Raw genomic sequence first — 71512 nt, 5'->3', positions numbered from 1 at the left:
CACGATATATCCATCGACTAAGCCCCACAGATGCACGCAAGCATATGCCTTCGTAAAACCAATTTTACGTTCTCCCAAAGTTTGAACTTCCAAAGGCAGCTGATCTATCGCACGTTGATGTCATTCATAGTGAGGATGAATCTTACGACGTTAGCGAATGCAACGCCGAAAGCAGCGGTGCTCCCAGTCAGCCGGATTCAGATGAGTTAAGTAACGAAGATGGCATCAACAGAAGCGATATCGGCATTAGTGAGACCCACTTTAAAGACTTCAAGCAACATGGTTTATTTAATAGTATGGCGTAATGGCATTTGATTGCAGCGGAATCTGCCCGGTTTTCGGATGTTATTTGCGTATAGGAACTGAGCTTGTCCACCCTTCCCCAACTCGCATAGCGTTATTAGTACTAATCCAATTAATAACAAGAAACTTTTTTTACGTCTGATCCAGTTTGGTCGGTACTTCCGTGGTGTCTGACGTTTCGATCAGAGCAAAAACTATCATACCTTAAGTCATGTCATACCCTAATACAACTTTAAAAAATGCTATCCCTAAATTAATCTATCAGATTCATCACATGCACAAGTCACACAACGTTTGTGTCGCATTCCATGCGAATACGTCGACGTCGATGACACTCGATAGTATTTCTTTCATTGCTGAATCGACCCTCATTGATACGAACCGCTGAATAATATCCTGTGGTAAACATGAACTTCAATTAGCCTGCAAATGTCTGAGGTGAAGCAATCGCCGCATCAAAAAACAATCGATACGCAATTGGTACAACAAAAAAATTCGGCATTAGTAATTTCACGATGGTGCCGCATTTCATGACGAATAGAAAATAACAGATGCCAGAAAGCGAACCATGGTTTATGGAGAAGAAAGAGCAGAACAACCGAAACCACAATGATGCACTGTGCAAAAATACAGGCCGTTTTTTTTAGTAAAAAACAAAACCTCAGTGGTGGGCCATTTTGATTGCAATTGTTCAGATATCTGCGTGGATGTCACAGAGTGCATACAGATGATGTACTATGGGCTAGTCGAGGAAGCGATTGTGGACGTCGAAGGCACCCCTTGATAAGGAAAATGCTTCTATCGTACCAGTAAAAGAAACTTGTCAGGAGAAGAAACGCGGGTAGCTCAGAAAAAGTAGAGTTTCGAGAGCGAGGAAATCCTCGTAAACGATAAGGATGTGGAAAAAAGAAGTAGCTGCCTACCTTTCGTTTCGCCCAACGTTCAGCATAATTCGGCGTACTTCTGTGAACGCCTACTAACTAGGACGCTATGCGCAATTATTGTACTCTTCTCCGGAAACGACAAGGCGTGCGTCCACCCGAACGGGCAGACAGCTCCCCGTTGACCCGCAATCACACGCAAACAGTTGAGACGACGGATCCGCCTGTGTTCTGTTGGATTCCTGACCCGTCACCAAGCTCTCGCCAATCGAATTGTGGTCTCACGCTGTAGCGCGAATTGCCCGTTCGTTCGAGAATCGCTCCGCATCAGCCTTGGGCTGAATCTGGCTCAGAGATTTTGAAGGAGTATTGGCTAGCCGTATAGCTGAAGAGGTATTCTGGGCAAATGCAGCGGTGTAAAACACTTATCAATCTCGCTCGACATGGTGCCATAACGCTACCGTAGCTAACGTCTGATGCGAGAATGATGCAGCGTGGGCATGATTTGCGGTCACAAAACATATGTTGTTACAGGAAGAATGTATTGATCAGCTGATAGGGGGTACGCGTGCATGCGACCGCTGCGGCTACCGGCTACCTAGATCAAACATTGGCGATTGGATATACTCATCCCGACAAACGTTATGCTTGTGAAATACAAACCTGGAGGTGTTGTCTTATTAATTGCTTCACAATGCGTAGTTTTTAAGTGGTCGACATCAATAGGGCTAAGCTTGTTGAAAGACATTTCGAATGTAGCAGAATTGGAGACCTGCTCCTAGCAAGCCGCACCAGAATATATTTGCTAAATATGTGCGTATGCCTCAAAGATCACAAGCCTCACGGTGAAGCCGGACATTGTATCCTTGTATTTGGTGAACTTGCTTTTGGTGTCGCTAGAGACGCGACACTCTTTTTTGCTTGATATGATGTTTAGTAAGTGCTAACCCTTTATAAGCATTCGGTAGAGTCTAAGCTGTAGCTTCATGATAATTGAGAAATCTAGTAACCTAAACCGGGAGTCGATCGGTTATTTAACAACGCCTATTCGTACTAAAGCCCTGGGGCTGGAAAGTATAAACAGTTGCCGTAGTTTTTGTCATTAAGTAGGTGAGCCGCCTTTAGTGGAATGTCTGGGAGCTTCGCATACCCATCCGAGTTTTGACCGTTTTCAAGCTGAGATAAATGTCTCATTAATAAAACTAAAAATGTATTCATTCGAGCGGCGCTTAGGTATATATAGCGCAAAGCAACCCGAGATCATCCGAACGCGTTTTCAGTTGCGCAAAATCAAGAAGGTTTATATCAACCAAACAGGATTTAAAAAATATGGATTGCCTTTTCAGAAGACTTGCATTCCCTTTAATACCCCCAATCCAGCCTGTAAGCCCATAAGAATAGCTATAAGCAGTAATACAGGGCAAAAGTACATTGGAGGGAGACCACGCAATGCGAGATGAATGAAATTTTGAAGACGTAATTGTGTACAGCGAAAGCGTATCGTTCGTAATTTAAAGTCCTAATGTCGCTTTCGTTTTGCAAAAGATGTCCATTCGAACTAAGCTTGTTTCCCCCTTCCGTGCCCTCCCGTCACTAGAAGCACTGTCGCTAAGACGTGTAATGATCTCAGGGCTCTCTTAATTCAATTATCTGCTTTCGTATGCTATCTTGTCATAAGTTGCTAAGAGGCTTATTACAACAATGTGTCTTAGATTGTTTGCTTTTCGAGAGTTTTGAGTCCGTTGCGGGGTGTTTTATTCGAAGGCAGGGATAAGTCAAGTAAAAAACCTCGTACAAGTGAAACTGTTTTCTTATACCTCTAGCAGAGAACAGCGGTGTGCATAGGTTCAACTGCTGTCGATCACACAATCAGCAGTGTTACTGTGGCGCCGTGCCCGAGCTGTTCGAGCAAGTGACAGCGAAGGAGCTGACCAATAATTGCGGGGTTATAATAGCGGAAGGGACAACGGAAGAGTCCGTGTCTGAGTCCGTGCTGACCGTGACTGTGTCGGCGGAGAAGGCAACCGAAGAGCCCGTGCCAACGCTGACCGTCAATGGAGGAGACGGACGAAGAGCCCGTGCTCGCGCTGCCCGTACCTGCCCGTGGCTGTGACAGCAGAGGAGACAAAGGCCGAGCTGTGTCACGTCTGGAGTAGTCCATATTATAGATGATTAAATAATAATTATGGTTATTCTTCTTGCAGCGCTCACTGTCATGTGTGGACGGCCGCATCTTTCGTAAGGAGCAGATTCGGGAACTTATCATGGCGAGCAACTACCTCATATATACTTACTCGGCTTCCGACAAATTGTTTAGACGTGTATTTCGAATGTGTTGCCCATATTTTAAACACGCAGTGAGCTATCCTTGCAGCCGATGGGCGGTTATGATGGGCATGCTTCCAAAGTTATTGGGACTCGTCACACGTTAGAAACAAAGCTTGGATTGACGCTTCGGAACTTAGGCTCTTGTTAACCTCTCGCCGATGATGCCGGTCAATGTGACGTTAGTGTGGTGACTGTCTCACGATCGTACTTTAGTGTTTGCCAGCTCCGCTACCACGATGGGAAAAGTTGGCTCGCTCCCCGGGTGCTGAACGAGCCTGTAACACTGTTTCTATTGAATTTACAGGAGTTGCTGACTCTAAACGGGTTGCTATTGCCTTTGATGACACCCTTATCAAGCGGGTATGTTCTTCCAGCGCTTGGGGCTGGTATTACCGGAGGGGTCGTACTGCGTATACATGTAATGTGCAAGACATTGGCGACAGCAAAACAAAGTTATGGAATTTTTAAATTCTAATGGAAGGTCTAGCGACTGTACCGTTTGGTCAAGTAGTTGGACCGGGCTGAATGTGAAGCCTATTCTACCCAGAAATCACCACTTTCTCGGTAATGGAGGATACATGCTGCGTGCATATTAACTAACCCCCTTTGAGCATGATGCCAGAATTTCAAATGAGATAGAATCCACAGCTACAAACATTCGCGGACACGTTTGGCTGTTGAATCTGGTTTCGGAGCTCTAAAATGTTTTTTGTTTTCAAAACGTTTCGGCAGGAGGCTTGATAATCATAGCGAGCAGGTGCTTGTAGCCGTTGGAGCATGTATTGCTTTGCAATGTTTTGGATTCGTCACGAAAACGACTCGTTACCCGCCCTGACCGACATACTATGTGATGACGAAGATGAAAACTCTACCGAAGACGAAATTATGCAGCACGACTCGGAGGGGGGTTATTTACATGCGAGACGCATAAGTGCGAGTTACGATTTGGGGCGATCACGAGAGGTTTTTGCTTACGATAACTGTGTGGTGAATGAAAAGTGCAGCTAGCTAGAACCACATTTTAACCGATTCGTGATATACTTATCTTGAGTAAACAATACACATATAATATATCAATTTCCGTAAAAGCGCCCCATGCGCCTTTAAGCGAGATCGCTGTATATGTTTGGTACCATTTCTTGAAACAAATCATTGAAGATAGATTGATGATGTATCATGATGTAGGAATACAACTTAATTACAGTGTGCTGGATTACGAATCGCTCAGCTTGTCGTATGTTTTTATAGACGGAGCAGAATCAGTCGAGCTTTTGCAAAAAAAAGGGCACCAGGCGTCCTTTGACGACCTAATTCGGTGCCTTCCTTTGCAAAATCACTTTAAGAGTGCCTTAGGTGCTGTTATGCCCAAAGGGTTAGCTAAGAAACTAAATTACTTTCAACACAAACAAGCGCGTCTCTTGATTGGAAAAGTGGTAGCTGGTGCTCTACGTTTAGGCTTTATTTGGTAAGTAATGATCAATGAAGTCGCAAGTGCGCATGACGGGTATATTAGCCGCATGGCTTTTGACATATTTCCTTGTTTGCTTTGCGAGGTAGCGTTGCTTCGGCACCGATATTACGAGGGGGGCTACCCGCACCTCGGGCATTTCCAGATGAGACCCACCAACAGCGAGACCTCTCAAACCGGGATAATGCCCAAGGCAATCGACCAAGCGATTCCAGTACTCTGAATGCTTTGATTCCTTTTATTACCAGTAGCCGTTTCTAAAAGTCACAGAAAGAATTGGATATTCTAAAAACGAGTAGTAATGTGGGCTTTCGTCTTACCTTGTACCCACTTCACGAGTGTTTCAGGCGATTTCTGCACTGCCCCCAGGCATGCCAAGGGAGGGGTGCTGCGACTAGCTTCCAATTGGCCTCTTCATATTTGTTTTTGTAATTTTGGTTAAAAAAAAGTATGTACCATTAATGGGGCTTCCGAAAAACAGTCCAAGTTCTTACCGCTCTAAGACGCGAACCTATCAAGGATATCCTGATTCCTAAAGCTTAGCTTGAGAAAGGTTGTTGTCTGCTATTGTAATGACATTTACTTCGTGCAAGCTGAAGCAACACAAAAGCTGCACTTACAGCAAACTATTCTGACGCCTAACCGTTTAGTTGTCCAGTTAGGGGCTCGTTTGCCCCTTAGTTTGGGATACCGCAGCGATCTCTGCTAAGGCGTCATTGATAATTGTCGAGTTGTGTGGCATCGTTGATGCTGCAATGAAGGCTGTTAAAATATTTTACAGCCATCTCTTTAAAAATCGATTGACTTCACGCGTATCATCTTTCAGGGGGCATTTCATTTTAAATTCGTCCCATCTATCCTAAGCCAGCCCTCCGAATAATTAAGGTAACTTTTGCGGGGTTTGAGTGATTGAGTATGTAACCAATTTATTCCTGCCTTTAAATCTAAAATTCTCTTATGGTCCCTTTTTTAACCCCGGTTATGGCTGTCGTAGGTCATAATAAATGATCAAACGTTTGCTGCACTCTTATGACAATGCTGCTGGGTAGAACAAGCTATTGTGGTCATGTATGCAAAGTCGGGTATTTTACCTATCCTGAGGATGTGCAACCTGAAGCCCTACTACGGCATCAAAGTCATCAAGCATTTTCAGCCATGAGAAACCTCTCTTACAAGTCATTATTTTCTACCACGGGCGTGCTAGGACAAAAGACGTTATGTTTCCCACATAATCACTGATTTTTGTCCTATATCCTAGGGCAAAATTCACCGGGGTAAGGTAATTTCCTACAACCGAAAATTTATTAACTACCTGACATGATTTAAATATATACCCATATCAAAAATTCTGAAATGAGCCTGTGTAGCCTATCTGTCGCCACAAGGAGGTGACATGATCGATAGACACGCAAATGCATTAGTTAATAGGATTATCACTCAAGTTTATACCATTTCGCATTTTCAATATTGGAGCTCATTCTAAGTCGATATTCACACGACTGAGCAGGCTGCGCCGCCACGTGAAGCAGCACGCTTTGTGATACGTTCCCGCTTTGCGATAGACAGCATGCACACATTTTGGTGAGCCGAATGTCTCCGAGTTCACCTCAGTCCGTACCTTCGTACCAGGGATGCTGTTGAAATAGTATATGGAGGGTTCTTAACCCCCGTTGTTGATGCACTAAGCAGCAGCGTACAGCTTAAACTGTTTACAGAGGTTCCTTAAACTACACTGACGCTACATGCTCCCATGTAGTCAATGCCAAGCTTTAAAGGGACCGTCAAAACAAGCTCCCGTTGCTGGTTCACACCTTTTATCAGAAACTAGAGTACAGCAGCGTGAACCGCGCGAATGGACGTTTCGTCTACACTCTAAAACCAAGCAGAAGCTTAGAACAATTATTAAATCTTATTGAAATAATAGTATCTTGCGATTCATGCTTCGCTCGGTTCCGCAACGTATGATGCGCCGAATGGCTAGGTCATCACGCTTTAGAAAGCATGTAGCCCATTGCGGCAGTGCTCCAAAAGGCCTTGCACAAAAATGGGGGCCACCCTTGTGTCGTCATAAGACCAGAAGCATGATGCATTTGACAGTAGCAAACAGTCCAAATCTAAGTTTGCAGCGATACAAACAAATAAGCAATAAAGCTAAGTGGCTTTTTCAAGAACTAGAAATCATCCCTCTTCTTCTATGACGTGGTGTCTATGAAGAGGTCATTCGGCCTTCGGCTTGAAATTTTTTAACACGCAGGTCGTTTTTCTCAGTGATAGATAAATGTCTGCCGTACCTTCAGCGCAATTGCAGTCGCCGGCAGACATGTAATCCGCTGCGCACGAGTTTGTTTTAGTGTAACATCAACGGGTAAATATATGTAACAAACCGTGGTATTCACAATTATACGGTACCTGGCACTTTTTACGAATTATGTTCCTGGGATTGTGCATTGCATGTTGTATGGGTAGCGTGCGACATGGTAAAAGAGAAGGAAAAGCCCAGCATATGACACGCTTGCGCTGTAATAAATTTCACAAGCGTTTTTATTTGGAGATTCGTGCAGAATATTATAGTCTCATATAGTACGGTATATGCACGATCTGTAATGACTTCTCTCTTTTGCACTCTTCAGAAAGCCGTTAACAGCTGAACCTACTGTTTCACATTCTACGACACCTCGAAACAGGTTCACCTGGAGAGGTTCGAAACAAATTCACATTTCTATAACACACTTCATTTGCTCACGTCGACTAGCAAGTGTCGTTCCCATTGAAACATATAATTCACCGGAAACCTTTGACACTGTTCGAAGCTGACTCCAGTCTGGGCCGACGTTTTGGTTGTCGACATAGTCGAGAAGGCGCTCCTGTGCAATGCCCAGGTGGTGATGTGGTATTCATCAAGCGTCAGGGGTACGGAAAGGTTTGGGGCCTTTTAATCCCGTCTAATCGATGAGAGAATTGTTCGAAAGCCCGATGTGTTTGATGTCTTTAGACAATCCGGAAAGAATCCAGTAATAGTCGATCATAGTTTGAGGGGTTTATGGTGCGCAATGTGAAACGAGTACACCGTTTGGTATGCGCGTGGGGTGACGTTGTGGTTGAGGTGGCTCGGGGTGGTTTGGTAGCGCGATTGCATACCTTCATTAGCTTATGAGAGTCGGATGAATAGCCGGACGCTCCTGTTGAGAAAGCCAGGGACACTTTAGTGGATGATTTATTCACTAGTTTATGTCGCCATGGTGGGGGGCATGTTCACTGGTGGGATGATGGTGTTGCTACGGAGGATTCTGTCACTGTAGAGGGGGATCCTGAAAAATTCGGTTATGGAGCTGTCAACCCGAAGGCCGTGGCACAGCAGCACTAAGATGCTTATGGGCTGGGCCAGACGTCATTGGACAGCAGTAAGACGATGGCACTGAGGTAAATGCCGATGGCTATGAGGGTGAGGCGGAAGCCATCGTTTTTGTTGGTGCGATGACCTTTGTTAATCGCACCGACAGCGACAACACGCAAGGAAGCGGCTATGCCTTGCCAGGATGCCCGAGCAAGGTAAATCCGCTGGCCCCAGTCTTTTCAACATCTGACATGCTCCCAGGTTCTTTTGAAGCTTGCGAGGTCAGGCACGGTTCGTTAGCGATGTAAATTCAGCACCAGCTGCTTTCTTTTGATACGTGTATTATCTGAGAAAGGCTGGTGCGTCACTGCCGCGATCCACGAGATATTGTCAAGGTTGCGACAATAAATTAGAAGCAGAGCAACATGCCATAGAAAATGAGTTTCCAAGCGCAACGAGGTAAACAAAATCGGCGAATAGCTCATCCATAATCAAAAATTGGATATTATGCGCTATAAATCCCATGCCCTGGGTTGGAGGCTGTCAACCGGGTTGTCGAGACTGCAATACATGGAAACTCTCCAAAAGATAAAAATCAGTACAAACAATGAATGACGAACACAATGTATTGTGGTGCCAGCAAAGGTTTATAGATGGGTAGCGTTAGAGAGAGAGGCAGACATTCTATTTGGTCTTAACGACGACTAGCTGTCTGGTACTTCCTAAGCCTGGTTAGCAACGCCGGTTCCTCTTGCAAGTCCAGTGGTTGTTCGGGGCTCACCCGCTGTCTCGGGTGCTCTCGTGGTTTTTGTTCTAGTACCCGCAGGCATAGAAGTAAATGAGTTCCTCGCAATTGAGTCTCCGGCTGTCGACATTCACGTTTCCCCAGCGCTCTCAACTGACGCATTGCCGTCCCCCAAAATTCTGTCGCACTGGAGTCCTCTGTCACCTGGGCTTGTTGAAAGACGACCCTGTTGCGCTGTGTCCACAGGCTGGTAAGGCAAATTGTGCACAGGATATGCCAGATGCGTTTCCATTCCAGTATGATGTGCTTGATGTCGTCCGGGTATGTTTTCTGCATCTTCTCCACTAATGAGGGCGTTACGGGAGGCGCTTTCCTGTTCGCGCAGCTCAATTGGAAGCTCTCGATGTTTTGGGGCTCCCATGCTTCCCCAGTCCACTGCTGGATGAGCTTCACCCAACAAGCCTGGGCGCAGGAGCACTCCCAGAATATGTGCTCCATCGTTTCCTTTCGCCCTTGACATGCTGCTGGTTTTCTGCAACTGCTGTCATGTTTCTTGCCTTCGTGGTACAAGCTGAGCTGCCGTACCGCAACTCGATACGCTACCCATACTTGATACTCCGTAAGCTGATTTCTGTGGGCCCAGACTTGCTTTGGCGTCTGGTGCATCGCTGCGCGTTGCCAGGTGCTTCCGGTTACCACCTCGTGGAGTCGCTCTACTGGTCGCTGAAGCTGTTCTACTTCATTGCGGTACCGTTTAAACGGCTGCTGCTTAAGTGCTTTCAGCACATGGTTATTCGCGATACTTTCTTGAACATTCCACGGACAACTCTGGACGCTGGGGTGAGCATAAAAGACTACCTTTCCTGCTGCTCCCAGTGCTTGGAACACTCGTATGTCTGCTGATGTGCCTTCCCTTCCGTAATCTGCTCCAACTGGAGTCCAAGCTAGTCCGTTGCTCTGCTATTCCAAGGTGATACTGGCTCCCGCCGCCGACCCCACGACGATCGTGCCTATTGCAAGGCCGTCCGGTTGCAACTCCCACCGATATTCATTTTCCAGTTCTGGCGGGTGTCGTAAAGTGAGCTCTTTCGTAATTGCCAATGTTGCTCCCATGGGTAGGGCCGGGGCGTTCATCAAGATCGCCAGACCCCACCTCCGTCGCTTTGCCTGTTGGTGCTCCTCCTCCCCAGCGACCGGTATGCTGAGGGAGTACGTTTTCGAGCTTATTCGTGTGATCTGAAGCTCTTCCAACGTGCAAGGTTGGATTCGGTTGAACGTCTTGGCACTCAGGGTTCTGCCTAGGTTATCGACAATCCACGGGTTGTCATTCCACGTGTACGCCGGCCAGTAGAGTTCTTCTTGTGTACTCATTTCGCGTTGTGTACACCCGAGCTCCCATGGTAGCTCGGTGATCCACGTCCCCGCTGCAGTCCAACTGATCGATTCCAGTTCTAGTTCATTAAGTGCTATCTGGTATTCCAGTATAGCCTCGCCTTCCAACTCTGCGGTGGGTTGAAAACATTCACCGACTAGCTGGTGTAATTTGTCTCCTGGTGATACTCCCGCTGAGTGCAAGGATCGTGTGAGCTTGTTTCTGGGCGTAAGTGTATTCTCCCAAGCAGGTGATGTCCCTCGGAACATCCAATGCTTCCACGCCTGCCAGTACGAGTCTTTGCGTTGGACTAGTCAGAGGATCGTTGTTTTACCCTCTGGGTCTTGCACGCCACGGGGATTGAGACGAGTCCCATTCCTCCTGCCTGTTTAGGTGCGAAGACTAGGCCTGGAGCGACCTTGTGACGGGTACTCTCTGTTGCCGTTGCATGCCTCCACAGAAATTGTTTTTGCAGATTCCTGAGTTGCTTGTCTGCCCATTTAGGCATGTCGAAGGCCGCTGCTGTGAATAGAACCGAGGGATGCATAATGACGTTCAGGATGGTGATCCAATGGTCGATGCTTGTTCTTAACTTCGTTGCCGTCGCTAACCGTCTTTGGATGTTGCGAATCCTGCCTGCCCAGTTGATGTCTGTCAACGGCCCTGTGCCCACTTGATAGCCCAAATATCGGACGGTGTCACCTCCTCGAAGGACCGGTAGGCCGAAGAACTGGTGTTCTTCGATCGCCTTGTTTAAGAAGATGAGCTGACTTTTGGCTGGTTGCACCTGCAGACCCGAGAGTTGACCGAAGCGTTCTACGATATTCAATACTTTAGGGATCTGGTGAGCATGCTGCAGGAATACTGTTGAGTCATCTACGAGCGCAGAGAATAAGTGCCGCTGTCCTCCTGTTCCTGGGACTTCCAGCCCTTTCAGTGTGGTGTCCTGCTTCATCGCCAGTGCTAATACTTCCGCCGCAATTATAAACAGTAACGGGGCTACTGGACAACCTTGACGGATACCCGAGACAACTGCCTGCGATTCGGAGAGTTCTCCATTTACAAGAAATCTTGCCGCTGTGCCATCATGCAGCCGCCGTAAGAGATTCACAAATTCTACTGAAAATCCAAACTTTAGTAACGCCAGAAACAGGAATTCCCGCGAGACGGTATCATAAGCTTTTCTGAAGTCGAGAAGGAGAATAACTCGACTTAACAATGCCGAGAGTACCGGTTCTCCTCGAGCCGTGGCGGTCCCAGCCAGCATCATCATGACAGTCTTCATCATCTGTCGACCGTGCACGAATCCCTGTTGTGAGTCGCCGATCGGTTTACCGATAACTTTCTGCATCCTGCACGCCATTACTTTCATGAAGACTTTGTACGCGGTCTGTAGAAGTGAGATTGGTCTGAAGTCCATGGCATCTACCGAGTCTCCTTTCTTCCTGAGAGGAATAATCAAACCCACCAGGAAGGAGGGAGGCGGTTCCGCTCCCGCCAGTAACTCGTTTCCTATCACTACCATTGCTGGAGCAAGGACCGGCTGAACGTCCTTGAAGAAGTCATTGTTTAACCCATCGGGGACGGCCGCTTTGTGTCGATTGAGTTCGGCAATGGCTCCGAGGACCTCATCAATCGTGATTTCAGCCATTAATTCTTCATTTTGTTGCGGTGTTATCTGCCGATCTCCAGGAATGTGTACAAATTTGTCGAATTCCTCCTGCAGTCTGTTTGGAGGAACAGTACTATGAACAACTCCGAGGATTGGTTTCCATTCAGAGCCAAATTTGTCTGCTATCTTCATTTCTCTGTGAAATCGGTCTCCATGGAGGTGATGAATCTCTGCAATTGATTGATCTTTCTCCCAGTTGGAGATCCACTTAAAATTCCAACGCAGTTGGTCCATTGTCCGTTCCAGGCGCTGACCTAGTCGTACAAGCTGTTCCTCACGAGCATCTTCTTCATTTGCTTGTAAGAAGCCCCGCCTGGTGAGGAGGTGGGCCCTGTTTTGGGCTTTCAACCGTTGTTTCATTCGTTTTCGACGCTTGCGTTCGCGCTTTTGGATAATCCTAATGCTGCGTACACAAGCTTCGGCCGCGTGGTCCCATGACTTGCTCGTGACTTGATAGCCAACTCCCTGCTCTATTAGTTCCTTCATGAGTTCCCGTTGCAACACAGTGTGTCTAGAAGTCCTGATGGGGTACGTGACACGCCGTGTTGACCGGTTTCCTTGCTTCGGTTGTATCCTGTCATGCTGCAGGTGCAGGCATACACACTGATGATCGGACTGTACTTCTGGCTCTCGAACTTCCACGCACTGTATGTCTGCCGTCCAAGCTGACGGAACGTAAAAGCGATCGATCCGACTGGCGCTGCCCGCTCCCCAATAGGTATAAAATTCCGTCGGGTCTGGGTCCGCGTCATCAGTTCCTGCTACGCCTTCTAGGGTGACGGCGTCTTCCAGGTCGAGGTCAGTGATTAGATCGCGTAGAGCCCTGCTCTCCGGTTTGGGGCTGCGTCTGCCCCCCCATGCGATCAAGAGGCGGACTCTGTACACAGTTAAAATCCCCCGCTAGTACAACTTCATCTTTGGGCCAGTTCCAACCCCAAATTCTGTTGAAAAACGATTTCCTTTCCGTTGGGGCGTTGGAAGCGTACACATTGACTAGCAGGTGTCCGGCGACGCGTACAGCGATGGCTCTGGCGCTCCATTCTGCTATGTTCCATGGTTTTGCTAATTCTGCGTGGTCTGGGTTCAGGAGGATCGCTACACCTCCTACTTCGGACGCATTCACACTCCAATACGAGAGCTGAGGTGCGTTCGGATTGTTGTGTCGACCCCACAGCCTTTGCCAAGACTCCTTCAGCTTTGTTACCTCCTCGTCTGTACTAACATGAGTTTCCTTCAGCAACCACGCCACAGGTCTTGCTCGGACTGGCGTTCTTCGCCAGGCTCGAAGCCAACTCATTTGGCTCTCTTGTTTGAAGCCTCTCACGTTCTGGGTCTGGAACCGTTGCTCCCCTACCCTTCCTTTTCGTTTCCTCCCTGCACCGAGCCCCGGCTCGCGCAGACGCCCGTAGGCGTCCCCAGCAGCCACCTCACTCTTATCCCGTGCTTGAGGTTGCTGCGGCTCCTCGCCACCCTTAATATGGGTGGCCGCGCTCTGGCCTCCCTTGCTACAGGGCCGTGGAGATGTAGCGCGCGAGGGCATACCAATCCACCGAGTTGTTGTCCGCTGAATACGCAGTATGGAACTCCGACACTGTCCGCAGTGCGAACAAGTGTCGTTGGAGCCGCGTCAATGCACCGTTCTCACTGTCCGATTCTCGTGCTGTTATCGCTCTAATTTCTTTTTCAAAAATTAGGGCCCACATGAGATGCTGGGCCAGCCAGCGCTTGTTGCCTACGTCACATAGTTTGAGGATCTCATCTTGTCCGTAGCCCCTGCTGCGTAACTTTACCCAGTCATCACGACTGTCCACTAACGGGGCCAAGTTGTGGGGCGGTGCTCTAGCAAAGCGTGCTTTCCAATCATCTAGCCATTTGAGTGTTCCTCTGTCGTCTGATCTACTGCGGTACGCGATGAGACTCGCCAGCACGCAATCTCGTCTCCATTGCGCTGTCCATTCCATGAGTATTTTGTCACTTAAACTCGCCATCAATTCATCCGGGAATGCGAATCTCTGCACCATATGCAAAAGCTTTGTCGGTTCTGTTTTCGCTGTGAGAATCCATTCCTCTTCCGAGCTGCTCTCTGACGGGAAGGGAGCTTGCGCGTTTGATGGCCAGATCACCACCATTTGCTGCCACAGATCCGGCCATACCTCGCGGACTGGTGGATTGGCTTCGGCCAGAGACTCCTCCCTCGCCGAGAGAGCTGCCGGGCGGGCTACAGCTTGCTGTGCTCGGTCTGTTTTCGCTCGGACTTCTTGGCGAATGACTTCACACTCCATTGGTGTGAGAGTGTGAGCCCTCTTCGCCTGCACTTTCGGAGTGTGGCGATAACTTCGTCTCTGGGTTTGGCTGGACTGGGAGCTGTCCGGACTACTTGCACTGGACGGCGTGTAATTAGAACCCGTCTCCACGTCAGCTGCATCCTGAGCAACTGAGTCCCGCTCCAGCTCTGCATTGGGCTCTTGCTGGACGGTCAACTGCCATTGACGGAGCACTACTCTGGAGATTTGATACTTTTGGAGCATTTGTGTTGTCGCTGCATTGGACTCGTCTGCCAAATCGGAGTTGACGAGAAACTTGCGCTCCGACAGCGTGAGCTGAGAGGCGGTATTGACAAGAAGCGCTAGCAGTTCATCATAGCGTTCCGGCTCAGCGGTTTCCAGGATGTGGTGGATCTCGCATTTGAGATCATGTGGGATGGACCATCTCAGAAGCCGCTGACGGAGTTCTGTCAAGTCTCCTGCCCACATGGTGGGATCCCACGGATCCTCAGTATCTTGCGCTTCCCGGTTTACTTGCCCTACCAAGGCACCGCCTCCGGTCATGTCATCATCGGCATCCTCTGGAACAGGGCGCTTCTCTTCCTGTGAGGATTCTACCGGCACTGGGATTGCTAGCGACGCCGAATGGACGAACGCCGAGTAATGACGCCCCCAGAAACGGAGCACGAGTGGGTCGTCCTGCGCTGTGTCTTGTTTGGCTTCCCGGATTGCTCGTAGGCACGCTTGTAACTGGAAAGGGCGTTGTCTCCCAGTCTCGAAGATCTTCCTCCCCCTGGTCATAGTGCTCGGTCGGTACTCCGAGCAGTACCAGAGCTTTTTGTCATCAGTATCGTACGCCAAAACAAAGATTCGCCTGCCGAGAAAGTTGGTCGCCGTAGCCATCAGCTCACTGGAGCCCCAATTATATCGCGGGACTGAGTCGTGGATTCTCGACGAGGACAAAGCATATTCCTGCAGGTACCAGCGAAATTGCTTACTTGACTCCTTGGGATCCATGCCTTCCCACCCTCTTTCCATATTCACTAGCGTTTGTGTCCGAGTGAAATGGTCAATTTGATCCATGCAGTTGCGTTGTCCCGACCAACAGATCCCTCGCTTGATTGCTGCCGTTAATGTCTCCATAGTGTCTGCTCGCGCAGCTAAGTTGTGGTTCGCGATGCCTTGAGCTAGCGCCATGGCCATGCAGTTCCCGGATGCTGGTGTGGAGACCTCTTTGATTCCGAGATAACGCTCTACATGCTCAAACGTGGTTACTTCTGCCAGAGAGTCCAGCGATGCCGGTCATTTGTCCCCACGACACTCTCCCATGTCGTGCAGGACTTTGGCTATGACTCCTCTTTGCCGTTGCTTCAGGGCCAATAGTTGAGAAGTGTCCGGCAGTTTCGGGAGATTTGCCTTCACGAGATGTAGTTTCGCTTTATCCGCTGCGGTAATTATTGGTTTCCGCTCAGACTCGGCTTCACTACTGGACGAGAGCTCGATCACTGGATGCTCGGGGGGGCGTTCCTCCGTCTTACCCTCCGATTCTGACTCGTCTTCTTTTGCGTCAAATAGCTCCGAGAAATGGGATGTGACTTGGACTCCTCGATTCTGCAGGGCTGCTGGATGAGCGTGCAGGGTTCTACCTTTCTGGAGAGGAATTTTTACCCACTGCTGAGTAGACGATGACATTCGGCCGATTTGATTTTCAACTTCCACGCGGTCGTTCGTAGCGAATTAGGCGTGAAGGAGTCCATATCGACAAGCTCGAACGCGGTTGCTAAGTTCTTCTTCAAATATGCTGATAGTCTTCCGATGTCAGTAAACCGCGTGATGTTGTGGATCTCAATTTCATACTTCTGCTGCGCTGTACGTCTGACGCCGTCACTTTGGAGCTGGCGGTCCCAAACGGAGCCAGTGTCTGCGGGGTGCATGTTGGCGAGAGAATACATGACCCCTCTGAAAGGGACCAGTACCTCTTGGTATTTCACCGCCGTGGCTCTGTCGAAGAAGTAGATGTGAATACTTCTTTTCAGGTCATTGTACGCGATGGTCTTTGCTAAGTTGAGCATGAGCAGCAGTTCTTGAATATTGATCCGCGCTTTAGCCGCATCGAGCAAAATGGCCTCCTTAATGAACCTGGTCTGCTGCCGGCACTCGTTCACCCTTTCTCGTCCTCGCAGTTGCATCACTAGTTCCCCTTCGACTTGCTGCTGGATGGTAGTATGCAGCCGTAGCCTTTCTTGCGAGTCAAACACACTGCTCAGGAAGTCCGGCATCCGGCGGCACGCGATTGTTTCTTCCGCAATGCCCACGATAATTCTCCATTCCTCATCCGTCGCCTCTCGTAGACGACGATCTCCATGATGTACGTGCGTTTGTTCACAGAGCCGTCGCAGCTTCATGATTTTCTGCTGCGAGTAGCAGGATGGGTTGAACATGAAGGGCTCGTATTGATCTCGCTGCGCTCCACGAGAACTAGCAGATGGCGATGGCGTTACCGTTGCCCTGGTGCCAGACTTCACCTTCTCCGCCCATTGATTCATCGGTGGTGTCCTGGCCCATCTCACCTTGCTGATCCTGCTGTACTTGATGTTCTTAAACGTCCATCGCGTACTCAGCAGGTCCTGAACCACGGATGTGAGACAGGTTTTCCACGCTGAGTAGGATCCGGCCACCACAACATTCATCTCTCGGAAGAGGTTGTACAACAACGCCTTCTCGTCACCATGTAACTTGGGATACCGCTTTTTGTTGGGCGGAACTTTGTCGTCATCAATACTTACGGAGTTTTGAGCAGTTACGTACAACGCCACGATCGTCATGACCCATTCGTCTCTCGGCTGCTCCCTGGGATTCGCTTTAATCAGCTCGACAACTGCCTGAAACATCTCGTCCGGTTCCGCCGTTCTCTCCTCCTCCGTGACGGTCGATGATGCCTGCCGAGCTAGCAGGTCTGATTCGGTTGAGTGTCGTTTTACCCTCTTGCCTGCTCGGTCTGCTGAACTTGAACGTGGTGATCCTCCCTGGGCATTTCGGATGTTGCTGCATTTGCGGTCTCCGACGCCACCTGGGATACCTCTGTACGTCGCTCGGACAGGTCTGTTTGTTGAGACACAGATTGGTGTGTCTCCTCCGTCAGCGGTGCAGCTCTGGGCTTTGAGCTGGCTTGCATCTGTGGTGTAGTGATTTCTCCGTGGTTGCGGATTATCACCCGTCGACAAAGACGTGACACCGCCCAAGTTGTTCAAGCGACGAACCCTCGGTCGGGTGATGTACGGAGACGCCAAGGTGCAAGGGACTCGACGGCGTCACCTCCGAGTTTTCAACAAGTATCGGATACGGCCCTATGTCACTGAATCCAGGCTGTCCTTATTATTAATAATGGACTGGCCGGATTCGCATTCAGCGGACCATCTACGGTACGAACCCTCAGTGGCGGTTGGGATGAGTTCGCGGAATACTCAGCGACCTTTGGAAGACACGTTCACCGTCTGGGACAGGGCGCGGACCGTTAAAGATGCTCATGCGACAGTGCAGACGACGCTTGGCATGTAAGAAGATCCATAACGGATCATTGTTCACTTGATATTTGTATACTTGATTAGGACTTCTTATTAGGAATAGACCCGAAAGGGTAAGCTTAAATACAGAACAGAATTTCCACTCAAGCACACAGAGCGACGTCCGGCTTCAAGGTAAGCGTCAGGTCAAGCTTGTTTGAGTGTGTTATGCCTGTCGGTGAACTCGAAGCTCTGTAGCGAGGGTTCATCCGGCAAGGCCAAGAGACTTTGCGTATTGGCCGATTATTATCGGGAGGTTTTACGTGACGGCTTATTGTTGCCTATTTGCACGACTGGGAGTGCTTGAATTGCCTCCCTTTTATTTCTTCCAGCCGAGTGTTGAACACTCGGTGATCTCGTAAAAGGCTTACCCGTGCCTGGTACCCTTCCGCTGTTGGGACCACGAGGATTCAAAACACCTGCTAGCTTTGCTCGTGCTAGTAGCGTGTTCTTATTTTACTGGTTGGCCTATATAAGTAGTTTACAAGGTCCAGTTTGTCCCGGTGCAAGGGCAGAACTGGGGTCTTCAGGTCCGCCCGAACGATCGTTTACTATCCTAGTAGACGTATTGTTGTGGGAACATCCTAACTACATCTGTAGCTAGAGTTCACGTGGGATTTCCAACACCACAACTGGTGCCGCGACCCGGGAACAGATTGTGACCATTGTGAACTGTTTGTATGGCCTTCCTGTTTACGAGCTACCAAGAGAAGAAGAACAAGAAAAAGACAAGAAACATGGCGAAAGGACAACCGACGGTACCAGTTACGCCTGCCAAGTCTGGCGGGGCTCGCAACGAGAGTTCAAGCCCGGCTGCGCGCTTTGCAGCCGCCACCGAGCTTTCAGTGAGCTTCGACGACGAAGCGGACATCGGTCCTGACGCCCACGATTATGAAGATTACGAAGATAAGACGCCGGCTCCAGAGCCAGGCGCAGCGACGCCGGAGACGGCCACGCTATCATCGGGGCTGAGCGGGGCGACCAAGTCCCTTTCAAGGAACCTCGCCGACGAGCTCGATGATGTTGCGGGACCGGAACCGGCCTATGATGATTATGACGATGGGACCGAGGGTTTTAAACCTTCGGTGGCGAGTGCAAAGCATTCAGCACTGCTAAAGGCACCTTGCCCACCTATCAACGGTGATACACCAGCCGCCAAGCGCGTTTTCGACCGCGTACAAGCGCTGATGCAGAATGATGAGTGGATGCAGCTGTTCAAGCCCATCCCCAAGAAAAAGGCCGACTGGCCTGCGCTTGCGCAGGAACTTCAATACCCAGTCAACTCGGTTTCGACTAGTCAAGTTGCCGAGGATTCAGTTTCGCTACTGTTGTCGCTGGGGTTCGAGAACGAGACGTACCCATCGACGATGTCGCTCCAGGATTGGAGTCCACACGAAGCCGGAGCTGCTCTCCAGAAATGGAAGAAGAAGCTTCGGAAGGCGTTTGGCGCTGTTGGCATCAATGCCGGAAAGCAGCCTGTGAGTCGACCGATGATTCAAGATGAAGATCCGTCTAAGCTTCCACTGCCGCCGACGCCCCAAAGACTCGTTCGTACTCCTCCGACCAAGCGTGGAGCTGAGCGTGGTGCCTTTCGCACTTCTGAAGCCTCACCGTACTTTCAAGACTCGCACATGGTTACGCCACGTTCGGAGAGCCGTATGCAACGCATTTACGCAAGTAACGAGAGTTTGTTCGGTCGCCGAGGCGGTGCGCGAGCCCATAAAGGTGGTGCCGGACGTCGTCAAGTCGACAGCGATGGTTCGTCCAGTGACGATGACATTTTGGTGCGTACATTCGACGAGGAAGATCCTCAACTCGAGTTGATGCGTCAGATGAATGAGCTAGCGACGCTGAACGACGTGGACCCAACACCGAGGATTGAAATGGCTTCGCACCGACCGCTGGATCGCATCACGCCGTTCTCAGGCTCTCGCAACAAAAGCGAGAACTGTATGCAGTGACTCCGTGGGTTCGTCTATGAAATGACTGGAACCCCACACAGATGCCGATAAATGGTGCATTCCATTTGAGCTAAGTCTCCGAGACGGAGCCATTCATTGGTTCCGTCAACTTCCGAAGAAGACGAGCTCAAGTGGAAGCTGCTAAGCGATGCGTTCATCCGCTACTACTGCTCGCAGTTCACGCAGACGGCACTGTCGCGTTACTACTCCGCCAAGCGGGAACGAAATGAACATCTGTGCGACTACATAAACAGGCTGAACGGCTACGCTCGGACCGCCCCGTCTACACTTTGAGAAGAGTGGTCGCGACGCGAAAGAACACGTACAGCAGTTCCTGGCAACATGCGACGATGACAAGCTAGCGGAGAGTCTCTACCACGCTCGAGTCGCCGACATTCACGAGCTCGAAGAGATCATCGAAGATGTTCTCAAGGGCAAGGAGAGAATGGCCAAGCGTGACAGTGAGTACCGATACTCTAAGAGTCGTGATACGCGACGCGACGATGGGTACGCCCGCAACAACCGGCGTGATGACCGTCGCCGCGATGACAACCGCAACAAACCAAGAGTGACACTCATTGAAGCTACGGTGGACGACCTACTAGCTGAATTAGAAGATCGTGAAGCTGCTCAAGGAGGCAACGAGTATTCAAACGAAGATCGGAACGCTTACGACAATGTCCAAGATGAGTACAACGACTTTCAGCCCGATAATACGAATGGTGATTTCTCATTGGATGAAAACGACCGATACCTCGCCGCTGCTAACGAAAACGAGCGCCGTGCAGCTGCTGAAGGCACCTACGCACGTTCAGACAATCGTCAGCCACGTAGAAACATGCCTGATCGCGAGAATGGCTTCAATCAAGATCGCCGAAGTAGTGACCGTGGGTTCAATCAGGACCAACGCGGTCGACGTGACTTCAACCGCGACAGCCGACGCCCACAGTACGGACCATGCGCGGTCTGCGGTGGCATGAGTCACTCCGCCCACTACTGTAACAAGCGATGCAAGTTCCGCAAGCAGCTCCACGATGCTGGACAATGCGAACTTCTCCGCAACTTCCAAGACCTTGCCAAATTCGTGCGCACTAAAGGCACGAAGGAGGAACTCCCGCCAGAGCTCAAGGCCGTCGTTCAAGAACGTCATTTAAACTAGGCAGCCCGCCAACTACAACTGGGTTGGTCCCTATCGGGCTGCCACAGTTAACCGAGCCTTCAATGGAAGCAGAGTGTATCTTTGCTTTCATGGGGCAGAGTGAATGGCCTGATAATTACGTAACAAGTGTGAACGCGACGGAAAATGAAAAGGAGAGGAGTAGAATCCTCGGTGGAGGTGTTGGAGAGAGAGTGGAGTGTGCTGATGCTGATGAGGGCACCAGCGAGGATTCGCTCGGCTTGGTTTCAAGTGCAGCGCGAGACGAGCCCAAGGGTCACTCCAAGATGATGAAGTTGAACCCTGGCGAGAGACAGGGGTGGTGGTCGGCCAAGAAATTCGACCGACGGATCCGAATGAGAGCTCTGGTGCAAGGCGCTGTGAATGACCAGCGAACGAGGATCCTCCTCGACACAGGAGCAAACGTTAGTGTGATCACTGACGCCTTTGCCAAGAAGTTGCGACTCCGAGATGTACCTGATCACGGACGCCGCATTGACATTCAAGGAATCAACGAAGGCAAGGTGTCTACGACGCGACGAGCGTGCGTCAAGATTACGCTTGGATGGGAGATGGTGTACGAGTTCGAGATGTGGGTAATGGCGCATAGTGCAGGCGTCGACGTAGTACTCGGGACCGACTTTATGATCCCAGCTGGGATCCGGTTGGACCTGTTTCACGGCGCGGCGCAATTACCGCACGAAGTTCAAATCCCGCTGATTAAGACCAAGAACATGATCGACAGCGAAGAATACGGCTCCCATGTTAACGCCGGGCCACCCGAGCGTTTGGACATTCAAGCGCACGAGTGGCGAGAATACCGACTACCGAAGCGCCACGTCGGTCTGGAAGAACACGTACTGTGGGGTCGTCGAACGAACAAGCTAATACCGTCAGTGACGAGGTTTCGACGTGGACGGCCTCAGAGCATTCGACTGACCAACGTGTCTGATCGAACTGTGTACCTACCAGCACACAACTCGATCGCAATGTGGATTCCAGATGGGGATTTGCCACGAGGTGACGGCTATGTGCGTCTGGAGTCCAAGAAGTACCAAGACTGGCAAGTATTGGCCTACGAAGGTTGTAGAGACCGCGAGCTCTTTCAGCGTGAATGTGAAATCTACGAACAATGGCTTGCAACTCAGCCTTCGGCAGTTGATCGACCGAACTATCCAGAACCCAGTGGGGTGCTAGCACGACCTCTAGAAGACTCGCTATTGGATTCCAGTGATCGTCTGACGTGTGCAGAGCGCTGGGCACTGATCCTGGAAGAACGTGAGCGAGTGAAAGCCTGTCTGGCGTCTGGGGTGACAGCCGGGGATTCGACCGACGGTCAGCCTTCCGCAGAACCTTTGGACACGTACACGACAACCCATGGCGGATGCAATAACGCGAACGAAGTCTCGGTAGTGCGTACACACGAACTACTGAGGCCGGTAAACGTGGTACATACGCCAACGAGTGTTAGTGTCCTGTCAGGGGTGACCACGGAAGCGACAAGTAACAGCACTGGATTAGATGGAGTCACCTGTTTTGACGAAGCTGTCCCGGCCTTGTGTGTCACCAAATCTGCGAACGAGACGTCGGTGGTTGATCCTGAGGATGCAGGCATCGCGCTGAAGATGTTGAGTACGGCACCGGGTATTCATTGCAAGATTGGTGCGAATGCCGAACTGTCGAGACAGCGGCAGAACGAGGAGCTGAACAAAAGTCACCAACCCAATATGTCGGTGGCCCGCGCATTCAATATTGCGAACGACGACTCGGCAGATGGCCCAGAGATGGGAAACCAGGATGGGAAGGAGATGGACCAAGTACCGACTGTTGAAATCAAAGCGGATGCCAATGTTGAGTCAAGGGAAGAATCCGTAGCGACGCTGGACGGAACATACATCTCGGTTGCTCGAGTGTTAACGACCGAAGGAAATGAAGCAACGGAGGATACGAGAAATGATTTCTACGAACACCCAGCTAACAACATTGGCTTGGACGACTACGCGAAGGAGCTGGCATTTCTGCCGGATCTGACCGAAGAGATCAACACGACAATTGACTACACTGCGCCTAATGTTGCTGATCCTGAGCTGTCGGCTGAACGCCGAGAACGTCTGGTCGCGACGCTAAAGAACCACGAGCACATCCTGATTGCTAGTGGTAACGCACTACCGCCGCCAGCCTACGGTGCGGTATGCGATATCGACACACAGGGGCACGCCCCAATTAAACAGCGTGCCCGGCGCGTGCCGCTACGATTTCTCGGCAAGCTGTACGAGCTGCTGCGCGCTTTATTGCGTGCGGGACTGATCGTCTTTTCAGACAGTCCATGGGCATCACCGATCGTGATTGTGGTGAAAAAGAACGGGCTGGACATCCGGCTCTGCATTGATTACAAGATGGTGAATGCTATCACTGCGATCATGGAGTATGCAATGCCGCTAGTCGACGACCTGTTAGCAGATCTCGAGCGCTACCTATGGTTCTGCTCGCTGGATGCAGCAAGCGGCTTCTGGGCGGTCATGATGACCTTGCGAGCGCGTAAAGTATCGGCGTTCGTCTGCGCACTCGGACATTTCGAGTGGTTACGCATGCCCTTCGGGCTAAAGAACGCGATCTATCAGCGTATGATTGACAACGCACTCTGGGGGTTCGTTCAACCTAAAGGAGGTTGGTTTGAATACTCGGAGAAGATGCGTTTAGCTGAAGAACAGGCCAAGGAACGTCGTGGGCCAAGCGCCGAGGGTTCGTTTCGAACGAAGCTCGCGGCAGACCACGAAGCACCGGTAGAGACCGACCCTGTACTACAACTCGTCAACAGCCCCGTCGCTGACATGTGTACGAACGGGGAGCCAGACGAATCATCGCTGGTACCTGTATTTGGTCGACGGTCGTTTGTGGATGACATTTGCCTCGGTGGCGAGGATTTCGACAGCTGCCTGGCGACGCTGGACCGATTGCTAGCAAGATTTGCACAGTGTCGGATCAGCATTAGCTTCACCAAGAGCATCTTTTGCCAACCCAAGGTGGACTTTCTGTCGCATAAAATTTCGCCAGAAGGTATCAGATCTGACCCCAAGAAGCTTGCGGCTATCACCGAGCTTTCGTTTCCAACGAGCAAGAAGGGCATGCAGTCGTTTCTTGGAGCGGTTAATTACTACAGCCGCTTCATTCAAGACTTCGCGGTCTACGGTGCGGCGCTGTACCAGCTCAAGGATGAAGACTTTGTCGTTAAAGGTGGCCTTTCTGTGGCACGTCGTTCCTTCGAAAAATTGAAGACGAGTGTTTCACATTCACCCATCCTCAGGCACTTCGATCGGTCGAAAGCCGTTCACGTCATGCTCTTTGCGAATGAATGGGCGTTGAGCACTACGCTAATGCAAGAACATGAAGGCAAGTTACACCCCGTACGGTTCCTCGGTCGGGTGCTCAAGGAGGCCGAGATGAACTACCATCCTGCTGAGAAGGAAGTTTTGGCGTTACTTCTGCTCTTGAAGATCTGTTACGTCCAGCTGGCAGGAAAGACGCTACATGTCTATACACGATTCTCGACGTTAGAGTGGGTGCATAAGTCGAAGTCTCTCTTCGGACGCGCGGTCCAGTTCGCAGTGCTGCTATCGCAGTGGCACCTTAAGGTGCAGCGCGTGAAGGAGAAGGATGTCGCCTTTGCGCAGCTACTGCAGTCAAGCATCACCAGCTTCGTTGACCTGGAAGACTCGCTCGCGCCGGTGGCACCTCCAAACAAGGGTTCCCCGACTGTTCGAATGGACCCCGCGTTGCTGTACGCCAGGCTTTCCCGTAATTACAGCGGATTCGTCATGTCTTTTGACGGATCAGCGAAGACAGAGAAGTACGGTGGCTACGGGAGTTGTTCATGGGTGCTGTGGAGCCTTCCTGAGTGGAAGGTAGTGATTGCTCCCATCGCTTACCTCTCGGCTACCACGGTGAATGAGGCAGAGTATACAGGTATGATAAACGGTGTCAAGGCTGCTATTGCGCACGGTGCCGAGGATTTAGTCATCGTTGGGGACTCAAGGCTCGCGATTCAACAATCACTAGGGGTGATCGCATGCAGGAAGGAAACTTTGCTAGCGCTGCTGAATACTCACAAGGAACTCACGGCCAAGCTTCGATCAGTTAAATATCTTCACGCTGTACGAGAATACAACGCGGCCGCGGATTCGTTAGCCACTGAAGCGCTGGAATCGAAGGTCAGTCGGGTAATCTTGGCTGAAACTCGCAAGTCGGAATTGGCATCGCTGAACCGCATCCAGGAAATGATCTACGAGCCGGATGAAGACTCGGTAGATGTTTCGCCACAAGGAGCAGAGCGTCAAGTACATGTACTGACAGGCAGCGAGTCTTCAAAGTGGAAAACTTTCGAAAATTTCGTGGTTGATTACAGCTCACCAAAGTGCGATTATGGTAATATAGCAGTGATGACTCGGCGACAGACGAAAGCCAAGAAACGCGTCAGGTTTGCAGATGAACACTCGGAGGATGTCTCAAAAGCCCAAGAAGAGCATGAAGAACGACGAGAGACGTCCACCGAAGATTCAATCGGCCAGGATTTGCCAGACCATCCTCACAAGACTGTACCAGCGGCATTTCCCGATGCGGAAGATGTTGACCCGGTAGCGATACAGCGGGAGCGACGCAGACGGATACTAGTGACACAAGACGAGGAACAGAAGTGGTTTAACATCAAGAAGGTGCTTCAGGGCCAAGCACAAGAGCTGAGATACAAAGAAGCTCGAGATGCCTGGAAGTATGCTGACCGGTTCGTGTTATCAGAAGACGGCGTGCTTCACTATCTTGGATTGAATCGTCGGTACGACCACGGTTGGCAAGAGGAGACCAAGCTGCGGCTTGTGGTACCAACAACGATGATTCAAGAGGTCCTGCAAAACTGTCACGACTCGCTGGAAGGAGGACATCAAGGTGTGGTGAGAACGTTCCACCGTGTTAAGTCCGATTATTATTGGATCGGCTTGTACGCAGACGTGGAGAAGCACGTGAAGTCCTGTCCAGATTGCAGCTCGAGTAAAAGCCGTCCACAGTTTCGTGGATACTCACCTGGCAACGTACTAGCCGAACGACCTTTCCAGATCGTCTCGATGGATTTTGTGATCCCACTACCGAAATCTCGCAGGGGCAACACGGCGTTGCTCCTATTTCAGTGCTCGTTCACGGGATTCGTTATTGCCAAGGCTATGTCAGATACGACTGCACTGAGTGTTGCCCAAGTGTTCGAAGAATGTGTGTACCGACGATTCGGAGCCCCATCATTAATAAGGCACGACCGCGACCCACGCTTCATGAGCGAGGTTTTCCAAGCATTTGCAGAGATGATGCAGTCAAGATCACGAGCGACTTTGAGCTATCGGCCACAGGCTAATGGACAGCAGGAACGCTCGGTGAAGTCGGTGATGGGATCCGTACGGGTGTACGCGGAAGACCCTCTACAGCAAGATTGGGACGAAATCGCGGAGAAGCTAGTATTTGCTATTAATACTTCTCAGGACACTACGAGGAAGGAAACGCCGTTCTACCTCGTTCATGGTTGGGATGCGCAGTCGACGTTGCGGGCAATGTCGTCATCACTCAAACGAGGACTCGGCAAGCAGTCTGACGCACTGGCGTGGCGGCGCGAGATCAATCGACATCATGAGGTCGCCCTCACTATGGCCAAAGATTATCAGGCTGTAGAAAAGGAGCGAAGGGCTAAAAAGCATAATGAGGCCCTGAGTCGACTGGAAAAAGCTGCTGTACCTCAACCAAGTGGAAACGAACACTCGGCGAACTCTCCAGAAGCTTCGGAAGAGATGGAAGATCCTGCAAGAGCTCCACCGAGATCTCTTTTTGAGATTGGGAGCCGGGCGTGGTTGTACATGGAACGCGTCAAACCGGGCTTGACGAAGAAATTAGCTCACCGATGGCATGGACCTTTTCGGATCAAGCGCAAGGTGGAAGAGTTTGCGTACGAGCTGGAACTGCCTGATCGAAGTGGGTATCGCTTTTACCCAGTAGTGCATGTGTCAAGACTCAAGGCTGTCAACGAATTCAACAGTCGACCGAACACTCGGTTGGTACTTGACGCGACTAATGAAGCAAGACTCGACTTCGATGAGGAACTACTGCCTGAGGACAGCTGGGAACCAGACCAAGTTGCCGGTGAATATGAAGTCGAGGCCATCCTCGACGACAGAACACCACTAACGACGAGCACGGAGCGTGCTGTACGCGAGTTCAAAGTCAAGTGGGTTGGCTATGAAGATACAACTTGGGAACCATCATCAAACTTGTCATGTGGAGGTCTGCTGTACGACTATTTGCGAGCCAAGAAGAGCGAGAATCGGCTGCAGATGGCGCAAGTGGCGGACGAAGACTAGCGTGACTGGATCACGTATGAACTGTCCACAGGGCGATGCAGCCTGTGGTAACAGACGAAAAACGTTACTGCAACAACAAATTGTATATGCATTTGAAGAACAACATGAACATGATTACGCTGTGGAAGTGGATTAAGAATAAGAAAACATGAATGCCGACCGGAGAGCGACCACTGCAAACGAAGTCACGCGGGACACCTCAACAGTTAGCTGAGATGCTGGAGAACGTCGTGGAACATGCAGCGAGGACATCATCGAAACCAACAGCAGTCTCGAGGCGACGTTGAGTGTGTACATCGCCGTGGAGAGGAGGCGCAACGCTGAGCTGCACTTGGTGACGTGACATTGCAGTCAAGTACGGAATTATCGAGGTCATCATGTGATCGACCGATGCCTCCGTACTTTCAGCCAGCATAGCGCGCAGCGAATCTTCGGTGAGTGGTGGTGTACCACCAGCAGGCGCAGGAGGAGCAGCAGGAGCCATCTCCGCGGATTTAGCGACGACGGGGAGTGCTGCAGGAGCTACCGCAGGGAGTGAAGAGTCTGGGGCAGGAAGCGCCGAAGGACCAGTTGATGACGCCGCTGTCGGAGGAAGTGTAGCAGACTGAGGGACGTTCGAACCCTCGGCCTTGCCCTCCTGAGAAACAAGTCGAGTAATGCGAGATGATGAGCAAGGTGCCGATGATTCAAGAGAAGGATGAGCTGACGTACCTCCAGCTGTTCACGTTCGCGACGTCTACGAGGATTGAGACGCTGAAAAGCGTCGGACACGGCTCGATTCAGACGCTTGGAAATACGGTGGCGAGATGGTGAAATGAAGAATGAAGAAATGTCACACCGGGCACCAGTACCGTGGGCTTCCGTTGCGACAGGGGGCAGTTTGTGGTGTAGTGATTTTCTCCGTAGTTGCGGATTTATCACCCGTCGACAAAGACGTGACACCGCCCAAGATGTTCAAGCAACGAACCCTCGGTCATGTGATGTACGGAGACGCCAAGGTGCAAGGGACTCGACGGCGTCACTCCCGACCCTTCGACGAGTATTGGATACGGCCATATGTAACTGAATCCAGGCTGTCCTTATTATTAATAATGGACTGGCCGGATTCGCATTCAGCGGACCATCTACGGTACGAACCCTCAGTGGCGGTTGGGATGAGTTCGCGGAAGACTCAGCGACCCTTGGAAGACACGTTCACCGTCTGGGACAGGGCGCGGACCGTTAAAGATGCTCGTGCGACGGTGCAGACGACGCTTGGCATGCCAGAAGATCCATAACGGATCATGGTTTACTTGATATTTGTATACTTGATTAGGACTTCTTATTGGGAATAGACCCGAAAGGGTAAGCTTAAATACAGAACAGAATTTCCACTCAAGCACACAGAGCGACGTCCGGCTTCAAGGTAAGCGTCAGGCCAAGCTTGTTTGAGTGTGTTATGCCTGTCAGTGAACTCGAAGCTCTGTAGCGAGGGTTCATCCGGCAAGGCCAAGAGACTTTGTGTATTGGCCGATTATTATCGGGAGGTTTTACGTGACGGCTTATTGTTGCCTATTTGCACGACTGGGAGTGCTTGAATTGCCTCCCTTTTAATTCTTCCAGCCGAGTGTTGAACACTCGGTGATCTCGTAAAAGGCTTACCCGTGCCTGGTACCCTTCCGCTGTTGGGACCACGAGGATTCAAAACACCTGCTAGCTTTGCTCGTGCTAGTAGCGTGTTCTTATTTTACTGGTTGGCCTATATAAGTAGTTTACAAGGTCCAGTTTGTCCCGGTGCAAGGGCAGAACTGGGGTCTTCAGGTCCGCCCGAACGATTGTTTACTATCCTAATAGACGTATTGTTGTGGGAACATCCTAACTACATCTGTAGCTAGAGTTCACGTGGGATTTCCAACACCACACATCTCTACGTCTTCATCATCTGTTTCTTGCGTTTCTGGCACGATCGAATCCTGGGACCAAATCATTTGCGCCTCTTCGATCGCGACCTTTGAGTCTTCGCTCTTTTCTCTCTGTTTCTGTGTTTTCTCCCCGGTCGATCTCTCTCGGCCGCTTTCCAGGTCATCTGCTGCCCGTCTTGCTGCAGCTGTCCCTGCATCACCACCGTGCTGACCGGGTTGCGGCGAGCTGCCTCGTCCCCTGTCCGGTGGCGGTGGCCGTGGCGGCTTCATCTCGATCGCGCTCTCACTCGAAGTTGACACCAAACTTGCCTGAATTTATACTCTGCCTCGGGAAACTGATGTTCCCACTGCGTCGCAGATTGGAGAGTGATGGGTAGCGTTGACGTAATGAAGTTTTCAAATGCATCGTATTGCTTGTCCGCGCTGACAACCCTGATTAGTATCAAAAATGTACATGTTAACACCGCATCACTAACACTGCGCGACAAGCTCATCAACCACTACATTGAATCAAATTATAAGTGTCCAAACTCTGGATGTATAGACAAATATCCGTACTTGCAGCACTAAGCGGCTCTAGCTGTCAACTTAGTTCAGCTGTCTTTTCTCTCCGCAATTATCACCAACACTAGGATGTGTACTCCTGTCGTCTCAACTGGCCGGAGTGAGCCACAGCGACGCTGTCCGCATGGCGCAATGTAGACGCGTGCGAGATGAGTCAAAATGAGGTAGGGTGAGCTATGGATAGCGCAATAGGTGGTCTGATTCACTCTACTTCGGACGTCAAGCTTTACTGTAGCAAATATATACGTGATGAGCCACCGATCTATCTCATCACCATCGTGGAGTGCGGAGATAGAGCGTTTCGAAGCATGTTAAGGCCATACGACAGCAAAGCACATGCACAACACGGAGCAACGGTATCAACCAAAATCTGGGCCAGAGTAAAAAACGCTCGCACAAAACTTAAGTTGATGTTCATAGACTCACCGAGGATCAAGCAGTACAAACACTAGAAATTGCCTTATCAAACATTTTAGTTTGTTTTGCCGGCATCTTTCGCTAATTGCCTAGCCAGCTTTCCCAGGAAGGCCACACGCTCGACGTCGCAAACTCGAACAGTCAAATAGAGGTGCAACGGGGTCGTTTAAGTAATAAGGCCGTGGAAGGCGAGATGCAGTCGAAACGGTACGTTACTGTGAAGGCGCTGGACAACAAGACACTTACATAGTGTTGTAGCTGCTAAACAAAATACATGTTCTGATTTAAATTAAACAAAATGTCTATATGAACGGTTTGTTTGTCACAAAGAGGCAAGTAGGACAGCTACGCTGGTGTATTCAAACTCGAACAACAAAAGAAGTATCCCCTGCAGACTCGAGTATGACCATGAAGGTCGCGACGGGACCGAAATATGCCCATGCCCGTCAAGCCCACGATAGCGTCGAAGGAGGCGTTAATCATACGATTAACGTTTTTACTAGGCTGTGAGCTAGTTTTTCGTAATGATTCAATTTGTTAAAGTGAGCGAATCGATCAAATTTTGCATTTAACTCTGACTTTGAAAAGCTTCAAATCTCTAGATGTGTTCTCTGTTGTTTTATATTGCGATACACATATTACGTTATCAGAACATTGGCCATGTGTTTCAGTAGATCTACCTCGTTTTCATGTCGCGTGCCAAACCGAAAGCGCCATCTCAATGTAAAGGCTTTTTCAATTGGAAATTCGGTTACTAAGAATTTCGAAAAGTGGTAGCAATTTCTCTAGCGCGAGAACCTAGAGACTCAAATCTGAAGATATCTTTGAGCTACTGAAATTCAATCTAAACGCATAGATTCAGCTTATCAAATTGTGTCGAGTGGTCAGTACAATAGTATGAACCTAACAAACACTTCTACTATTTTTTCGTGTGCTTTACTCTGGTAGAGGTTGCGCGAGTCGAAACCTATGTATTAAATTCGACCACCACGAGTAAGGGTGCAGAGTGCCAAGGCGCCGCTTTACGATCAACTTATGAATCGCCTGCATGTAGTGCAAAACGTGAAGAGCGCAGTCAACCAGGTTAGCTTGACGAGGCTTCGTGATGTAGACGTACGTTGTCATGGTTTGTCCACTCTGTCTTCGCAAGGAACAACTCTATTACATCGAATAGATACAAGGCGTTGTGGCGTCCATGCATGGCATTTTGATGATGTACGGGAAAACCTTTAGTCGCCAGCGGTATTTTAACCACAAAAAGACTTCAATGGCCGTCGATATCATCCGATTGCAAAAGATAGGTGCATGAAGTCTAATTTTGGCCATGTACAATCCGCGAATCGCTAGCGTTACAGCTGTTCCGGTTTGTGCACGGGTTGCCTATAAGAAGGCCGAGGCAACATGGGAGAAATAGTTCGTCTCGACCTATGCTGCGATAAAAAGGTCATTAACGGCATTTGACACCATGTTTCGACCCACAAAGTCTGCAAAGCCATACACTAGCAGCCCCCCCCCCTACTTGCGACCTAACATCTACGAATGGCGTAGTGCTTTGAGCTTGAGTACATTGTGTCCATCAACACGCACCTGAACATCGCGGATAACAATCGATATCCAAGCACATAAATTATTGCACTCGTCGCACTTCCGCAAGTCGTTCGTCTGCCTAATAGACAGCAGATGGTCACCACCCTCATCTGTATTCGTGACGACCAGTATCCACGTCGTAGCTGCAGGTTTTTCCTCGACGCTTCGACACTTGTTTCCCTTGATCTCTTCGTAGCCCTACAGCGAGTAGTGGTTGTGTAATGGTCATGTATTTACTTCGTTTGCTTTTTACACTATCGTGTTGAGGAAGCTCGCAATAGGACGACGGAGACTTACGTTTAACTAAGTTTCAACTCTGACTATATTTTAAAGCCAAGGCCACTGTCCTGATCACTTAAACGCTACATCGCCTATTGTTTTTAATGATGGTTTTGGTTCTCCCAATAGAGTACAACACTTCCGCACACGCTAGCCGAGGTAAATTTCTTTGCATGAGTGGATGTGTGTGGATGCGTGTGCATCCACTCATGCAAGGAGCTGCACCTACTTATGAAATTGAGGTGCCCATTACAGACCGATAGTTCTGAGACTTGATTCAATCGAGCGGGTTTGTCTACATATCTGCAATTATCGGCTTCGCATCGGAGCATGTCGTGCACAAACGCTCACGATCTTTGCGGTTTCGGACGTAGTGGAATCTGCTCTCAATGTGCTTGTTATCTCTGTGCTAGACCTGCTTCTTCGACAAAGCGATAGTCTTTGCGTAGCCACGTTGTCGCACCAAAGTGTTGATTTGTTATACATCCACCGATGCTCATCACGCAGACCTCGAAATCTCATGTCTTTTTCCCCCCTCATTCATTACAATTTATTCGACTTAAATAGTGCTTTAAGAATGGGGTCTCTGCTCGTGGGAGTCACATGAAATCGCACATCCGTTGGTCATTGTGAGATATTATCCGCTCACCGATAGATGGTTGAGCTTGTCGCTCGCATTGTCAGCAACGATGTGAGTTTCTATCCACTGTAAATTCTGTTTGTCTGGTCCGGCCACTACCATGCTTAGCATATACCCTTTAGCTGGTTTTAAATATCTGAATCCGCACTTTACTTGGGCGTAATAAGCTGTAGTGAAGGAAAATAGGAATTCTCTGAGAATGCGAACGACGAGGGCAATGCCTAGCCATGATCTCGCCACGAGATATTGGTGTCCTCCTACGACTTCACGATGCGGTATGCTGCACGGTTTACCTTTAGCTCCGTCCGTTCGATTATCTTCAGCTGATGTTGGATCTAGGTTATGTATTTCATCAGACTTATTTAGTCTTAAGAACACAAAACAAAATCAATTGTATATAATCTAGCGCAGGAGGCCGAGTTTCCGACCAACTTCTATACGAAGAACATGGAGAGCTCACGCTTCTTTAGTGCGCCGATTTACGTTAAACTACATCGGTAGACGTGCCTAACTGTGCAAACATGCCAACAGCTAGGAACGAACGTCTATTGCTGTTAAAAAACGCGAATATACGCCCTTCGTTCTAATACTTTATGCCGGCCCCAAAAAGACTTTTTTTCTGCAGCTTCGTAAGTTCGGCTTCAGTACTAAAGGGGGAGCAGCCGACGGTACTGCGTGCATATCTGTGTAGCAAACGCTAGTATGCCATTAAGGTTGAGGCAGTCTTGTGCTCCGAGATTTTGCAAGAGCGACACCTTGCTGCAGCCATGAAATGGGAATGGAGAATTTACGCGAGCGCCTGATGTGAAAGACAATGAAGATTCGACTGATGGTGGTGAAGATGACGCCACTTCGCCGTTTGCGACACGTCTCCACATGCCGGTGGCAATACGAGCAGCTGCTTCTGCTGTCCAAAGTATTCTGATCAAAGTATTGATCTTAATCACCGTTCGATTTGCTGTAGTTGAACGCTATTTTGAAAAACAAATCGACGGTTTTGGCGCTTGGTGGTTCTTTCTTTGTGATTATTGATACACGGTAATGTTTTAGCATGCACCGCTGTGAGCTCTCATCTTGAATGATTCAGGATATTTGTTTTCATCAAACCACAAGGGTTGGGTTTTGTTGAGTTTATCCAATATTTAGGATGCACAATGTCTCACAATAGATAGTTTAGCTCTTTCCCGATAGATACGTCAATGCGGGATTTAGAGAGATGGTTGCGCGTGAAAACCTTTCCTACGATTTGCTAAACGGAATGACATAGCGCTAAGCAGCTAGTCCAGACCTATGAGAATTCTGCTGTCATTTTTGCGATTCACGGCAAAAGTGTAGTTTCTACCAACCCCTGTGGGATGTCTATTTACGGTGCACGTCTAGTTAGGGTAAACAACTTGATATGTGATAGGTTGCTCGAATATATTTTATTTTTGGTATTGTTGGTCCGGTTGATAAGCGAGTACATTGATTTATCTTTTCTACCACTTAGGTTCACATTGGCTATATCTAATACCTGACGTTTTCAGATAATCAATGTCATCAATCTAGGAAATAGCCGTTATAATAATAAGCTCAAGGTCATAAAACCCAGCAACTTTTTTAATATATATTTCCCTAGCGTCGTAAACGTAAGCGTCGCTTCCTCCTTAAGGTCAGCAGTAAACGCGACAATTTGAGCTAGCCATCTTCTCGAAGACGGTTGTGTTTATAGCGCATAAGACCACATTTATTTTAGACTCAGCAAAAAAGGCAAAACAACAGCTCAATAAGGCCCGTTCTTAAATTTCCGAAAGAAATCCCAGGTGGAAGGAGCGTTGAATCATCCCAAAATCTTAAGATAGGAACCAAACCGTGGAATTGTGTGTTGTCCACGCTACCTATGGAAAATAAAAAGAGCTCTTAAATTTCATACAGCACGGGATCCATTCGCGCATGAACCTCGCTTCATTCACAAAATTATATACGTATCAGTTCCACACAAATAGTGATCCCGCACGTTTTTAGCAGCGCTCATTCATCGTATTCATAAGTACTACCGCCCACACACTTACCAATTCGGCTTCCTCGTCTGCCGTTTGCAAGCTGTTCATAGCCAACGGCAACCCATCGTGTTTACTGGTAATGGCGCACCCTAGACGCTGTAAGCGCCGCTACAAAATGATATTTGATCATTCAGTGCTGCTGAATCACCTAAACGAGCGACGCCGTCGCAAAAGCTGTCGGAGAACAGCATGTTTAGAATATAAACACGCAATCTACCGTTTTCCGCTCAAGCTTGGACCGATGGAAAGGGCTCTGCATGACTCCACTAGCCGTAACACCTTCCGTCACAAGCAGACTGGCACGGAGGGCAGCCAGAAATGACGATTTGTTCGATGAGGCGGGCGCTGTCCTGAGCATTCTACACTCTGCGCGAAAGGCGTTCGCACTCCACTTCTTGTAGTCTTCCATAGCGCTCTCTACGCGCTCGAGCTCCTTCATTTTCGCGCGAGTGAACCCTTGCCCTTAAAGAGCGTCTCCCACCAGTCGTCTTACTCCCGACCACGGAGCGGGAGCGGTTTGGGAGACCGAAGATCCAGTACAAATCTATGATGATTGTTTAATGTCCAATAGTCATGCGGAAAGATCTCCCTGGAGCAGGGAGCGGAGAATTAAGAACGCGCCTAAGTCAAACCTCAAAGCACATTGACCAACGAAGATAAGCATGAGTCGCTCACGCATAAATAGATAAAGCAGTAGCCGTTACTATCTCCACGACAAGGTGGAGATAGGCAAGCTCCTAACTGGCTATGTCGTATGATCTTCAATTTATGGGAGAAAATGACCGCTGTGAAAAAGCATCCTGTCTCCTCATGCCAGGCAGCAATGATTGGGCTGGTAGAAATTGGGCCAGTCAAGTATGTCCTTGGCGTCGGATTTAGTAACGACTGAGCAACGTGCGAAGTGTTCTTCAGCTGAGCCAGCAATAGCAAAAGTATCCTGCATAGGTTTGTTTTGAAGGAGTGCCATGGAACCGCTACACCATAGCCAGCATACAGTGATAGAATGTACTAGTGAGCGTACTGCATAACCGCGTTTGTGGTTTATGCGCGTGGGTATGGTGCAGCATCATGTTGTACGTCTCTATCTTTTTAATCTCAGTATTTTGATGGAAGCATTTAAATGTAGCATTTTTCGAAAATGAGTTTGTTTTGACGTTCATGACGATGAGCGCTCTACTTTTATTATACGATCGACTTGCGTCCCACCTCAACAAAATCTATCATGAAACGTCTACGATGCTACTCTTTAAAATGTCCCACCTATTCAGCTCAATTACAGCTACGTAGTCCAAATTTACCTCTTCCTCGACCGGTGGGTCATGGCGAATCTTGGCAACGCATTGGGAAGACACACAAGTGCGATGGAAGCTCTGGTCGGTGCCGTAACTCGTCGCTATCGCTTTACCTGGCTCAATGGTACCGTACCATTGGTACGGGATGCGACAATCGCGATTTCTGGTCCTTCGTCTCCATAGAGTTCTTCAATCCAGCAGTTTGCCTCGCAGCTGTGATTGACGAAGCGTTTCATGTTTCTGATAGCCCTAGCAGCTTCAAAAATACTCCGATCTCGCTTATATTTTGCCTTCAACTTCACGTTATACTGCTCCCCACATCCTCGTTGCAATTCCGGCAGTCATCTTAGAACACGGTTTCGAGCACCCACACGCTGTCTCTACACGGTCCACCTTGAGCTGGATCTGATAATGAGTTAGTGCTTCTAAATGCACACAGCGTTACTTGGTTACTTATTGATGATGCCTTCAGGAAAGGCGAGCTCAGCAGGCGTCCGAGCTTAAGGAACCTGTAGAAGACTCTCGGAAATGATGAATGGTAAATTCCCCGTTGATATTGTCTACACAGGATCCGACTCTCTCACTTTTCGCATTTTCACGTAGCGTTTTGTTTTGCGCTTATGAAATTATTGTCTTACGGAAATGGGTCTTACCTGTGTGCGATTTCGTCCAAATATCAAACCGGGTAGACAACTGAGCCACGTTATTTTGGTCATGCGCACACTGTGTTTTGGCCTCTTGATCGCTTAGTGTGCCGTCCATTGGAAGCTCACTCGTTTTGCTGGCAGCTTGCGACATAGTCGCACGAGCAAGTTGTTTTCGATAACGATTCGGTAGCCCCCTTGTATCAGTTTGTGTATGTATAGGGTAGTTGTAATATCATCTTCGGAGGAGTATTCTACTTACAAAAAATGGCTTTAGGTAACATAACAAGTACCTACTGTTTGTAAGTCTGTCTGTGAGTGGCTAAATGCGATAGAGTACATGTATCTACCCGAGGGCGACCCAGTTCATATTTCACGCTCCCATCAACTCCGTCCAATACTGTATTCAAGTATAATACTGTTGTAGGCTTGGCTCAAGCTGTGAGTTTCGGCCACTCGCCAAAGCCATGTTATTTACGAGAGAATGGTGTAAAACGCTAGCCACACTCTAGTCGCAGTGTACTACCAACGTAGCTGCTTTCTAGTTACTTTAACGCACCTTGACGCTTCATATTATGAAGCATTTGGGGCGCTCACTCTTCATATAGTGCGCCGAATTACGTTTAACTGCGTCGGTTAGTGCACCTAGCTTTGGGCAAGACTCCTGCATGAGAACAGCTTGGAACAACCACCTATAGCATATAAAAACGCAAAAGTCGTTTTTGTTGTTATACTGTAGTTATGCCACCCCGCCAGGGCGTTATTTTTCGACGAATAGTCAAATTCGGTCCGATTTTGATTGCATTTGAAAATTTGTAGTGTCCAAAATCTAAAGAAAAAAAAGTCTAGTTCTTATCGTTAGTGCCAGCACTGTATGTTCATTGCTTACCTCTCTCCACCTGGAACTACACAAGCGTTTTCAATCTTGTGGTGCTGGTTTCTTGGTCAGCACTCCATTCGTCGTGCGGAATGCGTCCAAACCGACTCTTGGAGTTAATGATTGTAAACTAGAATTTTACAATAGCAAGGTCCATAAAAATGCCGCAAAGTGACCAGTACTAATTCTTGTACTTGAGAGCTAGTTGAAGTGAGTAGTACTCACTGAGTACCATAATAAAACGTGCATTATACAGAATTTTAAAACGCGGTATCCGGTACATAACAAAAAGGGGCTCCTACCTTTGAAGACGGAGCTCATCATGCACGTCAGCTCCGCATAATGAACGTCTGGTAGTCCTTCCGTATTTCTTGTAACACGCGATCACTGTCGCTTTGCCAGACCTCTCCCGCCGGACCAAGCGGTACTACAGTACTGCACCCCGTTTTCGCGGGGGTGGATCATATATAATTTGCAAATAAATCATATTCTAGCATACAACGTTTAGTTCGTTTGGATTCAGGATCATCACATCCGGAAGTTTTTTAAAGGTCCAAGTGCGCGAAAACGAGGTGCAATACTGTACTCCCTCCACACTACCCCACCCCCACCACGTGCACTTCCACAGCTAGTAGGCAGGTTAGTTGTCCCACCAGCAGGCAACATTTATATTGGGCGCTATCGCTGACTAATCGACTGTGTATCTACCGCGGTCAACACCGAATATATTATTATTCACAATGATCTCCTTGCACAGTCCACGTCAGATGACCATCACAGCTCCGACACTGTCTTATCTCCTTGCAAGAAGCTGCTTTGACAGTGTTGGGGCGTGTAAAACCAATCCGTGACAGTGAGACACTATTTCGCTGATCCGATTAAATCAAGGATTTTATTGAGGTTGCGAATCACCGCCGCGGGGCCTGACTTAGTGTCTTGCGGCTCGCCACAATAATTTCATTGTGTATCAGACATGATACCAGAACTAGTAATGTGTATGATACGATATAAGAGAGCTCTGGACCCAAACCAAATCTAGGCACGTTCCTTTTCTAACCGTAAGCTATTGGCGGATGCAGAAGAGCACAGTATGGTCAGCTTGGCTACCCATTTATGATGCTTGTCCTTCATGTAAGTCCTCAGCCTGTTACAGACAATTGCAACGGCAGTATTGTCTCGACTAATGCCCGGATCGGCAGCGCAGCGTATCTAGCTTGAAGCAGGCTTGGCAAAAGTCAATTACTGGGCAAAGCTTCCGAGCGCGATCCGTATCTGCACGAGGGTCGCTGCGGCTACTAATATGCAGATTCCTCGATCTATGCGTTAAGCTGTCTCGCGTCATGAAAAGCCCAAACCAACCAAGATGCGCCCTCGTCGGTCGTCTTCCAGAGGCTCTCAATATTTCCATTGTTAGACGATATTAACCTCGCGATAGGAATTCAGCAAATACAAGATGCATTTACTTTATCCTGTATCGTACAAGATTCATAATAAGCACAATTTTCATGTATCTGCCGATCTACATATTAATAGTGTTGCCGGGCTTATCTTCGACGCTGACTACGCTCTCACCGCGGTCTCTGAAATTTAAAAAGGAGTTATCATTCCATTCACATACCAAAACGAAGCTCATTTCAGCATGATCCGATCCAACGCGCGCATTCACTCCTCCTGTTCGACGATCTAATTGCGCATTTCCTTCTTTGGCTTCCTCGGTATCAAATACGTGGGGCCATTGGACAGGCCCACTGGCCTCTTGGAGTGCCACCCCTCCCTTTTCAGCTTGCCCCATCGAGCAAAATCAAGACATGTGTCTCAGATTCGGCTAATTCTTGAATAAACCAAATGAGTTCTGTACTGGATAATAATTGATATGTGGTACACATTACACGAAAATCTCTGAGCTTAATTATCGAAATCAAATTAGGTATGGAGAGGTTTGGTGGGACTTCTCTAATCGACGAAAACATATACGACCAGGACCCATACTGGTTAACACTACAGCTGTCGGTAACCATGAAGTGCACAGTCTCCCAGGAAACAACGACACTGTTCTCTCACGCCACGAACGATTTGGAAGGACACGCTTGCCGCACTTAGACTGCATGAATGCTGCACAGCTTTGAGTTATCTTACGGCATGGTAAAAGGTGCGATCTCATCGCTGATACATATTCACAAACATCAAGAATTAGCAAGCCAATTTGTAGGCGCAAGTACTACGTCCATACCGTTTTGGCTGCGTCGAATTCTCGTGTGCATTCTCAAAGCTGCTCAGTAAGCAGCAATCTTGCCACGAGCCTCTGTCAGGATAGCTTGAACTTTCTTTCGATGACAGCGGCAAACGATGGGTAGATGTGCCGTTATCAAGGAGCTCACCGCACGAGTCACATCACTCTGTGGCTTAGCAACAACGCTTGGAAACACGGATGAAATGCACTGGGTGGGCTTGCCGAAGTTTTCTACAGCTGGTACTTTCGCAGTAATTGGAGAAAAAAAATAAAGAGACACCTGTGTGTATTGAGCTCAGGCATTGGGTGTTTTGAACTGAGATTTGCCCGGTCCTATGTGCAAGTCGGCTCTGGGGCGGTTGTATCGAACTCCTGCGGTGGGGAGAACGAACCTGAAATGGTGTAGAAAGGAGCAGTAGCTTGCCAATGTTTCTGTTTCGTCTACACAATCTTAGCAACACCTAAGGCGAAAAACAAAATCTTTGATCGCTACACACTACGAAGCACATCACAATATTACTTTTTCTTAGCATTTTTTTACACTATCGCTCGCTAAGAAACTTCGTGCAATTACTCGAACACAAGAGATTTCAGTAGGTTCTCCATGCCATCCATGGCGTGCGCGATCGCCTCCATTGAGCTCGCGTACGAAATGCGCATGCCGAACTCGTCGCCGAATTCTGAGCCCGGCACCACGGCGATGTGCGAATCCTGCAGCAGGTATGCGCAGAAGTCGTCGACGCTTGTGAGTGCCACGCTCTTGTCAGCAGTGAGTGCCTTTTTACCCTTAAAGTACGACGACAGATCCAAGAACACGTAGAACGCCGACGTAGGGTACGCGAAGCGCACGTTCGGCATGGCTGTCAATCGCTTAACAATGTAGCGGCGTTTGGTGTCCAAGTTCTTCATCACCTCCGTGATGCGACGCTCTCCCTTTTCCATGCACTCCAACTCGTACTTAAGCGCCTCCACGGCCGCCACCTGCCCTACAGTGTTCGGACACGACGTCAATTGCGCCTGCAGCAATGTGCATGGGTCGATAAAGTACTTGGGTGCGGCAAGGAAACCGACACGCAGGCCAGTCATGGCGTGCGCCTTCGAGAATCCGTTCACAAGAAGTGTGCGCTCATACATACCTGGTAGTGTGGCGAAGCTCACGTGCTTACGCTCTGGCACACCCTCATCCTGATACAATAGCTGCTCGTAGATCTCATCCGAGACGACTATCACGTGGCTAAACTGTGGCTTACGCAGTACGGCGGCGATGCGCTCGAGGTGTTCGGGGCTGTGAAGCGTACCCGAAGGGTTACTTGGGTTGCACAAGATGATAGCTTTGGCATCCGGGTGCGCCGTCAGCGTCTTCTCCAGCTCCTCCGGGTTAATTAGATAGTTCTCCTCGAGCGTTGTACGTAGAGGGATGGGCTCCGCGTACACGAGCTTGACGATCTCCGGGTAGTTGAGCCAGTATGGCGTCGGGATGATGACCTTCTGGCCCGGACGGCACACCGTGTACAGCGCCTGGTACACAGACTGTTGTGCGCCGTTCGACACCAGCACCTCTGTGGCCGGGTCGTACTTAACTCCCTTGGCCTTGTCCAGGTACGTCGAGATGAGGTCGCGCAGCTCCACCAGACCTTTCATGTGCGCATACTTGATGTTGCCTTCGATCATTGCCTTGGCTCCGGCGGCTAAGACGCGCTCGTTCGGGTTGTAGTCGGGTTCACCAACACATAGTGACCACACCTGCTTCCCTTCGGCCTCCATTTGCTTGGTCTGGCCGTGGATCAGCACGGTCTTAGCGACTGTCACCTTCTGGAACATCGGGTTCAGCGGGTACTTGTCGGCCATGGTGATGTTGGTACCGGTCTCAACACGACCAGTCTTGCGCGACAGTTCTGCCGCCGTCACGGCCTCTACGCTCTGTGAGGTTGCGTAGGAGCCCAGAATGCGTACAAACGCGCAGATCTCACTGAGTCTGCGCATGGCTGCCGCCAGGTTAGCGTCTGTAAGATGGCCCTGCACGTCTACGTAAAAGAGGTACTTATATCTGCGGGCGTCCACGGCCTTCTCGCCACTCTGCTGTGGCTCCTGACCATCCCATGGACGACTCTCGATCTTGGTCAGGTCCAGGTCGTGCTGTGAGAAGACCGTGAGCGCACGGGTCAGCATTCTCTTAGCTGTACTGTCCTTAAAGCCAAAAACAAGCGACGTCTTGAAGTCCACACCGGCAGTTCTCTCGTCCAGCGCCAGGTCCTCTTTCTTTGACAGCAAAAGGAAACGCGTGTACGAAGTGAAATCCGCCTCTTGCTCAGGTGTGAAAGACTCTTGAAGGTCATATTCGCCCACGATGTGCAGGCTATATTTGAGCAGCAGGTCGTAGTTGATGTGGATGCTACCGAGTGAGGACGACTCAATGGGGAGTATCGCGAAATCCATTTTCTCGTTCTTGACGGCGGCGCACGCGTCCTCGACGCGCTTGTAGGCGACCGCAGACGCCGAGTTGTCAACGAAATGGCGTGCGGCACGCTCGGCCTCGCCGCCTTCGTATGCTATCTTGAGTTCTGCTCCCATTGCGTCTCGTTGAAGTAGGAAATGTTAAGGATGTTGACGTTGGAGGTGCTTGTTGCGAACGCCGCCAAATCGGAAGTTTTAGTTTGATCTGTGGAAGGACACCGTATATTGAGAAGTGAGGCTCTTTTTCTAACCTTCTTACCTGCGCTCTCGCGCTTCCAACAGTGTTCTTCACCATCCGCAGGAGTGGCGGCCGAACCCGGTTACGGGACCGCGGTTACACCGGTGTAGCCTCATGCACAATTCTAACAGGAAGTGAGTGCGTTCGTTCTCCATGCTGCTAGTCGCCACGCGGTCACCGTGGCTCCCTGCACTAGCACTTCACCAAGCGTGACAGCAGCTTCGTCTCCCATCAGAGCGGTAGCCTATCGGGTACGCGCTGTTGCTGCCGACCAAGTGTGTGTTTGGTCGCAGTGAGGCACTTTTATGTGAAGGAAAACCCAGGTGGGTTTTATCAAAGAGCCCAAATGTCTAAATTAGCAACAGGAATTTTTGGCAATAGTAAAAAATAAACTCAATACTACGTAGTACTTGTAAAGAAGGCTACCACTCATCATAATCATCAGCATTAGACAATACCGGTTGCAGTCCAGCTTGGTATCCAAGGTGTTGCCAATGTGATCTGATGGCTAAAGAAGTGCATCAAAGATGAAGAATGGAAGGTGCCAATGAATGTTGGAAGCTCTGGTTGAGAGTTAGCACACAAATCTAAATAGTCTTCATTTTAATTAATGAGAGTGGCTACTGCGCCCATCTGAGGAGGTCTCTTCTTTGTCATGCCCTATTCCTCGTGTGTCATGCTCTGCGTACGCTATACGAACGACGGCGTATACAGTATACTGCAAGGACAGAACGAGTAGCTCCCCCTCATTTGGACAAAAAGAGCAAAGCGGCAAGTATGGAGCGCCGGCCGCGTCCAGCACAAAAGCGCCGACAGTACGCTGCTCCGAGTGAAGATGATAGCGACAACGGTGACAGCGACGCCGAGTGGACACTGCCATCCGGGGACTTGAGTGTACAGTCGTCGCAAACCTCGAGCCAGTTCGAGACACAGAGCGCTTAAGAGGAGGCCTCCAGTGGAGAGACATCTTGTGCCTTAGCCCCCCAGCTACTTCAGATGCAGTTTGACTCGTGGGAGTCATTCCATGCTTACCTCAACGAGTATATGGCGCAGACATACCAGGTTCGCATCGCTAAGAAATTGTTTAGTTGACAACTAGCCTAATTACTACTGTATGTGTACCAGATCTTTCGAATTTGTACTAACAACAAGGTCCAGGAGCGCAACCGCAAGATTCAGAAGCAAAATACTTTAGCTCCTCTAATCCCAGAGGAGTGGATCTGGTACAACAAGACCCTTGTTTGCACCCACGCGGGCAAGTACAAACCGCGGGGTAAAGGCAAGCGGCCACGTCGGGAAATACGATCGACTGAGCGCGGTGCACAGGTATGTAGTCATTTATATTTGGGCACAGTTGGGCTAAATACTATCGAGTTGGGCACAGATGGGTGAATTCCCATCGAGTCGGGTTCAGATGGGACACCTGCAACTGGATGTGCTGTAATGCCTTTCGTAATACTGACAAAATATGTGTTCTTCCTTCAGATAAACGCTTGTGTCCGTGTCGTCAATGGTAGCACAAACGACCCTGTGTTCGCGTTATGCGTCACTACTGCCAAACTGTAGCATAACCGTCCCCTGACTCGTTCCAACTACGAGCACTACTCGTCGGTCCAAACGGCACTTGCTCCTTCCATGGTGAAGACGGTTGATGTTTTGCGCAAGGCGAAGGCAAGGAAGAAAAATATTCTGCAGTTTGTCCTTGAAAATTCAGACTGTAACATGAAAATTCGCGACGTCCACAACCTCATTCAGCGCCTAAAGGATCAAGAGCGTGAAGGAACGACGAGCAAACAGAGACTGAAGACGTGGATGCAAGAATTTGGGGATGAGCCTGGTAATGTGGGTCGCGTCTTTGTGGAGATGTTGCTGCAAAGGGGCAACTTAGCGACAATACTATGAGCACGTTGCTGACAAAACTGCTCGGTCCAAATCCGATGATTAGAGTGGCAAGTCCAGGCTCAATACGTGTGCCTGTTAACGGCGAAATTTGGACCGACGATGATGCTTTGCCCGCTCTGTTTTTCGGTGCATCCACGGAGCAAGTGTTGGTTCCAGTCAGCTGTAACCTGAACCACTGGTGTGTTATCATGATTGACCTCGAAAAGCGCAGAATCTACTTCTACGATCCGATGGAGTCGACGTACAAGGTTGGAGTCCGTTCAGCTGCAGAACACATCAAAAATTTGCTTCGGGTGCAAGGATTCGAAGGGTGTCGCGTCCAAAGCTATGGGAGCCATCTCGGAGTCCAAGCAGATAACTACAATTGTGGTATCTATGTTCTAGTCGCCTGCGAGGTGTTTGCAGGTGCACAGTCGCCGGGACTAATCGACAAGAAGACGCTGCAGTATCTGCGCTACAGATACCTTAGCTTGTGCATTTCAATACATTACATTTTTGACCAAACCAGTAGTAAAATGCGAATGAAAATGCGCTTGTGAGATGTTTCACCCGTAGCTTGCTGTCAGTCCAAGACAGACATAGCCGTATAAGAGTCCGGTTAATCCCGTATAGGAGTCCGGTTAATCGCAGCAACCCGTATAGTTGCGTGACACGCATCAAAATATTACATTACTGGCTCTTTCGGTAGATGGGCACAAATGGTCGTATGTGGGAGTCGGATGGTGTCGGATGGTGTCGGATGGGAACCAATGCCTCGTCACATTTTCCCCCAGATGGGCACAGTAACACGTGCCTTAATTACCGTAGCGTCGTAGTCATAAGCGTCGTTTACTTCTAAGGGTCAGACTACCAAAAACCAATCAATAAGCGGTATTTCTGGCAGGTGGTTTTGTTTCTTACATTTGGGGTGACAGGTAATTTTAGAGTCAGTTAGGATAAAACAACGCTTCATTGTCAGAAAAGCACCAGCAAACAGAGCCATGGGCCGCCCTCGTATAAATGGGCAAGGCAAGAAGCGAAAGTCGTATCAACGCACAGCGGTGGAGTATTCACACAAGAGGGATGTTCTAAATTACAATGAAGAAGGTCAAAGTCTTGATGAAACGATTGCACACTTCTACGGTGAGCTGACCGATGCTGCAGTACGAGCTAAAAAGAAGCAGATCAACAAGTGGGCCAAACAGTCCGCTGATATCCGTGCTGCGTGTGAGTCGGGCCGCGGCAGGCACCAAAATTTACGTAGTCTTGGTGATGCAACTGTGCTCTCCAAGGCGGCCGAAGCGTCGATCGTCCTTTGGCTCAACTCCCTACGAAAGGATGGCGCACCTGTGTCGCGACTCATGTTGCAGCTAGAGGCAAAAGAGACTGCTTCTGACATCGGGCTTGGGGATAAATTTGCTGCCTCACCGACGTGGATAAAACTTTTTCTAAAACGGCACAAACTTTCACCTCGTGCACGTACGAGGCAGGTGCAAACGACACCGGAGGACGCTCTAGAAGCGGCTAGATCGCTCCGGACATTGGTGCTGCAGACAATAACCGACAGACAGTGTGTACAAGTATACAACGCAGATCAAACGGGTACGGTACATTTTTTTAAAAGTTACTATTATTTTGTTTTGCTGAGGAACATGCACTGTAGCCGTGAATTATGAGTACTTGCCAAAACAGACTATAGACCAGCGTGGTGCTAAGACCGTATGGGTGAGGTGTGGTAATAAGGAGAAGGCTCGAGCTACTGTCATGCTCTTAGCAGACTGGGAAGGTAATAAGTTGGATACTTTTCTAGTATTTAAATGCCTACCTTCTACAATAACGACCAAACGCGTCGAGAATGACGCTCTGCGCCATGGATTTAGTCCAACAATGTGGAATCGTGAAATTAGTCCATTACAAAAACGACTTAGCTGCCAAATTTACGGAAACAAATGCGCGTGGTGGAATTCAGCGTTGTCTGTCAGATTTCTACATTTTTTTTTGCTGAGCGAGCGAATCTGGATGAAAACATTTTACTAATCTGGGATGACTTTAGCGGGCATTGGACCGATGAAGTCGAGGAATACGCGGCATCGATTAACGTTGTCCTTCTCAAAGTCCCACCGAGATACACTTATGTCTGCCAACCGGCAGACATATCATGGAATAAGTCTTTTAAAGCTAGGCTACGCACATTGTGGGTTTGCCGCTCACGAAACCAGCTTGTAGAGTATCGCACTGCAGAAGAACGACGCCAGCACAAGCGAGAAGAGCTTCATTCGTTGATTGCACGAGCTCGCAAAGATTTGACCCAAGAACGGGCCGATGACGAAATCAAACGACTTCAAGATTTGCACACAGAAGACCCGTTCAAATTAAAGCCACCTAATCGAGCTGACATCACTGAGTGGGTTTCGGCGTGTTGGACAAATCTTTCAAAGGAGACAATTGTAAGCGGGTTTGATAAGATTGGCATCATTAGCGACACGCGCACAGTAGCGGATCTGACGGATATCGAGATTGCATACATTGACAGTAGTATTGTCGAAGAGCTGGAGAATTGCAATCTTGCCGACGGCCATGTCGATTCGGACGATGACATTGAATCTGACGATGATCTAAACAGCAATGTCGAATAATTACATTGCACGTATTATCCTCCCAACGTTTCGTAAAACCATGATTTGCTCACATCTGTCTGTGCTTGCGATGTGAAAATCTTGCTATTGAAGTGACGCCTAGGACTACGACGATACGGTAATACTTTCTTGGTTAGGAATGAAATCAACGTTCGATCACCGGAATTCGGTGAAAGACCCACGGGGTATTTGATCCACAAAAAGAGCTTATCTGCGACCAATCAAGTGATTGGTCGCTATAGCCGGGACGTTCCTGATACTGAAGCAAGTGCTCGGCTTTGTTACTGGCGAGTGACACCGCTGCCGACGTCACTCGGCTTCGCTCAATGAAACTTGCAATACAGCACAGCGCAATACACATGTACAAGTGGAAAGACCCTCTGAGATTTCTTCCATTTAAGTTGGGAAGCGAATGCAAGACGCGTACGACGAAGAAACTTAGTTTTTTACGCGTACATCGTTAGACTTGGGCCGGTAGTCCTGAATCTTAGATCGACACATACGCTAATGCGTTCCATTCTATTCTTATGTTCATCATGAAATTGCAGCCTTTCATTCTAACAAAACGAACAAACAAATGCTGGCTGCTTGTTATTAGCTCAGCAGCAATCTATTCAAACGTCAGCGCGCTCAGTGACTGCTCCAGTCCGTCCAGAGCGTGCTCGATCGTCTCCATTGAGCTAGCGTACGAGATACGCAGACCGTTCTTCACGCCGAACGCCGAGCCCGGAACCAAGGCCACGTAGTAGTGGCGCAACAGGTACTCACAAAAATCGTCCGCGTCCTTCACTACCTCGCTCTTATCCGCCGTCACGCCTTGCTTGCCCTCGAAATACGACGCCAGATCCAGGAACACGTAGAACGCTGAAGTAGGGTACGCGAATTCCAGCTGCGGGATCGCCTGCAGACGCTTTACGATGTACTTGCGCTTCCCGTCCATGATCGCCAGCGTCTCCGTCATACGCTCCTTGTTCTGCGACACACACTCCATCTCGAATTTCATCGCCTCCACGGCAGCGGCCTGGCCCACCGAACTCGCACACGACGTCAGCTGACCTTGCAGCTTCGTGCACATCTGGACGAAGTACTTGGGTGCAGCCAGGTACCCGATACGCAGACCCGGCATCGCGTGCGACTTCGAGAATCCGTTCACCGTTAGCGTGCGCTCGTACATGCCCGGTAGTGTCGCGAAGCTCTGGTGCTCACGCTTCGCCTCACCCTCGTCCTGGTACACCAACTGCTCGTAGATCTCATCGGCGACCACCAGGATGTGACGGAACTGAGGCTTACGTAAAACCGCAGCGATGCTCTCCAGCTGCGCCGGCGAGTGCACCGTGCCAGCAGGGTTACTCGGGTTGCACAGCATCATCGACTTAATGCGCGGGTTGGCCACTAGCGCCTTCTCCAGCTCCACCGGGTCGATCAAGTAGTTCTCCGACAGCTTCGTCTGCAAAATCACAGGCTCGCCGCCTGTCAGCTTCACCATCTCCGGGTAGCTCACCCAGTACGGCGCTGGGATCAAAACTTGCTCGCCCGGCTTCGTGATCGTCAGCAGAGCCTGGTACACTGTCTGCTTCGCGCCGTTCGACACCAGAATCTCCGTCAACGGATCGTATTTTAGACCCTTGCACGTCTCCAGATACTGCGCTATCAACGTACGCAGCTCGGCCGTGCCCTTCACGTCCGTGTACTTCACCTTACCCTGTTCCATGGCAGTCATACCAGCCTGCAGCACGCGCTCGGCGGGGGCGAAGTCGGGCTCGCCCACACACAGCGACCACACCTGCTTGCCCTCGGCCTCCAGCTGCTTCGCCATTCCATGGATCACCACCGTCTTGGACGCCGCAATCTTGCCCAGCAGCGGGTTCTGCGGGTACTTCTCAGTCATCGGAGCCTCCTCACGAACAGTAGACGTGGCGACAGGCTTGTTGCCGAGTTTGTGCGTGACTTCGGCCAATGATTCACGGAACTTCTGGATCTGCTGCTCGGAGTTGGGGTTGAACTTGTAGAGACCCTGGAACAGGTCGAAGCTGTCCTTGCACGTGTCTTCCACAAGTCGAACGAGATTCTTGAACCCACGAGTGTCGATAGGCGTGTTCTTTACGCCCTGTACACTAAGAATTCGACCGGTCAAGTGCGTCAAGAACTGGCTGCTCGCAGCGTATTCGTCGTGCGACTCGCACGTCATTTCCAGCATTCGACACTGCTCCGTCTCGAAAACGCGCAGGAAATTGTCCATCACGTGGTTGTGCTCTCCCGAGAGGATCCGCACCTTCTCATGCATCATCGGTAGGCCTCTCCACGAGTATTTGCCACTTTCGGGGCCAAACATCGGGTGCGTACACAAGATACTTGCACTCTGAGGAAGGTCTCGGAGCATAATCTGCTTCGGGTGGGTCTTCACAGACAGCACGTCCACAATCACAAGCTTTTCCAGAAACTGCTTGGGGATCTTGCTCAATACACTCTCAAACGACAAGATACTGACACCCAGTAGAAGAACGTCCAGGCCGTCGAAGAATTGCTCGAGCTGCGTCGTTGACGAGTAGTATTTGCATCCGAGCTCCGTTGCAACAGCAGAGTAGTCCGTCCTGGAGGTGGCCCGCACCTCGTGGGTCTTGGCCATCGTCTTGGCCAGGAACTGGCCAAAGTTGCCGAAGCCATAGATTCCGATATTCAAGCGCTCGGCCATGGGCTGCTGCGATGTGATAGCCGGTGAAGCCGTGACCGGATTGGCCTGGTACGCGCCGACGGCTTCCAGCGTCTTACGCACCTCGCCCAGTAACTTTCCTTTGGTCGGGTACGATCCCAGCACGCGCACAAACTTGCAGAACTCGCGTAAGTGACGCAGAGCATTGATGACGTTCTCGTCTGTCTGGTGGCCGATGAGATCCACGTAGAACAGGTAGCTGTATTTCCTGCGGACGCTCTCGGCCGACAGTGAAAAGTCCTCGGACTGTACTGTATCTTGGTATTGCTGCTCGGCCGTGTGTCCCCATGGTCTACTCTCAATCTTAGACATGTCAATGTCTCGTAGCGAGAAGGCAGACAACGCCTTGTACAGCTGACCCTTCTCGTTGCTGTTCATGAAGGAGAAGACGAGCGACGTCTTAAACTCCGTGTCCGCCTTAGCGTCCAGGCCCTTTTTACTCAGCAGCAGGAAGCGGGTGAAGTTGCCTGCGTCGTCCTCAACATTGCGTTGCAGCACTTGGAGACCGTAGTATTCGGCGGCTAGGTCGCTGGCCACGGCGGCGGTGTCCTTCCACTGGTTGTCTGCCAGCATCTTGGCGCTACCGGCCGTGTCATATTCAGCGCGCGGCTTGGCGCCCATAGATGCGATGGTGTGGGCGCACTGAGCCAATGCCTGTGGGTGGCTGATGACCGTCTTGATGTCGCTCTTCTTCACGCCTGGTAGCGCCAGTAGCGAGTGCTCCACACGCAGGTCGTACTCGCCCACAATGTGCAGTCCGAACTTGAGCAGCAGATCGTAGTTGGCGTGGATACTACCGCCTAGTGAGTTCTCGATGGGCAACATGCCAAAGTCTGCTTCCTCGCGCTCTACGGCCAGGAAGGCCTCTTCGAAGGACGGATACCCCACAGCCACGACGTTGGTTGACGAGCCTAGCAGCTGGCGCGTCGCCTTCTCCGAGTAGGCGCCAGGCATGCCTTGATACGCGACCTTGACCTCACCCTTCACCATGGTTGAGGGTTTGTGAGTAAATTAATGAATGAAGACGGACGCTGTCTTGGGTGCAAAATGAACGAAGCTTCTTGTGGTTAGCGAGTTGGACAGGGCCCTCTCAAATTCGATGCTGACTTTGCAGCTTACCTTCTTGGTAGCTAAAAACAAACGTCAGCGAGTGTACCAGTAGTTAATTTTTGGTGAAGAGCTATTAATAGATATTGACTTATTATTGACAGCAGTAAAAAACAGTAGTTGCAGCATTTGCTCATTGTAGGAAAGAACACTCCAAGAAAACTTGCATCGTGTAACACGATTCGTGTTATGCCAGATACAGCTTGCATGATGAACGTGGATATTGAACGATGTTGAAGTGCAAATACATGTACTGGTAAGCCAAGTGAACACGTACTCAGCCCATGTCTCTAGCACGAGCTTTGACACTCTTTCGTCTTGCCGGCCCGAAAAATTCTGTTCATTTACTCGATCTCTGTGGGTCAACTCCTCAAATTGTGCCCCACCCTGCTATAAAGCCCCCTGAGGTATTAAATGGAGTACCCCTGGGGCACTATTACTCAACCACGAGTCATGATCAAGTGAACATAATTCGCCACTCAAAAGCTTAGGTTCCACATTTTGGCGGTTTCTCGGTTATGGGAGCCGCTTCGCCATCATTAGTGGAGACTTTTAAAAGCTAAAAGCTCCACTACCAAACCTTGCAGAAGCCGCAGCGATGCCTCTCTACGCAGCGGTCTCGCCGACGTTTGCCACGCAGGAGGGTTCGCTGGACGAGCTGGTGAACTCGACGTTCTATGCTGAGTCCATGATCAAAGGCACTGGAACGGGCGTCACCAAGCACGCGACGACCCTCGGCCGCTTCGAAAAGGTCTTCGTCTTCATGGTAGACCCCAATTCTTCGCGCGGAGCTTCGCTCTACAGCTTCTTCATTGCATGTGCAGCCTTCACCAGTTGCTTTATCCTATTCCTGCAAACGCTGGACGGTCCGAACCACCACAGCTCCGAGCCTGAGTACCCGAAACTTCCCAACGAGAGCGGCTACTATGACGCAGATCTGGTATTTACCATCATTTTCACCCCGGAACTACTCGTTCGCCTCGTCATCTGGCCATCCTTGTGGCGCGAACATGAATACCTCACCGAGCGACGTCTGAAGCCATTTCTGCGTGACTTTTTCAACTGGTTCGATGTCGCTGCCATCGTCCCATTCTACACCGACCTCATATTCGGTAAGGAGAAGAGCTTCGTCATCATGCGGCTATGTCGACTGCTTCGAATCTTCAAACTGGCCCGCAATCACTCCGGAACATACATTCTGCTGCGAGCTATCCGCGCCAGTGTCGCCCCCATTTCCGTGGCTCTGATTTTCTTCACGGAAATTGTGCTCTTCTTCTCTGTTGTCATGTACATGGTGGATCCGAGTTACGACCGCAATAAACCAGGCTTCTCGGATCTACTAACCACGGGCTACTTTGTAGTGGTCACTGTGGCCACCATCGGATACGGAGACATCACTCCGACGAAAGGCAACGTGGCAAGCCGCTGTTTCGCTGTCATGATTATCATGTCTGGTACGCTCTTCTTGTCCATGCCTCTCGCTATTATCGGAACAGAGTTCGATCGCGCTTGGAAGCAGCACGCAGAGAGTGTCAAGAAGTTCCAGCAACTTCAAGCAGGAACCCACGTAGCTACCCCCGTTAACATCGATCTAGCAGCCGCCACAGGGGACAATCGGGCTCACCAGAAACACGAAATCCTCGTCAAGTACAATGCACCCAATAGACTTTACTTACGACTAGCAGCGCTTACGGGCGAGGCGTCTCTCATCACGCAGGCACTTGTGACCGAAGCTACGTCCCAGGAGTTCAATTTAGGTCACCTCCGTGACATTACTGGTGATCTGAAGCAAACCACTGAGTTGTGTTTCCTCAAGTGTGAGGAACTGGCGGTAATGGTCCGTGATATGATCGTGGCTGAGTCTCAGGAGGTCGCTGCGCCACCCACATGGCGAGAATGGGCATGCACTACCATTCTGGAGCCAGAGTCCTCATTCCTGGCTCGTGCGATCTCCCGATGGGTCAAGTTCTGCCTCATATTCAGTATGATCATCGTCGTGTTCCAAACCATGCCAGATCTACAGACGTATGGCGAACAGACATACTTATGCGAGCGCAGGGTTCAGCGTTACTGTGAGAATGTGCTGGATATCAGTAGCGATGGCAATGATCCTGGCTGTTTTTCCGTTGATAATTCCAGCGCTAGACTTCGCTTTGGTTGCTCGGAGACCGAGAAACTCGAAGATTCAACTTGCTACGGATATCCAGGAAACTTTGGCAGTAGCACAGTGGATGACAGACTCTCGTGTGACGGATCAGATAAGGTGCTTCTGTACACTCTGAACCTGAACAAGTCTTCGTACCGAGACCAGATTGATCGCATTTTACCTTTTCGACAAGATAACAACCTCATCAAACAGGATAGACGTCTGAGCGTGTGCAAAAAGTGGGAATGCGACAACCTGCACGTGACATTCTTTGAGTTTGGCAATGGCTATGTGGCGATGGAGTACATTTTCACTCTCACGTACCTGTTCGAGTTCGCGGCCGCTCTGTTCGTGTGTGAAAGCTACCGTACCTATTTCAAAAACCCTCTCGTGTTCATCGAGATGGCGTCTTTCTTTCCATTCTTCGTGTTTGAAGGTCGTCGCTTCTTCGGCGGCGTCACGCCCATATACGTCATTCCTCCAGCCTCTCAAGAATTCCTTACCTTCCTGCGTCTGCTTCGCTTGTCCCGTATCTTCAAAATCCAACAGAGTATTCCTGTTACAAAGGTGCTATGGGAATCGATTTCGAAGACGTCCGCAAGACTTACGATCCCGTACTTTATGCTTATGGTCGTGACTACCATTCTGTCTTTCATCATGTTCGAGCTTGAGAAGGGTCAGGAGTGTTTCTACGGCCAAGAATGTATCATTGGAGAGCACAACATGACGTTCCCGGCTGAACTTGAGGGTTCGTTGCCTGGTAAACGCTTTCTTGTGAATTTCAAAGGGGAAATCTCGAGCTTCGACGACTTCTTTTCAGCTTTCTGGTTTGTTATCGTAACTTTGGCAACTGTCGGCTACGGTGACATGGAGCCTGTGACGAGCTCGGGAAAACTTGTGGCTGTTGTCGCTATGATTTTCGGAGCCTGCTACACGGCCATGCCTCTTACTTTGGTCGGATCTCAATTTAACAAGAGTTATCTCGAGTATAAGCGACGTGAGGCGCTTCTGAGAACTAAACAGGAGGTTGGCAAGCCTTATGTCGTGCAACCAGGCGAACTTCAGCGGTGGGAAAACTTTGCGCGCAACGAATCCTTCAGTCAGATGCTGCAATTATTACGTGATCGCCTCGAACCTTTGCTGGATTCAATTGAAAAGAGCGAGGTTGACATCATCGACGATGACCACAAAACTGATATATCTAATATTTCCACAGAGTTAAAGCGCGTCGTCTTTGTCGAGCGGGTACGTTGTCACGTGTTTCACACTCCTCTTCATGAACTGATTGGTCTGCTTAAACCGTGTTCGAATTGCGCAGCTACAAGTTATGCGAGTAAGCGTGATAGTAAATTATCTGCGCAAAGAAGGCATTCGCTTAGCTGAGCAGCAAGTCACGGCCTTACAGAGTGTAGTTAGCTGAAATGCGGTGTCACTTGTTACAGTAGTCGCTACGCAGAGCGATTTGAATGCGCTTATACTTCGTAAAATAGACGCGTAGGTAGCAAATCGATACGCTTCTCCGCCTTCACCTTGACACGTTGACCAAGCCATGCTAAGTTTTCTTTTTTTTTTCTTTAAAATGATTTTACAAATTAAAATTATGCTTTGCAGCGATTTTGTACTGGGTATATTATTTATAACAGGTGGTAGAATACAATAAACCTTTCTACTGTATTAGAGAGGTTGTGCAAGACATGTGAAAAATAACAGCTTACACAATCAGATTAGACATGTGGATTTATAACTGTAGCGGTGTGCAGCTGTCATTTTTCAGTTTTGAACCGTGGCCAATTCGATGGACAGCAGCGACAGCGACAGCAGTGACGAGGAGGATTTTGCGCTCCTCACCCTTCATATTCGCAGAGGCAACAAATGTCGAGCCGACAGGCTCAATTTCGAACAACCCGCATCCGCTTCCGTTTGGAAGACGATTTTCGTTTCAAAAAGGACGACATAATAGCTCTAGTCAGACATTTCAAGCTACCAGACCATTTCCTGACACCACAACGGTATCAAGTCTCAGCTCTAGAAGTTTTGTGCATTTTCCTTCGGCGGATGGCGTATCCAGCACGCCTCGAAGACCTCGAAGATCTATTTGGTCGCGATTCTACCGCTATTTCATCGATTTCGAATGGAGTGCTCGAATTTCTCTACCGCTCGCTCGCGCATCTCTTTCTGTTCGACACTCGCCGCCTTACGAACGATATACTGTCTAACTATGCCAGAGCTATCTTCGACAAGTAAGCATCGCTAAGAACATGTGTTGGTTTTATAGATGGCACGGTCCGAGGAATGTGTCGCCCGAAGAAAACTCAGAAGTACGTGTCCAGCGGTCGCAAGGTAAGTAGCGTGTACCAGTCAATGTACATTAGCGCGGAGCAGTAAATGCATGTAGCAACATTCTAATTTTGTCGTTAATACTTAGAGAAAACATGCACTCAAGTACCAATCGGTAGTTGCTCCTGATGGCATTATCATCCATCTCAGTGGGCCCTTTCTCGGCACTCGCCACGACTCATTTATACTGCAGCAAAGCCAGCTACTAGAGGCTGCATCTCCGTATCTTACTATTGACAGCAAGCACTACGTCTTCTACGGTGATCCAGCATACGGGCAACAAGACCATGTTGCTGCACCCTTTAAAGGTGTATCGCTGAGCAACGACCAACAAGAGTTCAACAAGAGAATGAGCAAGGTTCGTGTATGTGTGAAGTGGGGCTTCAGCAAAGTGGCACGCTACTGGGCGTTCTTGGACTACGCCCAGAACCAGAAGCTTCGCTGGGTAAAATGTATGTCATGGGGCACTGCTAGCAAACGTACATACTTGCTTATATGGATGTCAAACCTCAACGTTGTTTTGTCTTCCACCTCCTAGCGTACGTGAGTACTTATACAGCTAACAAAAAATCAATTTTGTTCTTACTTCTTTGCGTTAGTGATCGTCTCCATCCATCATACGCATCTGCGCCGTCATCACTTCCATCAGCTTATCGTTACGCTCGCAATCTAACTTCAGTCGATGCTCTTCAAGTGCAAGACGGCGTGCTTCTAATTTTAGGTGCTGTTTGTTTTGATCAGATCGACTGCTCTGCATGGCAGTCTTCGTATCTAGATAGTTCGCTATTAGCTCAGCGCTGGTTCGTTTTGCACGCTTGAACACTGGGCTCGCTCTTCGAGTCGCTCAAGCGGGATCGATGCAACCCTGACATGGCGTCTCGAACTACTTCTGCAGCAGCGGCTTCGCGCCGCTCTGCTTCTCGCTTTTCTCTATCCGTTTTTGTCCGCCTTCACTTGTATATATGCGTCATACTGAGCATCGCAAGTCAAAAAGATAAGAATATTCTTACAGCACATACAACATAAACGTACCAGTGATGCAATGTCCGTCAGGAGCTGCTCTCGCTCGGTGAAGTCTTCAGTCGTACCTAAGGATCAAAGTGACTCCATCTCATCTCGGCGAAAGGCATCCAGCAAGGCATTGAATCGGCGGTGGCATGCCTTTCCATCAGATGTGCATGTCGATAAAACTTCTTTTACGCCACTAGCTACGTGATCCCACGCAGTAAGCGTTTCTCCGTGTCCAGCAGCCCAAGGTGTGTACTTCACGATCTCTTTGAGGAGGAGAATGTCACTGGAGGGTAGGAAGCGAAAGACTTTTTTCCGCTTCGACTTGCCTCCGATAGTCTCCGTACACTCTGCATGATCCGTCGCATGGGCGTCACTGTCTTGACCTGGCATCGCGTTTTTCGAACTGATCATAGCCAGTTGTTTACGGTTACCCGATGTCACTGTGAGCACGGTTCTAACATGCTTTTCCTTCTAGTCAAATCGTAGTGGACACCTATCCACAGCCGTGGAAGGTTTCACAGCAGTCTCGTTTCAACTGCGCAAGGGTCTATTATACACTCCTGGACACAATTATGCGGCCACCTCGTCGAGTGCCCATAGCTCAGTCAATTTTTATTATTTGACTGTGCGGTTTTCACACAAGTTGCAATTCAAAATAGCAAGGATGTGCTAACGCTCGCGTTTCTGCACTTTATAGGGAGGCTCCCATACAAAAAAGAGATTTGTCAAGCTGGACACAATTTTCGGCCACCATCGGCCAAATACAAAAACCTATATACAATAAAACATGTGTCATTTTGGCTGACTAGAAATTTGTAAAGACAGAGTTTCTGTAGGTAATTAACCCTATTGTTCACGGTGCGCTTTCTTTTATTACGGATCATTCGTTTTATATTCCGGATGATACGTACTTTATTCTGGGCATAACAGATAATATTTTGTTTGTTTGGCTTAGACTAGAGATCTACAGCGGCAAAGCTAATGCTGACGAAGAGAACGTGGCATAGAGATCCGTGGTGTCGAATTTGAACAAAGTACTGCGTGGACAGCCTGCACAGCGACTTATCTGTACATTCAATTTCTATACTTCAGTACCTCTATCGCACAAGCTGTTGAGTATGGGGCACTCGCATATCGATACTATCAGGAAGGACCGTAAGGAGTGGTCTACGAGCATCGAATTCAAACAGAAACGACGGCCGAAGCGTATGCGTATAGGCATATATCTTTTGGCAGAGTGGAAAAACCAACCAGAGATCGTTGCGCTCACGTGGATGGACAACAACCCCGTGCGCTTCCTAGCCACCGGTTCCTTCACTCAGCTCGCTAAAGTATCGTGCAGGGAGGCAGACGGCTCTGTTAGCACGGTACCATGTCCGCACCTAGTCCACGACTACCATGAAGCAATTGATGTGTGTGGGCATTCACGACCAGCTGCGGCTGCAGTGTTACTCCATACAGCGGTCAATCAGAATGCGAGGATACTACAAGACAATACTTCTTGGGCTAGTAGAAATCGCAATGGTGAATTCGTTCATTGTACACAATCTGGTAATGAAGCAACGCAACAAGTCGGTGCCAACTCACGCAGCGTCCATGCGGCGCCTTCACGTCGACTCCTCAGTCAAATCCAGGAGGACTTAGCTGCTGGCGATGACTTAGAGGACTTGGTCACAGAGCCACTGCCTCAGCTAGCCCACACACTGGAGAAGACAAAAGAAATGACAGGAGCGAAGCTGCGGTAGTGGCTCTGTAACGTTTGCTCGGTGCATGCAGGTGCTGGTACTCGTAGCTACGAATCTAGCTTCTATTGTGCGACGTGCTCATGCGACAAGAAGATAAGAGTGACGCTCTGCAATAAGGTACGTCGTTTGGACCTAGGAAACCACCTCACCTGCAGCCAGATCTGGCATCAGACGTGGAAGAACGGTACGGCAATCCCAGCAGCGCTGCAGCACAAGATTCGCTTTGTGAAATAGCGCCGCGTAGAGGTTGATAGCGACGCTAGCGAGGAGTAAAAAAATTGAATGGGCACGTCTTTGTGCTGAAAGGTGTGCATTCAATGGCTCGTTGCTGTCCAGGTAGAAACGGTTTTGCAGGGAGATCTCAATCGACAGTTTTATTTGCAGGATTTTACCCTGCACATCGACATAGATTACTGTTTTCAACCTACAAGGGTTGACATTCAACAAGAAAACACACATCAACAGACAACAGGGCGTATGGCGACTAGAAAGCGCTGATAGCTATGTCTCACATACGCGACGATATGGACGATGGGAAATGGAAACGGTGGAAGCCGTCTACTCGGCTCCTTTGGCCCGTGAATCCATCCGTGCTCTATCTGGCCATTCTGCACAAGCTCGTCTTTACTATATGTCACGCGCAATAGTCGGTCCTCCTAAAGAGCTGTTGCTAAATATTTTCCAGGTCTGCACACATTTGTTAGTGTATAGCACTTCACATAACAGAGCACAACAAACCTCCCTATACAAATACCTATGTAGCTCACTAAAGGTATACCAGGAGGCAGTCTAATTATGGCACCACCAGCCATTCTTGCAGCGGCATGACACCGCCGCTGCTCGCTACTCTAATATCTCTTCTTCTTTTCTCGTCTTTTCCTCAAGTACTCCTACGCTCTCTACGATACCCGTCTTATACATGGCACGGATGTAACGTTCAACTCTGAAGAAGATTTACAGGAAAAGGAAGAGCCTAAACAATTACTGTACACTTTACTCGCTATTCGGTACGTGTCAGAGCCCACTACGTATCGAGAGGCCATGCAGTCTTCTCATGCTCATCAGTGGCCCAAAGCAGCAAGTTCGGAATACAAGACCCTCATGGACAATAAAACATGGGTGCTGGTACCACCACCTCAGGGTCGGAAAATCCTTACAAGCCGATGGGTCTTTGTAGTCAAGTATACCGGTACAGGAGATATTGACCGCTTCAAAGCGCGTCTGGTGATTAATGGCTTTCTCCAGGAATATGGCATTGACTACAATGAGATCTTCTCCCCAGTGATTCTAATAGAAGTCCTCCGACTCCTCCTTACGATCGCAGCCTTACTCGATCTAGAAATGCATCAGATGGATGTCAAAACAGCATTTCTGAATGGCTTCTTGGAGAAGGAGATCGACATGGCTCAACCGGAAGGTTTCAAAATCCCGGGTAAGGATCACCTAGTGTGCAAACTTCTTAAAAGCATGTACGGGTTTAAACAAGCCCCACGTGTTTGGTATCAGACACTATCTGCCTTCTTTGAGAGTCTTGGGTTTCACAAGCTCATCAAAGACCGCTGCGTTTTCTGTCGTACGCGCGACAATGCTACTTGCTACTTCGCAGTGTATGTTGATGACATTCTCATTATTGCGCCAGCACCAGCCCTCGTTCGCGAGCTGAAATCAGCCCTAAAGAACAGGTTTTCCATGACAGATTTAGGGGAGGTGACGTACTTACTCGGCTGGTCTATTCGACGTGACCGTAAGAATCGAACGATCTTTATCCACCAACACAAGTACGCTACGAAGGTCCTTGACCGCTTCAGCAAATACATTCCGTACCCGATTGCAACCCTAGTAGAGAGGAACGTTAAACTTTCCTCAAACAGTCAGCCTAGCAATGATGCAGAGAAAGATGCGATGAAAGACATTCCGTATCGTGAAGCAGTTGGTAGTGTTATGTACCTTATGGTAGGCATTAGGCCTGACATGGCATTCTATCTACGTGAGGTTAGCCAATTCCTAGCTAATTCAGGAATGGAGCATTGGAGCGCTGTCGTTCGAGGTCTCAAGTATCTCTCAGGTACAAAGAACTACGGACTTCTTCTTGGTGGATCAGCTGATATCACACCACAGAACCTAGCAAATAGCTTGACAGCGTACTATGACTCTGACTACGCTAACTGTCCCGACACGAGACGATCTGTCGGTGGATATGCCACTATGCTAGCAAATAGTCCAGTCTCATGGCTCTCACGCAAACACCACACGGTGGTACTTTCAACAACAGAAGCAGAATACATCGCCCTTTGTCACTGCATGCGAGAGATGATATTCCTCAAACTGCTCCTCAAAGAGCTAGGCTTTGCCACAACCAAAGCAAATACTATTCATGAGGACAATTAGAGCTGCATCAAGATCTGTTACAATCCAGAGCTGCATGGCAGATCGAAACACGTACACACCAGATATTGTTTTGTACAAGAAAAGGTAGAACGACACGAATTCACCGTCGACTATTGCAACACAAAAGAAATGGTTGCTGACACCTTCACAAAAGCCTTAGACAAGCATCAGTTCAGATAATTACGAACCAACCTCAGGGTGAAACCCCTTTGAGCATATAAAGTTCATTAGTGTATGAATATCACACAACCGCATGAAGCGTGCCCTCTGTAATGCGATCTTCTCTTTTTTTCCCTCTGGTTTTTTAGCTTGTCCGCGACAAAGGTTTCTCCTCATTGAGGTTTCCCTGACCAATGCACCACATGAGTATGTAATAATCCATGCACAAAGACAGCAAATTGCTTGGAAAGTTCATTATCAATAAGGCAAACCCGCGGAAATCTCTATCGACCCCTACCACCTACTTCTTACTGAAAACGATGAACGGACGAACGAAGGACACGAAGTTGATCCAGGTAGCTTGATCCGGAAACATGACGCCATCTTCATCAAACAAGAGTCGTTTCGCACCTTGTACATGTAGCACGAATGCATGGCCAGTGAAGGAGTCATTATAGGCCGCACATATGTAGAATCCATCGCGAAGCTCCAATTCCTCAAACCCACAAGATCCGCGTCGACCACCAGTTACAAAATTGTTCTTGACGAGGGCCTTGAGGACGAAGTCACGACGAGCATCACGAACACCACGCAGAAACTCGAGAAAGATCGCCCACGATGTACCTTGAGACAGGTCAAGTCCATACTCCTTGCGCATCTTCTCAACGAAGTCGTCGATGCCCTTCTGGGTAGCAATGTCCGGTCGTCCAGCCAGCTTCTCCACCTGTATAAACGCCTTGAGCATGCACAACCCAGACGTGTCTGCGCCGATCGTGTGCTTACTAAACTCGTCTTGCTTGCAGAACTTGTCGAACTCACTGACGTTTGAGTCTTTCCACCTGTCGACGAGAGCAAGCTCCTCCTCGAAGCCGTCCTCCAGCAGCGGTTGTCCTGGCTCCCATGTGCGCTGGTAATACCGGCGGTTATGGCGGTGATACACCATCCACAAGACGCGATACTCGAAGCCCAACTTGCTTTCGCGCCTGTTGATAAGTCTGGCAATCTGCCAAGTCTGCTTTGTCGCGGCAAACTTGTCACCAACTGTGACTCGGGATGGGCCATAGTACTCACCGTAGATACGGAAGTACAGCTCGGAGGTGTCGGTCGTAGCAGTGCCTTGGTCAGTCGCAGTAGTGGCTTGGTCAGGTTCAGTATGCGCTTGATCTGTCGCAGTAGCCGTTTGGTCTGTAGCAGTAGCTTGCTCTTCAACCTCACAGATTCGGGTGCGAAATCACACTGCAAAACTCTACAGGTCCTAAACACGCGAGCGGCAGTCCTGTTGCCCACCGTGCACAAGCGGCAAAACCAGTCCTGGTAGTCCTACTCGGTAGCAGTTGTGTGGTGTAGTAGAACACACAAATATCGTCAGATGTGGATTCCTTACACAAACCACAACGAATCGCCGAGTTAGGTCGGCGGTTTGTATGGCCTGCGCAGAGGGTGGTCCCCTCGCGGTCCGGCCCTTCCGGGACAGACGAGTGGCTCGCTTCCACCCGGTTCCGACTAACCAAGTCAGATCACTTCCGAGGCTCCGCCGAGTTTGGTTCGGCTGAGCTCGTTCACAACCCTGTGCCCTCCACCAAAGGATGGACGACGGCGCGCGAGCGCTTTTACAGGTCACCGAGCGCAGAGGCAGCTCAGCTAGAAGTGTTACGGCACCCGGGCTATCCGACGTACCGGCCCGCTGAGTATGCGGGACTTTCTTTCGCGCGTAGCGAGACTTTGTCCTACCCGGACCGACCTTATCTCTTGGCGCTACCAGTCAATACCCTACAAGCTATGCCTCTCGAGTATTGACGGCAGGCATAATCCAGCCCTATGCAGGGACTTACCGGAAAAGTGTACACGTGTCTTGGACTAGGAAAATTCTGCTCTGTTATCTTCTGGGAGCCTTTTCGGCTCCTCCTATTTAATCCTATGCTTCTCATACAAATATCTAGTGAAATGTAGTCGTTTCGGATCTCTACCGACTCTTCAGCTGAGTTCCGGCGGCCGTTGAGCTCAGCGGCTATCCGGATAGCATATCCGGACAGATCGCCAAGTACTTACCGTGATCCTTGGCTCCTAAGCTCTGGGTTATCAGACCGAGCCGATTCTTGACCTAAAGTAGGTCGGCGTATGGTCGAATCTGGAAATCCCTACACCACAACTGCCCCGGTTATGATACGAGCCGAGCTGGTGAGTGTCTTAATCCTTCATTTTGTTCTGCCACCGTTGGTCCGTACTCGGCTGATGACGTCTCGCGGCTCCCCACCACCTTCTTTGGTACGTTCGTTGCTTCCGCTGTCACTCACTTGGCAGCTCCTTACCCTTCGCATGTTGTTCTAGCACAACCCGTGGAACCATCCTTCTTCTCCAACTCCTCGTCGAGGTGAAGGCGTGCCAGCTGAGTCGATTCCTCGACCCGTCGGTACTCGTGGGGTCAGCGACCGGCATGAAGCTGGGCTGGTCGACCTGACAACTTCCCATGAGTCTGACGCGGAGTCGGCGGGGTCTTCTCGCGTGCGCCTTCCTGGTCCACCGAGCTTGCCGGGCGACACCACTTCGGGCGCCACCAATCCGCCAAGCTCGGCTGCTCCAGTGAGTCTTGACTCCCTCATGGCCAGAGTTAACGAGCAAGGGCATGATCGCCGAGAAGAATTGACCTTCTTGGCGAGGCTCATGGCTTACGGATTCACTCGTTCCGTGGAGCCCTCCGATCCTGTACAGCGGCGAGCGATTTTGCATGCTGCTTCCGCGGGGGAACTGTTGGATATCTTGAAAGGCAATTACGCCGCTCTTGATTACCCCAAGATCATCGGCGATCTCCAAGCTGACAACCAAGCTGTTCAGGAGGAGAACCGCGCATTGACTCGGCGACTGGACTCGCTTGCTCTCAGCAATGTCGACTTGTCAACTCAGCTCTCGTCGGCTCAACAGCAAGTGTCTCGATTGGAGGCTGCTGCCAAGCAATCGGCTAATCTCCTCGCGTCGCTGCGGAAGGCTGTAGCTCTGAGTGAGGCGAAACTTGCTCGGGCTATCGCAGCTGAGCAGAGTAAGGTCGACGCTGCGTTGAGTCAGGCCCAGCTCCACCATCAGCAAGTCTTGGATCGGGACGCCGAGATCGACGTCCTTCTTCGATCCATTTCTGAGAGGGATGCGGCGTTCATCACTCTTCAGGGCATCGCTTCCAAACACTTCGAACAGCTGCAGGAGTCGGTGCGGTTGTACAGTTCCACCGGTACTCAACCCTTGCGGCACGCTCAGTCGGTGATCGCTGAGCAGCGAGCGGTGATCTTGCGACAGAAGCGGCTCATCCGTCGGAATGGTATTATTCCGATGCACGATCCTCACATGGCTGCTGCTGCTGGCGGTGGCTTGCAAGTTCCTGGGCTTGATCCGTCCGACCTTCTCCTCAACGCCCGGCTGTGTCGTGTCTTGGAGTCTCGCTTTCCTGAGGTTCTCAACATTCCCGCTGGTGAAACTCGGCGGTTGGAGTTGATTGTCCATCCTCGCCGAGATGCTCCAGTGGCGAGTTCCGTTATTGGTCCTGGTGTGGTTCCCTCAGCTAGTCAAGCGTCTTCGACGACTTCATTGGCAGACTCGGCTGCGGCTCCAATCAGCTCGGCGGCGGTAACCACTCAGGCTGAGCCGACTCTTGCTCAGCTTCACCGTACGCCTTTGGCAAACTTGACCTCGACTCAGCAGCTTCGGCGTTATGCCAACCCCAAGTCTCCCACAGCCGCAGGTCCTCGTCATCGTACGCCGGCGCCGCATCCGCCTCAACCGTACGCTTGTCCACTCCCCGGAGAGGATGGACACGAGGCTATCAGTGCCCTTTTGCACTCAAGTTCGCCTCAAGCTACTGTATCCGATGGAGGAAGGCCTCGCTCTGGAAAGTCCCGTCGTCGGACTCGGCGGAAGAAGGTTCGTCACCTTCAGCTGAGTTATGCTACTCAGCCCGCTGTCTCTGCTCGCTCTGAAGACGATGGTGAGGCTTCGAGCGAAGCTGAGTTTGAGTTTGAGTTGCCTGAGCCGCCCGCCGACACCGTTCCTGCAGTCGCTTCGACGACTTCGGTGGGTTCTTCGTCTTCTGGCCCTCCGGTGACTTCGTCGGTCGCGGCTACTCGCCCACCGCCGATATCTTCATCTGATGTCGTGGCCTCACTGCCTGTCCCGGCTACGAGCGTGGGTGCCCCAGGCTCGACTTCGCCCATCTCCGCTGGGTTGCCATAGTCGAGCGCACCACTCAGCGTCGTGCTAACGGTGGTTGGACACTCCCAGTCGTCCTCTCGGGGTCTGAGCGTATCCACCACGCCGACTGACTTAGTGACTCCGGCCGTGAGTGTCCTCAGACCGTCTCTCCCTGTGACCACGGCCGTGTTGACGTCCCCATCTGGGCGTCCTATCCGGAGATCGGCTGCGACCGCCCGTACTGTGACTGCTCAGCTGCTTGAGGATCTCGACGCGTCTGACGACGAGGTGTTAGGGCCTGGTGATGGTTCTGTACCGTCCACCGGCTCGACAAATCCTGCCGCTGGGTCGCTCTTGAATCCCATTTCCTTATCAGAGCACTCGGCTGGCAGTCCTTCCGGTTCCGACTCAGCGACCGCAGATGCTCGTCGTTCCGCCCAAGCGAGAAGTCTTCATGCGGCGATCTTTGGTTCTGACGATGAGATGAGTGATGAGTCTTTGCCGCCGAGTGATCGCCCCTCCTCGCGGCCTTCATCGAAGGACTCTGGTGACGGGACGAGTTCTGCCTCTGCGCCGGCTTCGGGAAAGCAGCAGCATCGCAAGCGTCGTGCCTCGTCGAGTCCTACCGGTCATCGGTCGAAGCGATCCAAGAAGCACAAGGAGCACAAGAAGCATCACAAGACGCACCGACACCACAAGCATCGGCAGCTTCCGTCGACTCCTGATCCAGCTCCGGCTCAGTCCATTCCGGCTGCTCCTTCGCCGAGTAGGCTCCCGGTTATATCGATTCTCGCTCAGCCGAGTTCGACTGCCTCACGTCCGGCTGTGGTCGCACTTCCCAGCGCTCTTACACTTCCGCTGGCGACGTTACGGACTCGAGCCTCGCAAGCGGTGTCCAAGGATTGTCGCCTGACTCTTCACATGGCTCAACTCCGCGAGGTACCATTCATGCATTTCGGCTCAACTCGTTGTTGGAATGCATTATTGGATACACTGAGCGGAGGGGTGCAGATGGAGCTCGTTGGGGGCAAGAGTCGTGTGCCACCTACGCCGTGTTCTCTTGACGGCATTCGAGCTTTCATGGACGTTTTCGACCCGAGCCATCCATGTCAGCGTCTTCGGCGGATGCTCCCCGAGCTTCCTTTCTTCTTTTCTCCGTCGATACTGGAGGAAGCTCGGCGGTGTTTGGCTTCTCTGACCCGACCTCATACTTTGATGCAAGTTCTTGGAGATATGTGGGTGAAGCTTCGCGGCGACAGTCCCTTGGACTCGGCGGGGAGGCCCATCCAGACTGACGGCCAAATGACTCGTTACTTCGTAGCTCTCTATGAACGTCGTCATTGGATCGTCGAGTCGAGTGTGTTGATGGGTCTCCACCCTGACGTTAACCCGGCTGCCACGCCCGCTCAGCTCGCTGAGGTATACGAACTGTGGCTGGTGTACAAGCGCGAGCGCAAACGTCGTAGTGACACCTTGCGATCTCTGGTTGTTGCTGTCTACGACCAGCTTTACTCGGCGGTCACTCAGAAGCTCGGCGATGAACCTGCTCCTCTAGTGGACGCAGAAGTTTATTTCGATCCGTCCGTTCCCCATTACTCTCCCGTTAACCTTTCGTGGGTTCCTTCCGGGAGAGATTGGGTCCAGTGTGCTCACGATGTGGATCTAGCCGAGCCCTGGCGAGCTTGGTGGCTGACCGACCCGGCGGTCCATCCATACAATACTTGCTTCCGCGCTCGGAACGTGGACTTCTTAGTTTTCGCTCCGCGCGGTATGGATCCTCAGGTTGTGACGCGATTGAAGAAGATTTCGATCTTGCTGAACAAGCACCTCCTGCCTATGCCCCAGGTGCTCCACCTCGGCTGAATCGTCAAGGCATCCATATCTTCACTGGGTCTTCGATCGGTGAGCTCGGCTCAGATGGCGAGAGTGCGTCTGATGACGACTCGGCGGACGATGGGTTGGGTTCTCCCAATCTCCGAGGCGCGTCTCCGAGTATGTCTCTGTTCGGCACCCCACTCCCCAGTGGAACGGATCCTCAGCCCACTTCCGCCGCGTCGGTTCCTGAGGCACCTGATTCGGCATCAGCTTCGTTGGCTAGCTCGGCGATGATACTTCTTGCCACTGCTGCGAATGTTGCATCTCCTTCCGCAAGTTCCCAAGGGATGACGTCTGCTCCGACGCCACGTCCCCAATCGTCGAGTTCGCTGAGCTCTTCCCAGTTGTCTCCGTCGGGTTCAACTCACTTGGAATCCGGATCGCCGACTTTTTAGTTTTCTTCCTTTGACTGGGCGTCCCGTAGGTATCGTTCAGGACTTCATTTCGTAATTATTCAGTATATGTAGTTTCGACACAGTAGCATCCCATCTCAACTCGGCCTGTGTCGTCCGCCGAGTTGGTGTAACTTTTGGTGCAATAGCTGTTAATCCTCATCTGCAACTTGCACTATTTGCAGACGGTTTTCGCGCTTCTTCTGTCGTAGATAGTCAAACAGGAGACCTCCGCATGACAAATTCGACAGTGGTTCCCAAGTAGGCTCATCGTAGCCGACCCACTTAACTTTAAACTTCCGTTGTGATCGTGACGTACTTGTGGATAATGGTAGCTCGTCGTCGAGAATTGCTTCGACTTCATACTGGTTTGTACTTGTGTCTGGTTCCCAGCTGTCTTCAGGCAGTAATTCTTCATCAAAGTCAAATCGCTGAGTCTCTTCGAGGTCGGCGATCAGCCTCGTCTTTGGTCTTCCGCCGAGTTCGGTGACTGCCTTCAGACATGATACATGGACCACCGGGTAGAACCTATATCCGCCCTTGTCTGGTAACTCCAATTCATAGGCGAATTCTTCCACCTTCTTCTTCACCCTGAATGGTCCATGCCATCGGTGGGCTAACTTCTTGGTCAGGCCCGACTTGACTCGCTCCATAAACAACCAGACTTGATCTCCTTCTTTGAACAAGGATTTGGTGGATTCATCGCCTGGTTCTGCAACTTCATCTTCGTCATCTGCTGTGTTGGGAATGGATCTTTTCTCCTTCTTGCTCAACGCTTCGTTGTGCTCTCGAGCTCGTCGTGCTTTCTCTCGCACTTGGAACTCAGCTGCTAATCGAAGTGCCACTTCTCGTTGTCTGTTCGCTTCTCGGCGCCACTCGACTGCGTCCGCCGAGTTGACTGGGCGTCCCTGTCCACGTCGTATCGAACTCGTCATAGCCTTGAGTGTAGACTTGGCGTCCCAACCATGCACCAGATAGAAAGGGGTTTCTCGCCGAGTCGAATCTCTTGAGTTGTTTATAGCGTGTACCATCTTCTCGGCGATGTCATCCCAGTCGGCTTGAAGTGGGTCTTCCACGTAGACCCGTATAGTCTGAACCATTGTCTTGACTGACCTCTCTTGTTGACCGTTGGCTTGTGGTCGGTAACTCAGCGTAGCTCTTGATCTCGACTGCATCATCTCGGAGAACTTTTGGAAAACTTCACTCATAAACCTTGGATCTCGGTCGTGCCGTATCAGAGACGGAGCCCCGAACTGCCTGAAGACGCATTCCTCAAATACCTTGGCCACTTCGAGTGCTCCGGTGTCATTCATAGCCTTAGCGATAACGAACCCCGTGAAGTGGTCCTGGAACAGCAGCAGTGCAGTATTGCCCCGCTGAGTTCGAGGAAGGGGAATAACGAAATCCATTGACACGACTTGGAATGGATGGTCTGACACCACATTTCCCGGCGAATAACCTCTCAACTGTGGCTTGCTCTTACTGGTATTGCAGTCTTCGCAGGCTCTAACATGTTTCACCACGTCGGCGTACAGACCAATCCAGTAGTAGTCGGCTTTGACTCGGTGATAAGTTCTGACGATGCCTTGATGCCCTCCTTCGATCGAGTTGTGGCAGTTATGAAGTATTTCGTCGACCATGGTTGACGGTATCACCAATCTCAATGAGAGGTTCGGTTCGCCGAGTTCGCCTAGTCGGCGGGCTTCATCTCGGCGGTACAACAGGCCGTCTTCGCTGAGTACAAAGACTTCTGCGACTTTGCCGGCATTCTGAGCTCGCCGGTGTGTAAGGTTCTCCACTTCACCTCTCAGGTACGCCTTCAGATCGGCCCACCTGAGTTCTTCATCTTGTGCCTTCGCGATTCGTCGTCTCCGCTCAGTCTGTACCGTCACTGGATCAATGTCGTTGGCATTCTGAGCTGTCTGGACTGACTCCATCTGCGACCTTGTTTCGACATTCGGGGTCGTGTGGTTAGTCCGCCGAGTCGACGCCCCGCTGACTTGTTCGAATTCATCTCCACTACTTTCAAACGCGGATTCTCCAGGATTTGTAGACATGGCTTCATGATCCTGACTTCTTCCTCTTGCTCTAGCCGAGTCTACATCCAGCTCGTCCTCAAAGTGAACTCGGCGTACTCGGCTACGAGTGACTGCCGTGACAATCGGTGTTTCCGCTGGGTTGCCTGTGACGTACAGTTCTTCGGCTACTCGGTTAATCATTCTCAGCTCTGCTTTCCTATCCGTCCCGAGAATTACTCGTCCAGCTTTAGCTTCCAGTGCTTCTGTAGCGAGAGAATCAGCCGCTGCGTTATAGTGTCGCGCTATGTGTCGATACCGGACCGAGTTGAGTTGTTTCGTGAGATCCTTGTGTCGAGCTAGCTCCACTTGCAACGTTTCCTTCTTGCATGCTATCACCCCCATGGATTGCTGGATTGCAAGCCGGGAGTCACCCACGATAATCAAATCAGTTATCCCTCGGTCAATCGCCGCCAAGACTCCATTGTTCATGCCGGTGTACTCGGCGATGTTGACTGTGGTGGACGACAGGTACGCACTCGCAGCGATCTCAATGTCCCAATTCGGAAGGCGCCATAGTATCCACGAACAACTTCCATACCCGCCGTATTTAGCTGTCTTCGCTGAGCCATCAAATGACAGCACGCATCCTGTAAAGTCAGCTGGTATTCGGGCATATAGCAGTGCTGGGTCCATTCGAACTGTCGCCGAGTTCTTGGAGGGAGGCGCCAGGTGCTTCAAGGAATCGTCGAGTCCGATAAACGGGGTTATCGACGCCTGGAGCAACTGGACGAAGTCTACATCTCGCTCACGTACTCGCTTCACCTTCAAATCGTAGGGCGACAACATAACTGCGAAACTGACTGCGCGACCGTACAGCGACTTTGACTTAAACACCCACTCCAGCGTGGAGAAACGGGTGTAGACGTGAAGCGTCTTTCCCGCCAAGAGAGTGTAGCACACTTTCAGCAATTGCAACAGCGCGACCACTTCTTTCTCAGCGGGATGATAGCCGAGTTCGTTCTCCTTTAGTACGCGTCCGCAGAAGCGAACTGGGTGCAGCTTGTCGTCGTGTGGTTGCATCAACGTACTGCTCAGCGCCCACTCATTGGCGTACAACATTATGTGGACTTCTTTCGTCGAGTCGAAATGACGCAGAATTGGAGCTTCTGCTACCCGTCTTTTGAGCTCGGCGAATGATGCTTTTGCTGACGCCAGGTCACCCCCAGGTCCAAAGTCCGTATCCTTTAGCTGATAGAGTACTGCTCCGTAAACAGCCAAGTTCTGGATGAATCGGCCGTAGTAGTTGAGGGCACCGAGGAACGCTTGCATTCCCTTCTTCGATTTCGGGAAGGCGAGCTCGGCGATCGCGGCTATCTTCTTCGCATCAGCGCGTATGCCACTTGGCGTAATCTCGTGCGATAGGAAATCAACCTTGGGTTGGATAAAGATACTCTTAGTAAAGCTGATGCTAATTCGACATTCTGTGAATCGGGCTAGTAATCGGTCGAGTGTCTCCAAGCAGGCGTCGAACGTCTCCCCCCCAAAACAGATATCATCGACAAACGACCTCCGCTTGAACACCGGAATCAAGGAAGACTGGTCTGGTTCTCCATTGGCAAACATGTCGCCGTCCGGTCCGTTTACCAAGTCTTGGACCGGATCGCAGTCATCTTGTGATTTGTGGTCAGCTTCAAACTTCGTCAGCTGACTCTCCGTTGAATTTCTGACTCCGCCGAGCTCAACTCGCCGAGTTCCTGACTCGGCTTCAGCAACAGCCATTCGTTCGGCAAACAACTGCCATCCTCCCTTTGGTTGAACGTAACCCCATAGAGCGTTGTCGATCAGTCGTTGGTAAATCATAGGCGCATTTTTTAATCCAAATGGCATTCGTAACCATTCAAAGTGTCCAAGTGCACATACGAACGCTGAGATCTGCCGAGCTCGGCGTGTCATCAAGACTGCCCAGAATCCACTCGCAGCATCGAGCGAGCAAAACCACAAGTAACTTTCCAATTCGGTAAGCAGGTCATCAACCAGTGGCATAGCGTATTCCATCGGCGTAGTAACCGCATTAACCAGTTTATAATCGATGCATAGCCGAATATCCACACCATTTTTCTTGAGCACTATCACCACTGGCGAGGCCCAAGGGCTGCCCGAGAATGATATCAACCCAGCTCGAAGAAGCCCCTTCAGCAACTCGTAAAGTTTGCTCAAGTGGCGGAGAGGTATCCGCCGAGCTCTCTGCTTAATGGGTTCGTGTCCTTGAACGTCGATGTCGCACAATGCTCCGTACGCTGGAGGCGGTAGAGCATTACCACTTGAAATCATTA

At 50.1% G+C, this 71512-nt stretch overlaps 6 protein-coding genes across 6 annotated transcripts; 1 reads left to right on the top strand and 5 right to left on the bottom strand.

The window, feature by feature from the left end:
* Positions 1–9008: 9008 nt before the first annotated feature.
* On the bottom strand, positions 9009–9725 carry PITG_01197 (uncharacterized protein; the record flags this gene model as incomplete). The annotated part of the gene is made up of 1 exon (XM_002907827.1): positions 9009–9725. The coding sequence occupies one exon, from the start codon at positions 9723–9725 to the stop codon at positions 9009–9011; it is 717 nt and encodes a 238-aa protein (XP_002907873.1).
* A 24599-nt stretch (positions 9726–34324) lies between these two features.
* PITG_01196 (uncharacterized protein) lies at positions 34325–35305 on the bottom strand (the record flags this gene model as incomplete). Its single annotated transcript, XM_002907826.1, has 3 exons — positions 34325–34330; positions 34876–34974; positions 35084–35305. 3 exons carry the CDS (start codon positions 35303–35305, stop codon positions 34325–34327), a joined length of 327 nt encoding a protein of 108 aa, XP_002907872.1.
* Positions 35306–40479: 5174 nt separating this feature from the next.
* PITG_01195 (aspartate aminotransferase, putative) lies at positions 40480–42480 on the bottom strand (the record flags this gene model as incomplete). Its single annotated transcript, XM_002907825.1, has 1 exon — positions 40480–42480. The coding sequence occupies one exon, from the start codon at positions 42478–42480 to the stop codon at positions 40480–40482; it is 2001 nt and encodes a 666-aa protein (XP_002907871.1).
* Positions 42481–47696: 5216 nt separating this feature from the next.
* On the bottom strand, positions 47697–50820 carry PITG_01193 (aspartate aminotransferase, putative; the record flags this gene model as incomplete). Its single annotated transcript, XM_002907824.1, has 2 exons — positions 47697–48565; positions 48620–50820. The coding sequence occupies 2 exons, from the start codon at positions 50816–50818 to the stop codon at positions 47729–47731; spliced, it is 3036 nt and encodes a 1011-aa protein (XP_002907870.1).
* A 713-nt stretch (positions 50821–51533) lies between these two features.
* Positions 51534–54861, top strand: PITG_01192 (Voltage-gated Ion Channel (VIC) Superfamily; the record flags this gene model as incomplete). The annotated part of the gene is made up of 2 exons (XM_002907823.1): positions 51534–54326; positions 54856–54861. The coding sequence occupies 2 exons, from the start codon at positions 51534–51536 to the stop codon at positions 54859–54861; spliced, it is 2799 nt and encodes a 932-aa protein (XP_002907869.1).
* A 6161-nt stretch (positions 54862–61022) lies between these two features.
* Positions 61023–61664, bottom strand: PITG_01190 (uncharacterized protein; the record flags this gene model as incomplete). Its single annotated transcript, XM_002907822.1, has 1 exon — positions 61023–61664. One exon carries the CDS (start codon positions 61662–61664, stop codon positions 61023–61025), a length of 642 nt encoding a protein of 213 aa, XP_002907868.1.
* Between the last annotated feature and the right edge of the window lie 9848 nt (positions 61665–71512).

Source organism: Phytophthora infestans, genomic scaffold (assembly GCF_000142945.1).
Source record: "Phytophthora infestans T30-4 supercont1.2 genomic scaffold, whole genome shotgun sequence".
Classification (NCBI taxonomy): Eukaryota; Oomycota; class Peronosporomycetes; order Peronosporales; family Peronosporaceae; genus Phytophthora; species Phytophthora infestans.
Note: the sequence above shows the minus strand (reverse complement) of the source record. Positions and strands in the feature narration are given on the sequence as shown.